We start from the raw sequence: 60,948 nt of genomic DNA on the forward strand, positions 1-60,948 counted from the left end.
TGGAGAAACCCTGAGAGTATGGGCCCTGGACACCCTTTGAGCTCAGTAATGTGGTCACTTCTGAGGTTCACCCTTCAGCCAAAGATTGAACAGGCCCATGAAACAAAACAAGACTAAAGGGGTGCACCAGCCCTGGGGCAGGGACTGGAAGGCAGGAGGGAACAGGAAAGCTGGTGATAAGGAACCGAGGGTTGAGGAGAGATAGTGTTGACATGTCATGGGTTTGTTAATCAATGTCATAGAACAATGTGTATACTAACTGTTTGATGAGAAACTAGTTTGTTCTGTAAACCTTCATTTAAAGTACAATTAAAAAGAAAAAAAACTCCTTGCCAATGAAAATAATAATAATAAAATAAAAATAAGTGTTGTCATCTAGTCAATTCCAACTTGTGGTGACCCATGTGTTATGGAGTAGAACTGGTACAGGGGCTTTTCTTGACCATGACCTTTACAGAAGCAGATCCCAGGTGATTCTTCTGTAGCACTGCTAGGTGGGTTTGAACCACCAACCTTCTTTAGGTTAATAGTTGGGTGCAAACTCTTTGCTTGACACCTAGAGACCTTTCTCTGGGCCATAGTTATATGAGATATCCATTCTCTCTCTTTCTCCCCCGTATATTTCTGTCACACAAGCACCACAACACACACACATACACACTCCTATGACATGTATACATGCATATTTTGTTGTTGTTGTTGTAGTTATTGTTTTACCATAGTGAGTTTTCCTTTTTCTTTTTTATTGTACTGTAGGTGAAGGTTTACAGAACAACCTAGCTTCTCTTTAAGATATTAATATGCATATTGTTTTGTGACACTGGTTGTCAAACCCATGACATGTCAACACACCCCTTCTCTACCTTGGGTTCTCTATTACCAGATTTTCTGTCCCCTCCTGCCTTATCATACTTGCCCCTGGGCTGGTGTGCCCACTTAGTCTTGTTTTATTTTATGGGTGTGTCTAATCTTTGGCTGAAGAACGAATCTCGGGAGTGATTTCAGTACAGAGATAAAAGGGTGTTTGCGGGCCATAGTCTCGGGATTTCTCCAGCCTCTGTCAGACCAGTAAGTCTGGTCTTTTTTTGGTGTGTGTGAGTTAGAATTTTGTTCTACATTTTTCTCCACCTCTGTCTGGGACTCTATATTGTGATCACCATCAAAGAAGTCAGTAGTGGTAGCCAGGCACCATCTAGTTCTGCTAGACTCAGTCTTCTGGAGGCTGTAGTACTTGTGGTCTATTAGTCATTTGACTAATCTTTCCCTTGCATCTTTGGTTTTCTTCATTCTCCCTTGCTCCAGGAGGGGTGAAACCAGTGGAATATCTTAGATGGCTGCTCACAAGATTTTAAGTCCCCAGACGCTACTCACCAAAGTATGTAAAACATTTTCTTTGTACACTATGTTATAAATTGTGTATACCAATTGAACTAGATGTTCGCCAAGACCATGGTCCTCACAGCCCTCAGCCCAGAAATTCAGTCCCTCAGGGAGTTTGAATGTGTCTATGGAGCTTCCACATACATGATTTTTGTTTGTTTTTGTTGCTGCTATTAGGTGCTATGGAGTCAATTCCAACTCATAGGGACCCTTTGTACAACAGAACGAAAAACTGCCCTGTCCTAAGCCTTCACAATTGTTCATATTTTTGAGCCCAATGTTGCAGCCACTGTGTCAATCCATTGCATTGAGGCTCTTTCTCTTTTTCTCTGACCATCTACCTTACCAAGCATGATAGCCTTCTCCAGGGGCTGGTCCCTCCTGATAACATGTCCAAAGCATGTGAGACCAAGTCTCTCCATCCTCACTTCTAAGGAGCTTTCTGACTGGACTTCTTCCTACACACATTTGTTCTTTCTTCTGGCAGTAGATGGTATATTCGATATTCTTTGTCAACACCATAATTCAAAGGCATCAATTCTTCTTCAGTCTTCCTTATTCATTTCCAGCTTTCATGTGCACATGAGAAATTGAGAACACCATGGCTTGAGTCAGGCACACCTTAGTCCTTAAAATGACATCTCTGCTTTTTAACACTTTAAAGATATCTCTCGCAGCAGATTTGTCCAATGCAATGCATCCTTGGGTTTCTTGACTGCCTCTTCCCTGGGCTTTGGTTGTGGATCCAAGTATAGTGAAATCCTTGAAAACTTCAATTTTTTCTGTTTGTCATGGTGTTGCTTATTGATCCATTTGCAAGGATTTTTCTTTATGTTGAGGTGAAATTACTACTGAAGGCTGTGGTCTTTTATGGTCATCAGTAAGTACTTCAAGTCCTCTGAACTTTCAACAAGCAAGGTTGTGTCACCTGCATAATGCAGGTTGTTCATGAGTTTTCCTCCAATCTTGGTGCTGAGTTCTTCTTCATACAGTCCAGTTTCTTGACCTATTTACTCAGCATACAGATTGAATAAGTATGGTGAAAGTATGCAATACTGACACACCTTTCCTGACTATAAACCACGTAGTATCTACTTGTTCTGTTCAAATGACTGCATCTCGGTCAAAGTACAGGTTCCTTATGCCCACAATTAAGTGTTCCAAATTCCCATTCTTTGCAATGTTACCCATAATTTGTTATGATCCACACAGTAGAATGCCTTTGCATAGTCAATAAAACTCAGGCAAACATTTTTCTGGTATTCTCTGCTTTCGGCCAATATCCATCTGATGTCAGCAATGATATCCCTCATTCTGAATCTGGCTTGAATTTCTGGCAGTTCTCTATGTACTGCTGCAGCCGCTTTTGAATGATCTTTAGCAAAAATTTACTAGAGTGTGAAAATAATGATATTTTTGATAATTTCCACATTCTGTTGGATCTCCTGTCTTTGGATCTCTCCAAGTCAGTTGACAAGGTAGCTGTCTTCAAATTCCTTGGCATAGACAAATTAGCATTTCCAGTGCTGTGTCCATTTGTTGAAACATCTCTGTGGGTATTCTGTCAATTCCTGGAGGCTTGTTTTTCACGGATGCCTTCTGTGCAGTTCGAACCTCTTCCTTCAGTACCATTGGTTCTCGATCAAATGTTACCTCCTGAAATAATTTCACATCCATGAATTCATATGCCCTGTGTATTTCTTCCATCTTCTTTTGATGCTTCCCATGTCGTTTAATATTTTCCCCGTACAATCTTTCAATATTACTACTCGAGGCTTGAAGTTTTTCTTCAGGTCTTTCAGCTTGAGAAATGCCGAGTGTGTTCTTCCTTTTTGGTTTTCTATCTCCAGTTCTTTGCACATGTCATTATAATACTTTGTCCTCTCAAGCTGCCCTTTGAAATCTATTCACCTCTTTTACTTCATCATTTCTTTCTTTTTCTTTAGCAACTCTATGTTCAAGAACAAATTTAAGAGTCTCTTCTGACATCCGTTTTGGTCTTTTCTTTCTTTTCTGTGTTTTAAGAGGCCTCTCGTCTTCTTTAAGTATAATACCTTTCATATCATCCCACAACTCATCTGGTCATTGGTCATTAGGGTTAAGTGTGTCAAATTTATTATTGAGATGGTCTCTAAATTCAGGTGCGATATACTCAAGATCATACTTTGGCTCTCCTGGATTTGTTATAATTTTTTTCAACTTTAACTTGCATGTGAGTAATTGATGGTCTGTTCTGAAGTTGGCCCCTGGCCTTGTTCTGACTGATGATATTGAGCTTTTTCATTGTCTTTTAGTCGATTTGATTCCTGTGTATTTCATCTGGCTAGGTCCATGTGTATAGTCACTCTTTATGTTGTTAAAAAAGGTATTTGTAATGAAGAGGTCATTGGTCTTGCAAAATTCTATCATGTGATCTCCTGCTTAGTTTCTATCACCAAGGCCATATTTTCCAACTACCAATCCTTCTTTGTTTCTGGTTTTCACATTCCAATCACCAGTAATTTTCAATATATCTTGATTGCATGTTCAATCAATTTCAGACTGCAGATACTGGTAAAAATCTTCAATTTTTTCATCTTTGGCCTTAGGGGTTGGTGTTTAAATTTGAATAATAGTCATATTAATTACTTTTCCTTGTAGGAATATGGGTATTAACCTATCACTGACAGTATTGTACTTCAGGATAGATCTTGAAATGTTCTTTTTGACAATGAATGCAATGCCATTTCTCTTCAAGTTGTCATTCATGGCATAGTAGACCATATGACTTTCTGACTCCAAATGGCCAATACTAGTCCATTTCAGCTCACTAATGCCTAGAATATTGATGTTTATGTGTCCCATTTCATTTTTGATGACTTCCAATTTTCCGAGATTCATTTGTACATTCCACATTCCAATTATTAACAGATGTTTCCAGCTGTTTCTTCTCTTTTTAAGAGGAGGAACCACAAATCTAACTGGAGGAGACAGCAATTCCCCAGTCATATTTCGAGCATCTTCCAGCCTGTTGGGCTCATCTTCTGGCACTACATGAGACAGTGTTCCACTACTATTCATAATGTTTTCACTGGCCAATTTTTTCAGAAGTAGACCACCAGGTCCTTCTTTGACTGTCTTAGTCTGGAAGCTTCATTGAAACCTGTCCACAATAAGTGACCACACGGGTATTTGAAATACCATTGGCATAGCTTCCTCCATCATAGCTACACACAAGATCACCACAGTATGAAAAACTGACAGATGAGTGGTGGCTCTAGATAATAAAAAAAAAATTAATAGACACTTGTTATTTTCGGTGATGGTTAAGACAATACCTAAAGTGGTGGAAATGTGCTCAACTTGATCTTGGTAAATAATGACACTAAGAAATATACAAGAAAAAGGGACTTTTTGGTAAATGCCATAACATATACAATTTTGCTACATCACTGATAACCAAAAATATATGCATAGATCCATAGGAAGATATGTATGCATATATGTGTATAAGAAGATACATGTCTCTTTATGGCTGCATGTACAGATGTATCTGTAGGCATATACGTACACATTTATGTGTGTGCTGCATATATTTTCATATATATAATGAAAGCACATAGGGGGCACAGGTGCAGATACTTCCTGAACATAACCAAACAGCTCTTGACATTGGTTTACTGGATTTAAAGGTTTAGGCCCCTAACTTCATGGGGCAATTTCATCAATGGCATAATATGGTTCATGAACTTTATGTTCTACATCTTAGTTTGATGAGTAGCGTCTGGGGTTTTAAAAGCTTGCCAGCAGCCATCTAAGATAAAACTATTGGTCTCTACTTGTCTGGCTCAAAAGAGAAAGAAGAAAACCAAAGACTCAAAGGAAAAACCAGTCTACAGGACTAGTAGCATACACAAACCACGGCCTCGTGTAGCCTGAGATCAAAAGAACTAGATGGTGCCCAGCTACCACTACCGACCATTCTGACCAGTGACATAATAGATGGTCTCAGATAGATTGGAAGAAAAATGTAAGAGAAATCTCAAATTCTTAAAAAAGGCAAGGCTTACTGGATAGTAGAGACTAGAGGAATCTCCAAGACCATTGTTCTGAGATACCCTTAAAACTTTGCACTGAAACCTCACCCAGAGGTCACCTTTCAGCTAAATAACAGATAGGCTCATAAAATAAAAAATATCACCTGTGAGCACCGTGCTTCTTTAAAAAATAATCTATATGACCAGTTAACATTTACCCTAAAGCAAAGACGAGAAGGTAAAAGGGGCAGGAAACAAGATTAATGGTCACAAAAAAAAAAAAAAAAACAGAACTGAAATAATGAGAATGTTGGCACATTGTGAAAATGAATTCCATGTCCTTTAACCAATATGTATAGAAATTGTTAAATGGGAATGTTATTTGCTGTGTAAACCTTCACCAAAAACACAATAAAATGTTATAATAAAAAAAGAGGTATTTTGCAGCAGATTTGCCCAATGCAATATAATATTTAATTTCTTGACTGCTGCTTACATGGGTGTTGATTGTGGATCCAAATAAAGTGAAATCCTTCACAACTTCAGTCTTTTCTCCGTTTATCATGATGTTGCTTATTGGTACAGTTGTGAGTTTTTGTTTTCTTTATGTTGAGGTGTAATCCATGCTGAGTGCTGTAGTCTTTGATCTTCATCAGTTAGAGCTTCAAGTTCTCTTCACTTTCAGCAAGTAAGGTTGTGTCATCTGCATATGACAAGTTGTTAATGAGTCTTCCTCTGATCCAGATGTACAGTTCTTCTTCATATTGTCCAGTTTCTCGAGTTACTTGCTCACCATATAAATTAAATAAGTATGGCGAAACAATGGAAGCCCTGGCAGTGCACTGGTTAGGTGCTATGGCTGCTAACCAATTCGAATCCATCAGGTGCTCCTCGGAAACTTTAAGGGGTAGTTCTGCTCCGTTCTGTCGGGTCACTGTGAGTCAGAATCAACTTGAACTTTCACTCTTCACAACAGTGAGAAAATAAAATTCTTGGTTTTTAAAGCCACCCACTTGTGGTAAAAATAAATGCTTCTGTGAAGCATTCCTGGAACACTCAAAAGATATTCTTTCTATCTGCTTATCTCCCTCATCCCCATCTATCAAAAGAATTTATCTTGTAGTGCTCAACTACCATATCCATATTTTGTTTCTGCCTTCTCACTTTAGATTGTAAATCACTCTGAGAAAAGTCTCTAAACTTTCGTAAAATCTTCCTCAATTGAGGTTTATCTAATAGTTTTCTCATGACTAGACTGGGGTTATGAATTCCTTGGAGGAAGACCACAGAGGTAAATTGTCATTTTTATCACATCAAGGTTACACACTATGAACACGACTTATCATTGGTGATGTTAACTTTGATCCCTTGGCTGAGGCAGTGTTTGTCAGCTTTCTTTACAGTAAACTTACACTTTTTTCCCCCTTCCCATATTGTGCTCTTTGGAAGGAATTCACTTTTCAGTCCATTTTAAGAGACAGAAGGTTATGCTTTGATTCTTTGTGGATGGGATATCTGCATAAATCATTTGTAATTCTTATGCACAGGAAATTAGTTTCTTCTCCTTTCTCAGTTATTTATTTAGTCATATATATATGGAAACCCTGGTGGCGCAGTGGTTAAGTGCTACTGGCTGCTAACCAAAGGGTCGGCACTTCAAATCCACCAGGCGCTCCTTTATATATATATATATATTTGTTGTTGTTATGTGCCATCAAGTTGGTTCTGACTCATAGCAACCCTCTACACAACAAAATGAAACACTTTCCGGTTCTGTGCCATCCTCATGATTGTTATTATGCTTGAGACCATCGTTGCAGTCACTGTGTCAGTTCATCTAATGAGGATCTTCTTTTTCTCTGACACTCTACAGTAATACATATAAGTGTAGACTAATGGATATTCATTTTGTACTTTGAATTATAGTCCAAAACTGTGTTATTTTCTTACTTACATTTCTCAAGTTTTGACCAATGGGAGCTCTTTCAGCTGACTCCTGTGTCCTTTGGCATATCTTCACCACTGTTTCAATGTGTTTCTGAGTGTGTGTGTGAGCGCAAGGGTGCACATGTGTGCTTGAGCACTTTCTTACTTTCTGTCACTACAAGATGCTCTAGCTCCTCTTGTAAATTCCTTGCTCTAACCCTGTAATCAGCAACCGTTTTCCAAGAAGTCATGGTTTTTTTAATTGAAGAATGTTATTGAAAACCAAGGTCTGGGTGCTAGATGGCCATTATTTTTTACTCTAGTCAAAAATATAATGTATGACCCAAATTTGTACCTGTAATTTCCAAAATAGGCCACATTTTCCCCTATAATCTTACAAGAAAAATTAAAGAAAAGTGCTTTATCATATGTGGCTCAAGTTTCTTAATTAGAAAAAAATGGATGCTTAGGGAATGATTTTCCCCAGACTGCTATATTTTGCATCATTCACGCTAAATACTCCTCCAAACAAAGAAAAACCAAACCCAGTGCCGTCGAGTCGATTCCAACTCATAGCGACCCTATAGGACAGAATAGAACTTCCCCATAGACTTTCCGAGGAGCGCCTGGTGGGTTCGAAGTGCCGAAACTTTGGTTAGCAGCTGTAAGACTTAACCACTACGCCACCGGTGCTTCAATACTCTTCCAGGGAAGCAAAAGAGAAGCATTTCCCAGTCAAAGTGTGGATTTCCGAGCTTGCGGGATGAAACTGTGACCAACTTAGATTGCCTGCAAATAGACAGATAAGAACCTAAGCATCTTTGTGAGACCAAAGAGAATTTAGAAGCTACATATATATAAGATTGAAGTTGTCAAGGATTTCCTTTTACTTGGATCCACAATCAACAGCCATGGAAGCAGTAGTCAAGAAATCAAAAGATGCATTGTATGGGGTAAATCTGCTGCAAAGGACCTGTTTAAAGTGTTGAAGACCAAAGATGTCACCTTGAAGACTAAGATGAGCCTGACCCAAGCCATGGTATTTTCAATTGCATCATGTGCATGTGAAAGCTGGACAATGAATAAGGAAGACCGAAGAAGAATTGATGCATTTGAGTTGTGGTGTTGGAGAAGAATATTGAATATACCATGGACTGCCAAAAGAACGAACAAATCCATCTTAGAAGTACAACCAGAATGCTCCTTAGAAGCAAGGATGGCGAGACTGCATCTTACATACTTTGGACATGTTGTCAGGAGGGATGAGTCCCTGGAGAAGGACATCATGCTTGGCAGAGTACAGGGTCAGCGGAAAAGAGGAAGACCCTCAACGAGGTGGATTGACACAGTGGCTGCAGCAATGAGCTCAAGCATAACAATTGTAAAGATGGCTCAGGACTGGGCAGTGTTTTGTTCTGTTGTGTATAGGGTCGCTATGAGTTGGAACTGACTCGACAGGCGCCTAACAACAACAACAAATATATATATATATATATATATATATATATAAAATCATAGTGGTCCCATAGAACAGAGTGGAACTGCCCCATAGATATATGTAGAAGTACTTGTGAAAGAATAGAAAGTTTAGAGACTTTCTTGGAGTGATTTACAATCTCAAGTGAGAAGGCAGAAATAAAATATGGATATGGTAGTTGAGCACTACAAGATAAATTCTTTTGATAGAATGGGATGAGGGAGATAAGCAGAAGGAAAGAATATCTTTTGAGTGTTCCACGAATGCTTCACAGAAGCATTTATTTTGCTATGGTTAGAGTAGGCTAGAGGCGTCACATCTCCTCAATGGAAGCCTAGTGTAGACTAAAAAAAAGACATTTTGGAATTCTATCTACAGAAAATTCTCCTTAATACTTTCACTCATTATATATATATTTATTAAATATCTACTTTTCTATGCTGAAATTCAGCAGTGAGGAGACAAAAATCCCTTTCTTATGTTGCTTAGTTCTAATGTGTATTCATATTTTGTGTCTTTCTAATGTATAGAAATGTGATTTATGTGTGTAAGCTTGTCTGTATATAGATAGATAGACAGATAGATGATGGATACATAGGAAAATATATGATAGAGACAGAAAGATAGGTGGATGAATAGACTGATAGATGGATAGATAGAAGAGAGATGATAGATAGGGAAATAGGTAGATGATAGAGATAGAAGAAGAGATGAATGGAAGGGTTGATGGATAGATAGAAGATAGATGATAGATAGATAGATAGACAGACAGATAGATGATAGATAGATAGATGATAGATAGATAGATAGATGATAGATAGATAGATGATAGATAGATGGATAGATAGATAGATAGATAGATAGATAGATAGATAGATAGATAGATAGATAGATAGATAATAGACAGACAGGCAGGCAGGCAGACAGATAGACAGGTAGGTAGGTAGATAGATGATAGATAGATGATAGATAGATAGATAATAGACAGACAGGCAGGCAGGCAGGCAGACAGACAGACAGATAGACAGGTAGGTAGGTAGATAGATGATAGATAGATGATGATAGATAGATAGACAGACGGACGGACAGACGGACGGACGGACGGACGGACAGACAGACAGACAGATAGATAATAGACAGACAGGCAGGCAGGCAGGCAGACAGACAGATAGACAGGTAGGTAGGTAGATAGATAGTTGGGTAGGTAGGTAGACGGATAGATGATAGACGGATAGATAGATGGATGGATAGACGGATGGATGGACGGATGGATGGACGGCTGGATGGACGGGTGGGTGGATGGGTGGGTGGGTGGATGAATGGGTAGGTGGATGGATGGATAGGTGGATAGGTAGGTAGGTAGGTAGGTAGATGATAGATGATAGATTAGATAGATGATAGATAGATCGATAGATAGATACATAGAAGATAGATAGATGATAGATAAATCTAGATATAATAATAACTTGGTAGAAATTTCAAATAATTTGTCGTTTCTGTGATTAAGAGTTTGACAAACAGTACATGTGGAAAACTTCTAAGAATGAAAGTAAGCCTGGAGTTCCATGGCAGTGTGGTGGGGTACAAAATGGTTAAAGAGCACTGAGTTTCAAAACTGACTGTACAGCTGGTTCATTGTTTATTCAAATTCCTGGAATCTAGTGTTGCCCTAGAATATTGTGGTGCCTCCAGGCTAAGTCGAATGCATTTTGAGGGTTCAGTGATATGACAATGTAAATGGGTTAATCAGATCATCTCCTGAGGTAAGATTTTAAAAATCTTTATTTTTTAATGCAATAAATGATGACAACATATTTTCATTATTAACAAAGGGCATATCTCTAAAAGTAGGTCTTCTTCATCTCTGATGCCTAGAATGCAGTTTCCTAACTCAGAAACTATAAATATTTTGATATCCTTTGCTTCTTTTCCAAACACAATTTATTTATATAAGCACATGCATGTGTGATATAAATTGTCCTGATTTTAATGGAAATATTATATTTCAAGCATGCATTTATGTTCTCTGATTTTTCATGTACAATACATTCTAAAGACCATTACATATACAGCTGCTACATTTTTTTTTTTTTCATCAGTGATTACACAAAAGTAGCAACCCTGATTCATTAAGTTCTGATGGACATTTAAGCTGTTTCCCATCTTCTGCTGCCTGGGAAAGAGATGCAGTGATTTTCTCTGTGCATGTGAGTAAGTGTATCTGCAAGAAATGGAATCATTGGCCAATGTGGATGTGCCATTGTAATGCCATCAATGTGGGAAATCACCCCTTGAGAAATGGCACCCACTTTAACTCCTCCCAAAAATGTGTGAGATTCATGGTTTCCCACACCTTTGCAAGCACTATACGTAAACGTTTATCAGAAGTGTCACTTTACTATCTGAGAGGCAAAAAGCTTATCTAACTGCATTTTAATGATAATGTTTTTAACTGTGAAAGACCTTTTCGTTGGTTTGTTTTGTTAAGGACAGACTCTTATTTTTTTTTTAATTTATCTTAACTTCTTTTTCCTATTATTTATTTTGCATTTTCTTTGTTTCAAGATTGATTTGTGAAATCTATTAATATTTGAAGGAAGCATGTTTTTGCCTGTCATATTGTCATATTGCTGCTAACTAAAGGGCAGTTCAAATCCGCCAGGACTCGACAGCATTGGGTTGGGTTGGATTGTTGTAATTATATTTACCTTTTTATTTTGACTATGTTACTAATCCTAAAGTAAACGTGATAGTGTTAATAAAATTGTTTGTTCAGTGTCTGGAATTTAGTTAGCTATAAATAAATACTAGTTCCCTTTTTATTCCAGCTTTTCTTACTTGAACCCAGGGTTTAAGACACTCAAGAACTTAATGACAAGAATTATACTGAAAAGCGTCAACTATGACTTGGATCTTTCTGAGCTCATATTATGGATCCCTGGCATTAGCAGAAAATTTTATATATAAGAAGAATGTTCTGATGTGTGGAAAATGCTCTCTCGCTCTTAAATAGTCTCAGTATCCTCCTTTTTCTTAAGAAACCATGAATAAGAATGAATAAGGGAAAGAATGTGACTTTGGACAAAATGTAATGATAAAAAAATATGAAGGCTGATGAAACAGGCTCAGTTTAGAACTTGAAACAAATAGAGTTGGGTTGTAAAAGTAAACATAATTAGGAGCTGGAGCCAAGATGGTGGAAGAGACAGATGCTTCAGGCGAGCCCTCTTTACAACAAAGACCTGAAAAAACAAGTGAAACAAGTATATTTGTGACAAGCTGGGAGTCCTGAGCATCAAAGGCAAGCTTAGACAATGAACTGAGGGGCAGGGGGAGAAAGAGAATGTTCAGAAGTGTAGAGCAGTTACCAACCTGAATCCCGGGGAGCCCTCAGGCACCATTCCAAAGTGGAGCTGCGGTGGCGGTGGAGAGCAGGTACTACTGTTTGGCCGCAGTTTCCTCAGGAAGAAGCAGCCAGCCACACAGCCTACTCACATCTCTGGAACCTGAGGAGAACAGTGCTCTCGGCAAAAGCTAAGTACTTGCGTATACTTTACCGTGCCCCCCCCACCCCACGCCGCAAGCCGGCTTCAGCAAGTGAATTCCTGGGCCTGAGATAGACCCTTGTGAGGACCTAGAGCCATCCTCCTGGCCTTGGGAAAGAAAAAAATTTGCAAATGGGGGGAAAACATAATTTGCTAGCTCCATTAACCAGGGGAGCTCAGGACTGAAGCGGCTCCTGTGAAGGCATAAACCGTCCTTGGACTTGAGCACCTTTCCCTTCTGCATGGACCTTTGTGGGCCTATTTCAGGAGAATAGGCCCTTGTTGACAAACTCCAACCATTTCAGCTGCGCAGTGGAGAGGTAGGTGTTTGATGTTTGACATTGCTTTGCCTATTAAACAAGGTCCTCACCTACCCAGATCAAGGACCTAAGGACTGGTAGCTCTACTCAGGTCATCTAGCCACCTGTGACAGGGGTCCAAAGATAACTGGTGCCTCCCAGTCCTTACAACCAAAAGCTTTGGGTGCCCATACTCCCTCTGCAGAACCAACCAGCACACTCTAAGGAACAGAAACACATTTTACTCAGAGACACTTGGGGGTCGGTTCTCAGCCCCCTGCCTTATTCAGAGCATAACCCCCTGCTACAATCAGATACCAGTATATACAATCAGATAACAATCACCCCTGCCCCTCTAAGAATGTAGGACAGAGACCGTACCACACACTTGATGATCAGCTACTTGGCAACCTGAGCTGAATTCATACAAGAAAACTGAATAGGACTCCTAGACTGATATAACTGATAACAGCTCTACCCAGCCGGGGTTAGGACACCAGAGCTCCAAAGGTGAAAATAATCAAGGAAGCTCACTCAAGTAACCCAAATGGGTATACCAAAACAAAACAGAGCAAGCAGGTACAACACAGTAAGCAAGCATAAACTAATACAATAACTTATAGATGGCTCAGAGACAACAGTCAATACCAAGTCACATAAAGAAACAGACCATGATCACCCCAACAGGCTCTCAAAACAAAGAATCCAGGGATCTTCTAGATGAAAGTGCATTCCTGCAATTACCAGAAGCAGAATACAAAAGTTTAATATACGGAACGCTTCAAAACATTAGAAAGGAAATGAGGCAATACACAGAAAAAGCCAAGGAACACATAGATAAAGCAACTGAAGAACTCAGAAAGATTATTCAGGAACATAATGAAAAGTTTAATAAGCTGGAAAAATTCATAGACAGAAAGCAATCAGAAATTCAGAAGATGAACAATAAAATTACAGAATTGGACAACTCAATAGAAAGTCAGAGGAGCAGAATTCAGCAAGTAGAAGCTAGAATTTCTGAACTTGAAAATAAATCACTTGGCACTAATATATTTGAAGGAAAATCAGATAAAAGAATTTAAAAAAAAGAAGAAACCTTAAGAATCATGTGGGACTCTACCAAGAGAAATAATCTACGAGTGATTGGAGTACCAGAAAAAGGAGGGATAACAGAAAATACAGAGAAAATTGTTGAGGATTTGTTGGCAGAAAACTTCCCTGATACTGTGAAAGATGAGAAGATATCTATCCAAGATGCTCATTGAACTCCACATAAGGTAGATCTTAAAAGAAAGTCACCAAGACATATTAAAATCAAGCTTGCCAAAAACCAAAGATAGAGAATTATAAGAGCAATGAGGGATAAATATATATAAATGAAAAGTCACCTACAAAGGAGAGCCAATAAGAATCAGCTCGGACAACTAGGCAGAAACCATGCAAGCAAGAAGGCAATGGGATGACATATTTAAAAAATTGAAGGAAAAAAATTGCCTGCCAAGAATCATATATCCATCAAAACTGTCCTTAAATATGAAGGTGAAATTAAGATATTTCCAGATAAACACAAGTTGAGGGAATGCATAAGTACCAAACCAAAACTACAAGAAATACTAAAGGGAGTTCTTTGGTTAGAAAATCAATAATATCAGGTATCAACTCAAGACTAGAACACTGGGCAGAGCAATCAGAAGTCAACCCAGACAGGGAAATCCAAAAAAACAAAGCAAGATTAAAAAAAAAAAAAAAAAGCCCAAAACAGGGTAACAGTGATGTTATTATATAAAAGAAGACAACCTTAATAAAGAGAGACTAAGAAATGTAATCATGCACCTTCCATATGGAGAGGAAGATACGGCGATACAAAGAAATAAAAGTACGTTTTAAATTTACAAAAAATAGGGGTAAATATAAGGTAACCACAAAGGGAGATAAACTATCTTACTCATCAAAATAAAATAAAATACAAGGGAAAAATACTGACTCAGCAGAAACAAAATCAACAAGAACAAATATGAGGAAAGGACAATATATAAAGAAAATCTACTCAGCACATAAAATCAAGTGGGGAAAAGAAACTGTCAACACACAAAAACAGACCTCAAAATGATAGCACTAAATTCATACCTATACATAATTACCCTGAATGTAAATGGCCTAATGCACCAATAAAGAGACAGAGAGTGGCAGGATGGATTAAAAAAGAAGATCCGTCTATATGCTGCCTACAAGAGACACACTTTAGACTTAGAGACACAAATAAACTAAAACTCAAAGGATGGAAAAAAATATATCAAGCAAACAACTATCAAAAAAGAGCAGGAGTGGCGATATTAATTTCTGACAAAATAGACTTTAAAGTTAAATCCATCAGAAAGGATAAAGAAGGACACTATATAATGATTAAAGGGACAATACACCAAGAAGATGTAACCATATTAAATATTTATGCACCCAGTGACAGGGCTGCAAGACACATAAAACAAACTCCATAAGCATTGAAAAGTGAGATAGACAGCTCCAGAATAATAGTAGGAAACTTCAACACACCACTTTCGGTGAAGGACAGGACATCCAGAAAGAAGCTCAATAAAGACACAGAAGATCTAAATGCCACAATCAACCAACTTGACCTCTTAGACATATACAGAACACTCCACCCAACAGCAACCAAGTATACTTTCTTTTCTAGTGCACTATGGAACATTTTCTAGAATACATCACATATTAGGTCATAAAGCAAGCCTTAGCAGAATACAAAACATTGAAATATTACAAAACATCTTCTCTGATCATAAGGCCATAAAAGTGGAAATCAATAACAGAAAAGCAGGGAAAAGAAATCAAACACTTGGAAAGTGACCAGTACCCTGCTCAAAAAAGACCTGATTATAGAAGACATTAAGGATGGAATAAAGTAATTGAGAATCCAATGAGAATGAAAACAGTTCCTATCAGAACCTTTGGGACACAGCAAAAGCGGTGCTCAGAGGGCAATTTATATCAATAAATGCACAAATCCAAAAAGAAGAAAGGGCTAAAATCAAAGAATTATCCCTACACCTTGAACAAATAGAAAGAGAGCAACAAAAAAACCCACAGGCACCAGAAGAAAACAAATAACAGAAATTAGAGCTGAACTAAATGAAATAGAAAACAGAAACACAATGGAAAGAATTAACAAGACCAAAAGCTGTTTTTTTGAAAAAATCAACAAAATTGATAAGCCACTGGCCAAACTGAAAAAAGAAAAACAGGAGGGGAAGCAAATAACCCAAATAAGAAATGAGATGGGCGATATTACAACAGACCCAACTGAAATTAAAAGAATCATATCAGATTACTATGAAAAACTATACTCAAACAAATTTGAAAACCTAGAAGAAATGGATGAATTCCTAGAAACACACTACCTACCTAAACTAACACAAACAGAGGTAGAACAACTAAATAGGACCATATCAAAAGAAGAGATTGAAAAGGTAATCAAAAAACTCCCAACAAAAAAAAGCCCTTGTCCGGACAGCTTCACTGCAGAGTTCTACCAAACATTCAGAGAAGACTTAACACCACTACTACTAAAGGTATTTCAGAGCATAGAAAAGGATGGAATACTACCAAACTCCTTCTATGAAGCCACCATATCCCTGACACCAAAACCAGGTAAAGACACCACAAGAAAAGAAAATGATAGACCTATGTCCCTCATGAATGTAGATGCAAAAATCCTCAACAAAATTCTAGCCAATAGAATTCAACAACATATCAAAAAATAATTCACCATGACCAAGTGGGATTCATACCAGGTATGCAGGGATGGTTCAACATTAGAAAAACAATTAATGTAATCCATCACATAAATAAAACAAAAGACAAGAATGACAAGATTTTATCAATTGATGCAGAAAAGGCTTTGACATAGTTCAACACTCATTCATGACAAAAACTCTCAGCAAGATAGGAAAAGAAGGAAAATTCCTCAACATAATAAAGGGGATTTATACAAAGCCAACAGCCAACATCACCCTAAATGGAGAGAGCCTGAAAGCATTCCCACTGAGACTGGGAATGCCCTTTATCACCACTCTTATTCAACATTGTGCCAAAAGTCCTAGCCAGAGCAATTAGGCTAGATAAAGAAATAAAGGGCCGTCAGTTCGGCAAGGAAGAAGTAAAAGTATCGCTATTTGCAGATGATATGATCTTATACACAGAAAACCCTAAGGAATCCTCCAGAAAACTACTGAAACTAAAAGAAGAGTTCACCAGAGTATTGGGATACAAGATGAACTTACAAAAACCAATTGGATTCCTCTACACCAATAAAAAGAACATCGAAGAGGAAATCACCAAAGCAATGCCATTTACAGTAGCCCCCAAGAGGGTAAAATATTTTGGAATAAATCTTACCATAGATGTAAAAGACTTATACAAAGAAAACTACAGTACACTTCTGCAAGAAATCAAAAGAGACTTACATAAATGGAAGAACATACCTTACTTGTGGATAGGAAGACAACATTATAAAAACGTCTATTCTACCAAAAGCGATCTATACATTTAATGCAATTACGATCCAAATCCCAACGACATTCTTTAATGAGATGGAGAAACAAATCACCAATTTCATACGGAAGGGAAAGAGGCCCTGGATAAATAAGGCACTACTGAAAAAGAAGAACAAAGTGGGAGGCATTACTTTACCTGATTTTAGAACCTATTATACCGCTACAGTAGTCAAAACAGTTTGGTACTGGTACAACAACAGATACATGGACCAATGGAACAGAATTGAGAATCCAGACATAAACCCATCCACATATGAGCAGGTGATATTTGACAAAGCCCTCAAAACAGTTAAATGGGGAAAAGGCAGTCTTTTTAACAAATGGTGCTGGCATAACTGGATATCCGTCTGCAAAAAAATGAAACAAGACCCATACCTCACTCCATGCACAAAAACTAACTCAAAATGGATCAAAGACCTAAATATAAAATCTAAAATGATAAAGATCATTAAAGAAAAAATAGGGACAACGTTAGGAGCCCTAATACATGGCATAAACAGTATACAAAACATAAAGAATGTAGGAGAAAAACTAGATAACTGGGAGCTCTTAAAAATCAAACACTTATGCTCATCCAAAACTTCACTAAAAGAGTGAAAAGACTACCTACAGACTGGGAAAAAGTTCTTAGCTATGACATATCTGATCAGCGCCTGATCTCTAAAATCTACATGATACTACAAAAACTCAACTGCAAAAAGACAAATAACCCAATTAAAAAATGGGCAAAAGATATGAACAGATACTTCATTAAAGAAGACATTCAGGTAGCTAACAGATATATGAGGAAATGGTCACGATCATTAGCCATTATAGAAATGCAGATCAAAACTACAGTAAGATTTCCTCTCACTCCAACAAGGTTGGCATTAATCCAAAAACACAAAAGAATAAAAGTTGGAGAGGCTGTGGAGAGATTGGAACACTTATCCACTGCTGGTGGGAATGTAAAATGGTACAGCCACTTTGGAAATTGATTTGGCACTTCCTTTAAAAGCTAGAAATTGAACTACCATATGATCCACCAATCCCACTCCTTAGAATATATCCTAGAGAAATAAAAGCCTTTACACAAACATATATATGCGCACCCATGTTCATTGCAGCACTGTTTACAATAGCAAAAACATGGAAGCAACGAAGGTGCCCATCAACAGATGAATGGATAAAGTATGTCATATTCACACAATGGAATACTATGCATCGATAAAGAACAGTGAGGAATCTGTGAAACATTTCATAACATGGAGGAACCTGGAAGGCATTATGCTGAGTGAAATTAGTCAGTTGCAAAAGGACAATTATTGTATAAGACCACTGTTATAAGAACTTGAGAAATAGTTTAAACTGAGGAGAAAACATTCTTTCATGGTTACAAGAGCGGGGAGGGAGGAAGGGTGGGAGAGGGTTATTCACTAATTAGATAGTAGATAAGAACTACTTTAGGTTAAGGGAAAGACAGCACACAATGCAGGGGAGGTCAGCACATTTGGACTAAACCAAAAGCAAAGAAGTTTCCTGAATAAACTGAATGCTTCAAAGGCCAGCATAGCAGGGGCAGGGGTCTGGGGACCATGATTTCAGGGGACATCTAATTCAATTGGCATAATAAAATCTATTAAGAAAACATTCTGCATCCCACTTTGAAGAGTGGCATCTGGGGTCTTAAATGCTAGCAAGCAGCCATCTAAGATGCATCAATGAGTCTCAACCCACCTGGATCAAAGGAGAATGAAGAACACCAAGGACATAAGGCGATTATGAGCCCAAGAGACAGAAGGGGCCACATGAACCAGAGTCTACATCATCCTGAGACCAGAAGAACTAGATGGTGCCCAGCTACAACCGATGACTGCCCTGACAGGGAACACAACAGAGAACCCCTGAGGGAGCAGGAGAGCAGTGGAAAACAGAACCCAAATTTTCCTAAAAAGACCAGACTTAATGATCTGACTGAGACTGGAAGGACCCCGGTGGTCATGGCCCCCAGACCTTCTGTTGCCGCAGGACAGAAACCATTCACGAAGCCAACTCTTCAGACATGGATTGGACTGGACAGTGGGTTGGAGAGGGATGCTGGTGAGGAGTGAGCTTCTTGGATCAGATGGACACTTGAGGCTATGTTAGCATCTCCTGCATGGAGGGGAGATGAGAGGGTGGAGGGGGTTAGAAGCTGGTGAAATGGACACGAAAAGAGAGAGTGGAGGGAGTGAGCAGGCTGTCTCATTAGGGGGAGAGTAATTGGGAGTGTGTAGCAAGGTATATGGGTTTTTGTGTGAGAGACGACTTGATTTGTAAACTTTCACTTAAAGGACAATAAAAATTATCTTAAAAAAAAAGAAGGAGAAGCATCAGAAAGGTGAATTATATGGGACTGTATCATTTTTTTTTTTCTTTATATCATAGGCAGTGGGCCAGAACTCCCACTCAGTCCTAGGTTAGCCACATGATATATAATCTCCACTCAGCCCATCTGTTGTCTTAGGAATATTTCTATTTTCAGAGTAGTTGTGGGGTAATACTTGCCTTTTCTAGGACGCACAAGTGTAATCCGAGACCTAGTAGAACTGGATCCAGTGATACAAAAGAAAATGTTTTTGAGGTGAAAAAGAGAGTGTGTGATCGTATAATTCTCCACACTTCTTTATCATTCCCGCATCCCAGAAACATCTTCAAAGGTGTTTCTCCTCTGTTACTAGTCATATTCAGATAAAGTACATATTTACTCATCAATCCAGCCAGCCCCTCATACATCTATCACTCTCTCTGTTTTTATTAATGGTATTTTAATTCCAGCGAGGATACTAACATATTAACGATTTGCTCTCAGAAAAATTGTAAGAAGTTGTTGCATCAGGTGGCTTACAGCTTCAAATTCCCAGCAATTGCTGCTGAAGTGCAATGTTAGAGTTCTACCAGAGATTCCAGTCTGCATGCATGCCTTTGAAGATAGTTCCAACATGATTTGTGCTTTAATTAAAGTCAAAATATTCACTGTGGAAGGACATTGGAAAATTCTCAAGGTACTCATTTAGCAAGACCAATTAGAACCTAGCAATAAGTGAAATTGACCTACTTGAGAATGTAAGTCACGAACAGCAAAGCCCTCTATTTCCAACATTCCAGTTATGGGCTCGGGTAGCTGCAACATCTTTTTCACTTTCTTACTCTCCAATATGCTGTTGTGTGTTAACTCTGGTGCCTTTCCCTGCAGTAGCACCATAATCACTGAGCTGCAGTTTTGGCTTTCTGACATTGGCCTCTGCTTCTACCCCAAGATTAGCAGTGTCCTGTTTACCACCAACTAATAGTTGCAAATGGTTTTGTTCATAACCACCACATACCACATCATTATATTATTTACAGGATAGGGGTAAGTACCTTCTATCAGGGGAGCTAGCAAGGAGATTTTGGCTCTGAAGTCAACCATCTTTTTCTGCCAACACCTTATCAGAGAAAATTCAGCACCCTGCTCCAATACCGTTATTATTCCCTATTTCTCTTTGATGTCATTTGATTAAATTTAACCAATTGGGATAAATAAAATGAATTGTATGGCGCCCTATAGGTGAGGTAGTTGCCCAAGAGATGGTAGCTTTCCCTCCTTTCAACAGCAAAAGATGTGCCATCAGGGCCTGTTACAGCAACCATGTCAACCTCCTCTTCTTCATCCCATTCCTTATCATCCATCTGAAAAGTTCTATTTGTCTTAGCTGTTTCTCATTACAGCTTCCCTCATTACTCTTCTTGTTTTTCCATCAGCCGTTTTCCTCCTTTTGGCTGACTCAAACTTTTTGCTGGTTATTCATATGTGTACATGGCAACTGCAATTGCAGGACATCCGCAGCTTCAGCCCCTTCTTGTAGGAAGATTACATAAGTGGCCAAGCCTTTATTATGGCATCTACAATTGTTTCATTCACAATTGTGTCATTCACAATTGTGTCATTTGGGGGTGGCTTATTGCTGGTTATAATAAAACAAACCTAGGGTTGTTCATACATAATATCTCAAGTACTTCAGAAGATGTATTTCATTTTTCTGTAGACATGGGAGTTTCAAATTTGACTTTCACAGCATAAACTCTCTATATTCCCCCCTTCATCAATCCCAAAAGAGGGAACACTCTTACAGTTAAACTTCTGGGGAATTGTTAGCATGCTGAACACTGCAGGCACCTGAAGATTAATACTTCCCTGATAGTTCCTTTCATTCTATTTGCCACTCAATCATTTAAGCAAATTTATGAAGGTAGCAAAGATTCATGGGCAATCGATGGTGATTTTCAGCCAAATAACTCAAATCTTCCCTGGTCTCATGGCCATCTGTCTGATACCACATGGCATCTAGATGATGTACCTAGTAATAAAGGTCCATAAAAGAGGAAATAGCCTTTTGAAGGGATACTATACGTTTTCAAGTTTCCAATAGAACTTTTGATACAAAATGAAGTCCATTTTTGTGTGTTTCAAATGCCAGCCTCTATGTTACCTTCTTTGGTGTTTCATTTTCTTTCTCTTCCCTCTTCGTGATTTTACTTTCACTAAAGTAATGAGCCCTGGTGGTGCAGTGGTTAAGAACTTGGCTGCTAACCAAAAGTCACTAGTTAGAATCTACCAGGCGCTCCTTGGAAACCCTGTGGGGCAGTTCTACTCTGTTGTATAGGATCGCTGTGAGTCAGAGTCAACCAGATGGCAATGAGTCTTTTAAAGTGATTAATGAAAATGAGGGCATCCTTTTTCTAGCATCCTCCCCCCTCATTCGACTCCTCTGTTTGAATCCACTTTGCCAGTTTCTCAGCTGTAAAAGCTACATCAGGCAAAATCTATGGATAATATACATATTTTTCTTGGTAATCTGCTTCAGAGCTTTCGCTACTTTAAGCCAAGGGTAGGGTGACAACCATTCAACATCAAATTCTAATTCATTCCTCAATGTCCATTTTCTCTCCAATGTGCCTTTGCAATACTGATTTGGGCACCTGAAAGTCAATACCACTTCTCATACCACACTGAATTGTCCACTTCACTTGATTAGTTGCATTAGCGGTCTTGGATCTAAGGTCCAGGGTCTTAAGTCTGCCTTAAGGGAAGCGAAGTTTAAGTTCTAAGAATTTCCATTATTAGATAGTTACTTTTTCCATGTCAACAATCTTCCTTTAATATCTTTCAAACAAAATGTTTATTTTCTTTTTTCATTTTCATAGCATAGGAATATTAGAAGATTAATGAGAGTTATAAAATATTTAAAATTTCTTAAAATCCAAGCTTCATCAAGTTCAAAAATATAGGAGTCATTCCCATTATATTCTTCCTCTTCACCCATTTCATGTTTGACATGCAACACAATTTATAGAGTTCCTCTTTCATGAATCATCCCAAAAACAAAATGTTTCAAGATTCGTCAACGTATTTCAAAGAGAGAAAGAATAACATCTCCTTTGTTTAGCTTAGGATATTTGAGTAAGTAGAGGTGAGAGGAATTGTGGTGTAGGAAATGAGAAACTACCTTGCACTAAGCCTGGGAATTACTTCTACTAATAATGCCAGGGTAACAGATCACTCTTCTCAAGATCTGGAGAAACTAGATACACAGCCACATGTTCTAATTTATTGTTGTAGTCATAGGAAAGAGAAATGACTTAATCTTTAACATTGCACTGATATCATTAGACTTTTTTTTTCTTTCTTTCTTGTTTATTTATTTATTCCCTAATATCCCATTTCCCATTTCCATTTTCATCACTGGCAATCTTTGTATTGTTTTTGTTATATGTGTATATATATTTGGTATGTGTTTTTTTCCTTTTTATTGTGGTGAAAATATGTGCAGCCAAATACACACCTATTCAACAGTTTCTACGTGTATAATTCAGTGACATTGATTACATTCTTCAAGTTATGCAACCATTCTCACTAACCTTTTTCCAAATTATTCCATGACATTTACATAATTCAATGCCCCCTAAGCAAAAAATTCCTCCTTTCCCCCTACCCCACACTCTTGGTGAACCATTGCCATTGAATAGATTCTGACTTATAGTGACCCCATAGGAGAGAGTAGAAATGCCCCATAGGGTTTCCAAGGTTGTTTCTTCACGGAAGCAGACTGCAACACCTTTCTCCTGCAGAGCTGCTAGTGGGTTCAAACTGCTGACCTTTCAGTTAGCAGCTGTGTGCTTAACCACTGTACCTGCAGGGTTCCTTCCCACCCTGGCTAACCAGTGTCAATTTTTGGTTTCTAAGAAACTGAAGATTTTTACCAACTTCTACAGTCCGAAACTTATTGATCAAACATGCACTCAGAATGCATTAATAATTATTAGTGATTGGAATGCAAAAGTTGGAGACAAGGAAGGGTCGGTAGGTGGAAAATACAGCCTTAGTGATAGAAATGATACTGGAGATCACATGATAGAATTTTACAATACCAATGACTTCCTTATTGCAAATACCTTTTTTCACCAACATAAAGGACAACTATACACATGGACCTCACCAGACAGAATACACAGGAATCAAATCCAATACAACTACGGAAAGAGACTGTGGAAAAGCTCAATATTATCAGCCAGAACAAGGCCAGGGACCAACTGTGAAATAATCAATTGCTCATAGGGAAGTTCAAGATGAAACTGAAGAAAATTAGAACAAGTTCACAACACCTAAAGTACAACCTTGAGCATATTCCACCTAAATTTAAAGACCATCTCAAGAGTAGATTTAATACGTTGAACACTAATTACCAAAGACCAGACTAGTTGTGGAATGACAACAAGGACATCATACATGAAGAAAGCAAGAGGTCATTAAAATGACAGGAAAGAATAAAAGACTAAAATGAATGTCAGAAGAGACTCTGAAACTTGCTCTAGAATATCAAGTAGCTAAAGCAAAAGGAAAAAATGATGAAGTAAAAGAGCTGAACAGACAATTTCAAAGGGTGGCTCGAGAAGACAGAGTATTATAATGGCATGTGCAAAGATCTGGAGGTGGAAAACCAAAAGGAAAGAACACGCTTGGCATGTTTCAAGCTGAAAGAACTGAAGAAAACATTCAAGCCTCAAGTTGCAATTTTGAAGGATTCTACAGGGAAAATATTAAATGATGACAAAAGCTTCAAAAGAAAATGGAAGGAATACACAGAGTCATTATACCAAAAAGAATTGGTTGACTTTCAACCATTTCAGGGTGTAGCATATAATTGGGAACCGACGGCACTGAAGGAAGAAGTCCAAGCTGCACTGAAGGCATTGCCAAAAAAAAAGAGGCTCCAGGAATTGATGGAATACCAATTAAGATGTTTCAACAAATCAGTGTAGCACTGGAAGTGATCTCTCATCTATGCCAAGAAATTTGGAAGTTACCTATCCAAACGACTGGAAGAGATCCATATTTATGCATATTCCCAAGAAAGGGGATCCAAAAGAATGCAGAAATTATCAAATAATATCGCATATAAGTAAAATTTTGCTGAAGATAATTCAAAAGTGCCTGCAGCAGTATATCGACACAGAACTGCCAGAAATTCAAGCCAGATTCAGAGGAGGACAGGAACCAGGGTTATCATTGCTGGTGTCAGGTGGATCCTGGCTGAAAGCAGAGAATATGAGAAAGATGCTTACCTGTGTTTTATTGATTATGCAAAGGCATTTGACTGTGTGGATCATAATAAATTACGGATAACATTGCAAAGAATGGGAATTCCAGAACACTTAATTGTGCTTATGAGGAACCTGTACATAGATCAAGAGGCAGTTGTTCAAATGGAACAAGGGGATACCATGTGGTTTAAAGTCAGGAAAGATGTGCATCAGGGTTGTATCCTTTCACCATCTAACCAATCTCCATGCTGAGCAAATAATCTGAGAAACTGGACTACAGGAAGAAGAGTGGGGCATCAGGATTGGAGGAAGACTCATTAACCTGGGCTATGCAGATGGCACAACCTTGCTTGATGAAAGTGAAGAGGACTTGAAGTACTTACTGATGAAGATCAAAGACCACAGCCCTCAGTATGGATTATACCTCAACATAAAAAAAAACAAAAATCCTCACTACTGTAATAACAAGACACATCATGATAAATGGAGAAAAGACTGAAGTTGTCAAGGATTTCATTTTACTTGGACACACAATCAACACCCATGACAGCAGCAGTTAAGAAATAAAAAGATGCATTGCACTGGGCAAATTGGCTGCAAAAGACCTCTTTAAAATGTTGAAAAGCAAAAATGTCACCTTGAAGACTAAGGTGAGCCTGACTCAAACCATGGTTTTCAATCGTCTCATATGCAAGTGGAAGCTGGACAGTGAATAAGGAAGATCGAAGAAGAATTGACCCCTTTGAATTGGGGTGTTGGAGAAGAATATTGAATGTACTGTGGACTGCCAAGAGAACGAACAAATCTGTCTTGGAAGAAGTACAACCAGAATGCTCTTGAGAAGCAAGGATGGTCACGTTATCAGGAGGGATCGGTCCCTGGAGAAGGACATTGTCTTAGTCATCTGGTGCTGCCGTAACAGAAATACCACAAGTGGATGTCTTTAACAAAGAGAAATTTATTCTCTCACGGTCTAGTATGTTTTGAGTCCAAATTCAGGGTGTCACCTCCAAGGGAAGGCTTTCTGTCTCTGTCAGCTCTGGAGGAATGCCTTTGTCCCCAATCTTCTCCTAGCCGAGGAGCTTCTCAGACTCAGGGACCCCGTGTCCAAAGGATGCGTTCTGCTCCTGGCGTTGCTTTCTTGGTGGTATGAGGTTCCCAACTCTCTGCTTGCTTCCCTTTCCTTTTAACTCTTGAGAGATAAAAGGTGGTGCAGGCCACACCCCAGGGAAATTCCCTTTACCTTGGATCAGGGAGGTGACCTGAGCAAGTGTGGTGTTACAATCCCATCCTGATCCTCTCAACATAAAATTACAGTCACAAAATGGAGGACAACCACAGGATACTGGGAATCATGGCCTAACCAAGTTGACACATATATTTGGGAGGACACAATTCAATCCATGACAGACATCATGCTTGGTAAAGGAGAGGGCCAGTGGAAAAGGAGGAAGACCCTCAACAAGATAGATTGACACAGTGGCTGCAACAATGGGCTCAAGCAAAACAACGATTGTGAGGATGGCGGAGGACTGGGTATTGTTTTGTTCTGTTGCACATAGGGTCACTATGAGTCAGAGCTGACTCAAAGGCAACAGCAACATGTATTTGCTTATTTCACTTAAGTGAGATCATACAGTATTTGTCCTTTTGTGACTGGCTTATTTTGCTCAGCATGACTTTTTCAAGGTTCATCCATATTCTGGCATGCATCAGGACTTCGTTTCTGTTTAGAGCTGAGTAATATTCCATTGCACATATATACCACATTTTGTTTATTCATTCATCTGTTGATGGACATTTCAGTTGTATCCACATTTTGGATATTATAAAAAGTGTTGCAATGAACATTGGTATACAGGTTCCTGTTTGTGTTCCTGCTTTCACGTCTTCTGGTTATATACCTAGGATTGAGATTGTTGGGTCATAAGGTAGTTCTATCCTCAACTTTTTAAGGAAACACCAAACTGTTTTCCACAATGGCTGTTCCATTTTACATTCCCAAGAGCAATGTATGAGAGTACTGGTTTCTCCACAACTTGGCCAACACCTATTGTTTTCTGTTTTTTTTTTTTTTTTAATCACTGGCGTTCTAATGGGAATGATGTAGTATCTCATTGTGGTTTTAATTTGCATACCCCCTAATGACTAATTATGTATGTATATTAGGCTTATCGGGTCTAATTTACATATTTGATCATAAAGAATGCCTTCTTCCATTACACAAAATTTATCCATTAAATTTTTTTTTATGAAATGAAATGCCTACTTCTTTTTGTTTTCTTTTTTTGTATAATTGAATATACACACATACATACATATAGATATCCATACTCATGTGTATGGATACAGAGATATATACAATGGCTTTTATTGAACCACCACCAGATAATACAACTTAATGTTACATAATAATAAATTAGTTATGAACAAATCTGAAAGTAATGTGGGGAGAAAAGGAAGTTTTTAATCCTAAGTGAACATTAGCATTCTTCCATTCCTTCTGTAGCCCCCAGCTGATTCTGAGGTTGATGTGCCCACTGGGTCATTTCAGGTATCTTCAGCAAAAACAAAATGCATATCCAGTAGAAATTGGTGAATATATATTCAATAATTTCTATAATTGTAATCACGCTGGCACCACAAAATAAACCCAGCTGACCACCAACATCTGCTGTAATAAAACCAGTAAAAAATCAATAAATGGTTGCTTTTTTATAAGTAAATTAAATATTATTAGAAGTTAAATTATTTGAAACTAATACATTAATCATAACTGTATTATATGAAGATGAATTAATTATATTACTTTAAAGCTTATTATAAAACCTAAAAACAAAACCAATTGCCATTGAGTTGATTCTTGACTCATGGTGACCCAATGTGTTATATTTGTTATAAAGTAATAGTAATTAATAGTATCTTAATATAATTATTATTCAAACATAAAATCTGTTTCCCAAAATATAACCCAAAGTCTTTGGAGCATACGAAATTTAGGGAAAGTCTTAAAAAATCTTAGATAATTATAAATTCATGTTTGAAGAGCCACAGTGGGTCATTCAGGTGACATCATTGGATGATGATGCTTCCCAGCAACGTAAATTTCCAAGCAATTTTGTTACTTCAGGTATTCAATTTTTCTTTTTAAACATGTACAGTATTTCAGTTTGCTAAAATGCCTTAACACAGAACGTCCTTCTCAAATAGATTACATGATTAATCTTTTTATCAGTGCCCCAGTATATTCTTAGGATCATTCTGTTTCTGGTTGTTGGATAAGTCAGTTTTGGCTTTTTCAAGAGCTTTAGGGAACCTGTATATTTTCTCCCCATCCAGGACCTCAGTTGCCATGTCTGACTGCAGTCATTTTGCCTGACTCTGATACAATCTTCTGTCTCTTATCTGGATTCCTCCAATATGCAATGAGATCTAGGAAATCAGATATTATGTTTGTTAAGGAGTAAATAAAAAAGGAGAACGAGAAGACGGTGGCAGTCTCCTAAAACCCCACTTTTGCCTGTTCAGATTCTCTGAGGTGGCTGACATCCTACACAAAGGTTTGATTACTGGAACACCTTACAATAAACACGTGACAAGGGGGAAGTCTGACGGGAAGTAAGATGCTGAGTGTGAGATAATGAATAGTAGCCTTTTTGTCAAAATTTATGTGTGACCTCTTTGAGGTATTTTCTAGAGAGAAGAAAAGTGTCAGATTTAAAGGGTAGATAAATGACAAGTACTTTGAATCTTCTTCTTCCATGGATAAGCTAAATATTGAATTAAAAACAAAACAGAAAAACACTTGCTTTTAAGTTGATTCTGACTCATGAAGGCCCCATGTGTGTCAGAGTAGAGCTGTGCTCCGTAGGGTTTTCAGTGACTGATTTTTTGCAAGTAGATCACCAAGGCTTTCTTCTGAGATATATCTGAACCAGTTAGAGACTCCAAACCTTAAATATGAAAGGGAAAACCACTAGTAGAAAAGGAAATTGAGGAGCAACTAAATAACACTTACCAAGTAACTCAGACACACTCACTGCTTTTTGCTGTTGTGTTTATAGTTTAAGTCACTGTAGTTTATTCCAATGTATACAAGATTCTTCCTGGAGATAAGAACAGAGTTAGGATAACTTAAAGATTGTCGGCACTACCTCTAATTCCTTTGACAAAAGTAATACTAATCTTCGGTTCAGAGCTTATTTAGTGTTGAATCAGGCACACCATTATGTTCAATATTAATTAAAACAGGTTCATTTGGAAGACACTCTTATCGTGATGGTATTTAGGGACCGAAGTAGTAGACCATCAGTAGAACCAAGAATTTTTTATGTATCACTACTGAGTGTGATAGTTAATTTCATGTGTCAACTTGGCTAGACTATGGTGCCTAGTTATTCAAAGAAACACTAATCTAGATGTTGCTATGAAGGTATTTATTTGTGACTCACATTTAAATTTATTGACATGAAGTAGCTCCAAAACCAAACACATTGCCATCCAGTTGATTCAGACTCATAGCGACCCTATAGGACAACTGGTCACATGGTCATAACTGGTATTTAGAACTACCTTCTTCCACCATCCAGGCCATATTCCCTTTGCCATCAGCAAGCACCTCAGCTGGTCATGGTTCTTTACCTAGTGGAGTGACCCAAACCTTCATTCCTGAAGGGTCTAGGCCATCAGCCATCTTGTTGGAACTGGGTTGCTGTAGTTTTCCATTGACTTTAGTCACAGGTATGGTAGTACTAAGAGATGCCCTAAGGGATCTCCTGCATTCCAGACATACTCTTCTTTCCATTCATTATGTAATATCGATAGGATTTCTCCTTGGTACTCAGGATCAATCACACCACCCAATACGGCAACTCCCTTCTTTGCCTGTTGTTCCAGAGGTGTGAGGAACTGAAAGTGGATGAGTGGCATTCTTAACTTTCAGTTCGATAGAAAGAGTGTTGTGTCTCCAGGTGGGAGCATTCTTCCCTTTAGAAGTAAGACCTCTAGACCTGCAAAGCCTAGGCTTATGGGGACAGGAAGCAAAAATTTGTGAGTGGGTCACTAGGGGTAATAGTGTGTGGTGCACTCCCTTTCCACCCCTTGATTCCTGGACCCATGAATTCTGGCTATGTGAACTCAATGTTGGTTTCTGATTTTGGCAGACTGGGCACTCAGCAGTTGCTGTAGCCAAGTTGGTCTTGGTGAGTGGAAGTCCACATTGTTGAGCCCATGCATAACCTCCATCCCTGCCACCATGGCCACTTTGTACATGAGCCCAGTGGGCAATGACAGGAGCTGCTGGAGAAACAGGATGACTGTTTTCCACAGAATATGTTATCTTATCCACTGGACCTTTAAAATCCTCCTCTGCTAAGGTCACTCTTCGGTGAGCATTCACATGACACACAAATATCTTCACTTTTTTGGCCCATTCAGAGAGATCTATCCACATACCTCTTCCCCATACCTCCTTGTCACCAATTCTCTAATCATGTTCCTTCCAAGTCCCCAACCATCCAGGAAAACCATTGGCCACAGCCCATGAATCAGTATACAATCATACATCTGGCCTTTTATCCTTCCATGCAAAGTCAACAAACAAGTGTACTGCTGAAGCTCTACCAGTCCAGAGGATTTCCTTTCATCACTGTCCTTCAGGGAGGTCCCAGAAAGGGGCTGTAGTGCTGTCGCTGTCTGCTTTCTAGTAGACTCTGATATTGTGCAGAACCACCTGTAAACCAGGCACGAGTCTTCTCATCCTCAGCCAACTGATCATAAGGAACTTGCCATGAGGCCATAAGTGCAGACTGGGAGAGGGAAGGAAATGTGACAACAGTGCAGACAGTGGGAATTTGGGCCACTTCCCCATGCAAATTACATGTGTCTTCAGGTCCTGCTTGGGCTGGATCTCATATATACCACTTCCATTTAATGATGGAGTGTTGCTGTGCACATCTAACTTTATGACTCTGTGGGCCAGACAACACACAGTTCATGATGGACAGCTCAGGCTGCTTGGTGACTTGCTTGCCCATGGTTAAGCCTTCAGTCTCTACTAAGGCCCAATAACAAGAGAAAAGTTATTTCTCAAAAGGAGTGTAGTTATCTCCAGAGGATGGCAGGGATTTGGTTGAATATCCTAAGGGTCTGTGCTGTGATTCACCAATAGGGGCCTGCCAAAGACTATAAATAGCATATCTATCTGCCACTGACACTCCTGGCACCATTGGATTAGCCAGATCATATGGCCCAAGTGCCAGAGTGGCTTTCATGGCAGCCTGAACCTGTTGAAGAACCGTCTCTTGTTCTGGGTGCCACTCAAAATTAGCAGCTTTTGAGACGCTTGATAAATAGGCTGGAGTAGCACACCCAAATGAGGGAAATGTTGCTTGCACAATCCAAAGAGGCCCACTAGGTGTTGTGACTCCTTTTTAATTGTAGGAGGGACCAGATGCAACAATTTATCCTTCACTTTAGAAGGAATATCTTGACATGCCCCATACCACTGGATCCCTAGAAATTTTACTGAAGTGGAAAGTGCCCAAATTTTTGTGGGATTAATTCACCACCCTCTAGCATGCAAATGTTTTACCAGTAAGTCTAGAGCCATTGATACTTCTTCCTTACTAGGTCCAATCAGCATAATGTCATCAATGTAATGGACAAGTGTGATATCCTGTGGAAGGGAAAGGCAATCAAGGTCCCTGTGGACTAAATTATGACATAGAGCTGTAGAGGTGATATACCTCTGAGGTGGGACAGTGAAGGTGTGTTGCTGGCCTTGTCAGCTGAAGACTAGCTGCTTCTTGTAGTCCTTTGAAACAAGTATGGAGAAAAAGGCATTAGCCAGATCAATAGCTGCATACTGGGTACCAGGAGATGTATTAATTTGCTCAAGCAATGGGACTACATCTGAAACAGCACTGCAATTGGAGTCATCACCTGCTTAAGTTTTTGATAATCCACTGTCATTCTCCAAAATTCATCTGTTTTTTGCACAGGGCAAATAGGCCAGTTAAATGGGGGATGTAGTGGGAATCACCACCCCTGCATCCTTCAAGGCCTTGATAGTGGCTGTAATCTCTGTAATCCCTCTGGTAATGCACTGTTGCTTTTGGTTTACTATTTTCCTAGGTAGGGGCAGTTCTAATGGCTTCCACTTGGCTTTTCCGCTCTTACTTCAGCAATCCGATGTGGAGGTTCTGCCAGTTGTTGAGTATATTTATGCATCTGGAACTGGGAAATCACTAAGGGGTGGGTTTGGGGACCCACTGGACCTACTGTGAGATGGCCCTGAGCTAAGATTACATTAATAACCTGACCTCCATACACCCCTACTGTGACTGGTGAGACACAGTGACATTTTGGGTCCCCCGGCATTAGTATCAGTTCAGAGCAAGTATCCAGTAATTCCTGAAAAGTCTGATTATTTCCTTTTCCTTAATGAACAAACACCCTCATAAAAGGCCACAAATCTCTTTAGGGAAGGCTGAGAGAAAGAGTAATGGTATCAATTTTTGGCAGTACAGCAGGGTCCTTTCTCAAGGGGACATAGCCTCCCCTTTGTTCAAGGGATTGTGGGTCTCTGACTCAAATCTAGGAGTTGATTGAGTGGCAGTGATTCTCTTTTCAGACAATTCGAGCTAGACTATTGCTCTCTTGACCTAGAATTTTTCCATTTGTACAGATCAAGTAAATGTTTAGTAGATTTCCCGTGGATTTCACTCATAGGGACACTGTGACTAAGTAGCCAATGCCATAAATCCATACTAGTCAGATTATTCTGATTACTGCTTTGACTTTGCTGTCCATTACCATAACCACACCCAGCTTGTCTTTGTCGATTAAGTGCTACCACTTGGCCCCTACTACCATGGGCTCCAATCAGCCCCATTATAGTTAGGTGTCTTAATTCAGTTAGGGGAGTTCCCCCACTCAAATCTGACTTACATGAAAGAGCAGTCACAGCAGTCTTCAAGGATGCTGGTGCTCCCTTCACAAATTTATTCCTCTTTGTTGTGGTAAAAGTTGTGTCCTCTGGGAACTCTTTGGGTGGATCTATGTGTCCGACCTGATAAATCCACTCTAGCATGCCAATTTCCCTAAGCCTTTGGATACCTTCTTCTACAGTTTACCAAGGTCTCACATTTCAACTTGATTTAGTGTAGGCCATCACCTAATCCATGCTTCAGTGACCCAACCAAATAAACTATTAGACTGTTTTGTAACCTATCTAGCTGAAATACGGAAGAATCTGTTCTTAGTGGTCCCATATCAATAAATTCAGACTTATCCAACTTTATGTTCCTTGCACCATTTTCTAACACCCTTAAAAGCCATTCCCGCACATATTTTCTAAATTTCTGTTTGTATATATTAGAAAAATTAAGCAGTTTTTTTGGAGTGTAGTGTACTTCCTCCTGGGTCACACTTTGCACTTCACCTCTTGGGGCTTATTGCAACTTAAGTCTAGTTATAGGTCTAGATGCAAGAATGGGTCATAGAGTGTGTCCTGGGTATATTTAGCAATGTCTTGTAAAGCATCTGCCTCAGGGGATGCCCCAGGTAAAGCCCGAGGTGCAGCCCCATGTGATATCTCAGAGAAAGACTTTTCAGGCACAGCTGGGTTAATCTTATTAGATGGGGATGGAGGTTTTAGTGGTTTTACTGGGGAGGGTGGCTTAGCTGACAAAGATGGAGTAATCTCTTCAGAGGGGGAGTGAAAGGGCTGGTTCTGTTGGCAGGAGTGGTTCAATGGAATTTAGGGGTTCAATGTCCCCAGCTTCCTGATTATCTGCCTGTGTGTCCTCATCCCAAGTTTCAGGATCCCGTTTCTTTCCAGTTAATGCCCTCACTTTAACTTCAGGCACCACTCAAGGTTGGGAATTCAATTGGCATTGTAATTCAGTCACTTGTACGTTAAGACTCTGGGTTTGGTTTTCAGTAATATCACTCTTTTACTGCAAGAAAAGAGGCTTCCTTTCAGGGCACAAGTGGCAACTTTCAGGTCTTGTATGCAGTGTTTGAGCTGTGACTCTGTAGCTTTGAGTTCATCCCAGTCTTTCACCACTTTGTCTAGCACAAGCATGACCTACCAACCAGCTTCCTTATAATTCTCATTCTGACAAAACTGTAAAGCCAAAAAACCAAATCCATTGCTGTCAAGTCAATTCCAACTAATAGCAACCCTATAGGACAAAGCAGAACTGTCCCATAGGGTTTCCAAGGAGTGCCTGGTGTATTACAACTGCTGACCTTGGTTAGGTGCTGTAGCTCTTAACCACTACTCCACCAGAATTGTAGGAAAGTATCAAATATGTAATCACCCAGAGCCTTGTGTCTCACAAATATTTGAACCAGTGTTGATGATATTTAGTGTATATCTATTGCCATCTCATGCGATGGATTAGCATTGCCCTCTTTACTACTGGAAGCAGAGTCATCAGCCACTTTAAGACTAGCCAGACTCGAGAACCAATTCAGAAAATCATCCTGACAATTTTGTTCCTCTAGAGTCACTCTTAGTACCAAATGTCTTAGGTTGGGTTCTCTAGAGGAGCAAGCGTATATATGTATACACACATACATACATATAGAGAGATATTTATTTCAAGAAAATGGCTCACGCAGTTTTGGAGGCTGGAAAGTCCCAAATCAGTGGGTCAGACATCAGACTGGACACTTCACCTGACTCACGTGGTTACAGCAGCTGATGAATCCAAAATCAGCACGTCAGACGGCAGGCTGCTGGCTCATGGGGCTGTGGGTACTGGCAAATTCTAAAGCCTGCAAGTCAGACAGCAGGCTGCTGGCTCATGGGGCTGTGGGTACTGGCAAATTCTAAAGCCTGCAAGTCAGACAGCAGGCTGTTGGCTCATGGGGCTGTGGGAACTGGCAAATTTCAAAGCCTGCAAGTCAGACAGCAGGCTGCTGGCTCATGTCTCAAGAAGTAGAGGTCAGATGGAGGATTGAGAGAGAGATCTTTGCCAGAACAGCCAAATATATTGAATGCAGGCCACACCTCCAAGGAAGCTCCTTTTATATCAGATCACAAAATGGAGGATAATTACATAATACCGAGAATCATGGCCTAGCCAAGTTGACACACAACATTAACCATCACAGATACTATTATTATTCCTATTTTATAGGAGGTACAGAAAGGTTAAGCCACTTGCCAAAGGTCATGCAGATGATAAATTGTGGAGCTGAGAATGGCAGCCTGAATCAGAGTACAGCCATTATCCATCCTACTCCACTGTCTCACTCAATGTTTGCCTTGTATGTCCCTGACTCTGTAATCAAAGGGCACCTGAAGTTTCTTTCCCAGCCACAGAGGAAAAAGTTTCCTGACAGTGAAATATTCAGGATTGGTAAGGCTTATAAAAATGATCTAATTTTTCTTTCAAATTGAGAAAACCTTGACACGCAGTATTAGATTTTTGAAAACATCCAATTTTAAACTTTAGAAGCTAGAATTAGAAACCTGCCACTGACAACATGATTTCCTTTTCTAGAAATCTCTGCTAAAATCAGTTGAAGATTTATTTGACAAGTGAATAATTTTCCAGCCTAGAATTTTGTAAGAATGGAATACGATAAAGTGATATGTTGATTTCCTATGTTTTAAATGAAAGTAAATATAATTAAGAGTGAAGTCATTCTTTACTTACCAAGAAGCAGAAAAGGTAAACTTCCACACTGCTTTTCTATGTGCCGCGCTTTGCATTCCATTAAGCAACCAGATGTGCTGTAGTTACTGAAACTCTGCAGCTTGTTGTTAGGGTTGCATTCTCCCCAGGGATATTCTTGATTAATTGTCTTGAGATGAAATAAACAGGAGATTAGGAGATTTTTTTCTGAGTCAATCTACCCATTTCCATCTCAAGGAAAAAAGCTGATACACTATTTTACTTTTCCTTTAGTTGACTATTGCCTGCTCTATTAACTTGGAAATCCCTGTAGGTTAGTATCAGAGTGGTTCTTTAACATACTCCAGATGTTGTGAATCAATAAAGCCAGGCTGCCTGATTTTCTAAAAATTAACTCATATAAGGAAAATATACTATTTTATCATTTACGTAAATGACACAGTACAGTACACCCCCAAAACAGCAACCAAAATCATAAAAGCAATTCTTTATTGAACACACAGTATATGTGAGGAAGACCCTCAAAGGGATGATTGACACCATGGCTGCAAGAATGGGCTCAAGCACAACAACCACTGTGAGGATGGTGCAGGACAAGACAGTGTTTCATTCTGTTGTGCATATGGTCACTATGAGTTGTAACTGACTTGACGGCACCTAACAACAACATTATATGTGAGGGAACATGGTAAATTTTTTATTTTTCTTATTTTACTTAAACATTGTAGTAACTAGGAAAGAAAAATATTACTCCCCATATTATATGGAAAGAAGATGGAAATTCAGGAAGTTAATTAAGGAAATTTCTCAGTTAAGTGGATCACTCAAGTGGTTGGCAAATGGACCTGCCAGACCTGTCTGACTCCAAACCCCCTATCTCTTCCGTTTTGTTTTCTCAGTCCCATTTGTTGCACCATTGAGACAATACACAGCTCAGCAATGGGTCTCCCCAGGTTTAATGACAATTTTCACATCTAATGAAATTTAAAGCTACCTTGGACTTCAGAGCCTTCCCAGTTTTCAATTACAGTGCATATATGAATTCATTATTGTTATTAATGTGTGCCTTCAGGTAAAAGAAAATTACCTGAAACTATAGAATTTCCAGTAGTGTTCTAAAGGCACTTTGTTGTTGTTAGCTTCCTACTCACAGTGACCCCGTGCACAACAGGATCAGGCTGTTGTGATTCCTAGAGTTTTCACTGGCTGATTTTTGGAAGTAGATTGTCAGGCCTCTCTTCCTAGTCTTGGTCTGGAAGCTCTGCTGAGACCTGTTCAGCATCAGAGCAACAGGCAAGTCTCCACTGACAGACAACTAAAGGCACTACCCCAGCCCTAATTCTCTCAGAACGCCACATCTTGTGAATATTTACCTTCACTTGGCGGATGGTTACCCTTGTATGCATTCCCACAGGTGAAGACAAGCCTAAACCTTCTAACTGTGGCACCTTCTTTGGTGAATGGATAGCAAAGATGATCCCAGCGTCAACAAAGCCAAGAGCTGGGTCATCAGTGAATTTCTCCCGAAACAAAAATGCATTGTTCTCCAAATTGCAAATTGATTTTATCAATTCCACATGTTTAATATTCAATATCAGAGCTCCATCTCTTTTCATATATAAGTTACGAAATTAAAACCTAGGAGGTGTTTTTCATGGTGGCGTCATACATCAAGTCCTCGACATTTTGCCATAGACCACTCTTCACCCCAAGATAGGTGTCATATTATATATCGTGACTGTTCTTCAGCTTCCTTCCTTTGGCCTCACTTCCCCTAGCTGCCTCTGAGTTCTCTCCTCCTTAGCTGTTCTCTTTGATTCATTTGTTTTAGAAAATAATTTGGCCCTCTGCTTCTCTTTGGCAGTAAAGTTTCTGGCTTTATTTAAAATCAATCTTCATTTTTCAAAATCATTAGTCAAATTCATTTTGCCATAATACTGAAGATGCACTATTTCTTTAGCACCAATGCTCTTCACATAGACCTTCTGTCAGATGAAGAAGTTTAAGACTGAACTTCTGGAGGCTTGCTTGCCTGTTTTAAATTCAGGCTGCAAGGAGAGGAATGCACTTGGGAGTATGATTCTTTTTCCTGTAAACGGGTCAATTGCATATGGAATTACATTTACTCAACCCACTTAATATTTCATTTGTAATTCAGGGGCCTATTTCTCCTGGGCCATATGACTCTCTAAGAAATTTGGAATTCTGGAGAAGTATTCCAGTGCCACTTACCTTATGGAACAATGTGTTGAATTTACAGCTTTTAACTGCATTCTAATAATATTTGGAAAATTCTAGCTTAAAATCCATATGATTTTTGAATTGACCATATAGTTAATATTTAAATTCCTTAAAAATTTTAATCAAACTTATATACATATATATGAGCATGGGTACATGCCTTGCAGTGTGTATTGTTGTGTTTACACATAAAGAAAGTATCTTGAATGGGATACAGGAGAAAGTTATGGAGTGTACCTTAACAGAAATTCTTTAAAAGTAACCAGAGGTCTCATTCACTTGGACTGAGAGGTGGAATGGTTTCTTGGGATTCATGGAGAGTAGGCTTATTTCTCATCTTTGTTATTAATTGTGTGATTTTAGATACTTAATCCAGCAACATTTCAGAACCCTCATTTATAAAATCACAATAGTGGACTAGAAGACCTGTAAATGTTTAATACTAGAAATGGTTGTGCACGACAGAAGGTGAGAGTGCAGCCTGGATTGTAGCTGTATCAGAAACCCTTGAAGGTAGCACCACTGCATTTCTTAGCTATCTGAACTTCTTTCTCCAAGGTCCATAAATGTATAACTTCTCTGCCTAATTACTTTAGGAATGCTAGGCTTTGTCAAAGTCTATTTATACAATGTTCTTTACATACCAATTACTTTTTCATCATCTTTCTAGGCTGTGGATTCTATAGTTTGTCAAATGTGTTTGTATAGCTTTTTTCTAAAGCCGATTGCTTGTTTACATGAAAATCATTTTTAAAATAAAAAAATGCATTAGAGTCATCTTAAATTAATTATATACTTTCCACCTTAGAAATCTCTTGCTTTCTTATTTTTTTGCATGAACATTTCGTGGAGTCACGATAAATGGAAGTCAGTTGTATAGCTAAAAAAGTCCAGATTATGCCTCTAAATTTTGCACTCATAATCTCTAACTCAATAACTGTATCCATGAGATTACAGGCTACATTAACAAGACCAAAATAATACCCAACTTGTGGGAGCTATCTGAAAGGGCAAAATATTAGGATCAAATCTTTGACACATCCACCCACTCTTGTTTGACTTGAACCCTGCCTGTCTGAGTTTAAGTCTTCTCATTACCTGGTTGACACTGAAGAGTAAGCTTAAGCCTTGTCCAGGCACACTCACTTTTTTCATTGCTTGGATATTTTCACCATGATTAAAAGTAAAACAATTTCCATATTCAGTGAAGACATGTGCAAAATCCTCCAATACAAAAATAAACCAAATAAAACAATCAGTTGAGTATTGGTCACTTCTGAAGTATAAATCTCTTTAACTGTTTTTTTTTTTTTATCACAAATTTTTAAATGAGAATACAAGGATATTGGAAAGAATAGACAATCTGGTGATCCATGTTCATATTCAATGATAGTTTTTTTTTTTTTTGGAATATGCATTTGTCAGTTTGTATTTCATTATTTAAGTGGGATATTTTCCTGTGGAATTAAGACTATTTACAAGATTAAAAAATATATATTTATTTTATATTTTATTAAGGATTCATGGAGACATATTTTTATATGCGGTGAACTCTTTCAGCACTTTTTCTTTGCAGGACCACCCACCCTCCTCCATCCTGTATGACCGTGATGGGCTGGTCAAGCACAGTGCTCTGCTCCTTTAACCCTCCTTCCCCAACTGCCCCACTATAAGGGTCTGCATGTGATCACTCTGGGAAATCTGAATACACCATCCTGCGGCCTCAGAGACTGCCTCAGGAATTGATATATGTTCCAAGCAGAGCTAATCAGTCTTCCGTGGGATTTTAAGTGGCTACTAGAGAACTAAACTGTGATAATGGAGTATAGGGTTGACATCAGCCATCATGGCTCTGTGTAGGGAGAACTCACACAGAAATAAATCAACCAGAAGAGTCAAAAGATGAACAGGGAGACAGGATCTTAAAGGGTTGAAGTGTCTTGGTCCAGCCTTTTCTGAAGCTAGTCCTACTCTGGAACTTCCCAGCTAACTAAACCAATGCTTTCCTTTTATCTTCAGCTTACTTGAGTTGGAGTTCTGTATTTGTTTCTAAAAAGTTTCATCTAATGCAAAATTTCTTGATGGGATCTTTAAACGTGTTAACAGATAAAAAGCAGCATAAAAGAAGTTCTTTCACATCTGTCATTCAAATGTCTCTCAGGCATTTCTGTTCTGTTTACTGTGTGTTAGGGAGACAACTGAAAGCATAAGGAATTGTCTCCCAAACACCCTGCCCCCGAGCCCTGAAAAAAAAAAAAAAAAAAACGTTGTTGCTCTCCAGTTGATTCCAACTCATAGCAACCCTATATGACAGAGTAGAACTGCTCCATAGGGTTTCAAAGGAGTGGCTGGTGGGTGAGAACTGCCACACTTTTGGTTAGCAGCCGAATTGTCCCCCAGAACCATGAATTTGTGAATCACTTAACAACACAGGCTATAAAACTCCTGATAGGGCATCAAATTGCCAACATAATCCCTTTAGTAATAAATTCCAGATATATCCATCATTTTCTCTTAAATGTAGAGTAGTTATAAAAACAGAATTTTTATGTTATGAGTAATAGATACATAATTTTCATACTCAAATGCTGTCACCCTCTCAGTTTCTATAGCCTCCAATGCAACGACACGTGCATGAAAACTGAATGATTGCTGCTTAATGAAAACAAAAAAATGCTACCTTAGAATAGATTTTTTGTGAATAAATAAAAAAATAAAATATCCTCGGGTTAAAATAGTTTTTATTTTGGAAGGGCTAAACTGCAAGAAAGGCAACAGAAGAGTTTTGTTCTCCTTCGAACTACTCGAAAGAGGAAATCTGTCTCATGTGTATTCCACACACCCTGATATTAGAAGCCTGAGCTAATGAAATATGATCTTTGAGCAAACTTTGATTGATTCCCCATGCAAGCAAACGCTATCTAAATGTGAAACAATACAATAAAGCAGCTAATTACATTGGTGATATTTGTAGAAGTATCAAATTATTACCTTTGGGCCACATCGCATTCCAAAAAAGTCACATTCCAACAAAGTGCTGTTGTTGAGATAAAAACCATTTCTCTTGACAAACTCCATAGTGCTGAAGTTTTGGTTACTCCTAAGAAAATCAATGGCCTTTTTCAAGCTGGTGTAATTGGCACTGATTTCCTGAAGATGGAGGACTTTGGACACAATATTCCACAAGAAAAAAATAACATCAAATTTGCCCACAGGATCTGTTTGGAACCTATTTATAGGAATAAAGGCAATATTTATACTAATAAAATCTTGTAACTATCTGTAGAACAGAGGCCAAACATCTGGAGCCCATCAGCTTTTCCAGCTTATCTCCCATACTCTCTGCCATTCAGAATACCCAGCCCACAATACATGCAACAAAATTGGATTCCTAAGAGGTCCTTATCACACCCTAGAATTTACCCTGTATTGTACATTCGTTTACCTGGAACTCCTCCCAAACACAGGTCTGGATAAATCCTAACTGATCTTCAAGACCCAACTTAAATGGAGAGGCAGAAATGTGTATTTGGAGCCAGATTTTCTGGGTTAAATTCCAGCTCTGCCATCACTGTGACTGTACTGTATCTGCTTAGCTAAGCTGGAACTTGGTTTCCCCAGATGCCCTTCATCGTATATACCCTGCTGTACTCCGCAGTTCATTGCAGAGCAGGAGCCGTTGTAGCTGAGAGACATCGTTGCCGATCTGCTTACTCACCTGATTGGCAGAGGGCAGCAGCCAGGATTATAGTTTCTGTCAGATCTTCTCCTTCGGTGTTTTTAAACCCTGGGGCAAGTGAGAGTGTCCTCGAGTGGAGAAAAAGTGCCAATTTATCCCGGAGGTCACCCACGCCATTAAGATCGGAGGTAGTGAGAGAGAGACACGTACATTTTCAGCTTGCAGTGGTCTCCCTCACTTCACATCTATCTTCCCATCTGCTGGGCTAACTTCAGATCCAGAACCAGAAACAGAAGCAATGGGCTTACAAAGAGGGTTTAACTAATCCCTGAAATTGAGGCACAGTTCCTGTAATCAATCCCTTATTTGATATCAGTCACAGTGATTCTGCTTCTGAGTGAACCCTGATGGTCTCCGCCATTTAACTGTACGAACTTGCTATTTTTTAAATCTCTATGTGCTTCAGTTTCCACTTTTGTAAAATGGCTATAGCATTAACATAATCTACCTCAAAATGGCATTTTGAAGATTAAATTGATTATTTTTTCTAAAGCATTTAAAAGAGTGCCTGGAATATAGTATGTGTTAGGTATTTGTTAGGTAGATACCACATTATTGTCTTAAGTATTTTCCTGTCAAACAAGCTAGAAGTAACTTATCTCCCCTAACAACTATAAAAAAACAAAAAAAAAACAAACCATTGCCCTCAAGTCAATTCTAAGTCATAGTGACACTATAGGACACAGTAGAACTGCCCCAAAGGGTTTCCAAGGAGTGCCTGACGGATTGAACTGCAGACGTTTTGGTTAGCAGCGAAGCATTTAATCACCACATTCCCAGGGCTTCCAAACCAGGAGGCCCTACACACTTACAGAGAATGGGCCACACATTTGGTTCTACGTTTTCTGGAAGTTACTTTGAAGAAAGAACGTTTGTTCAGTTTCATGACTTATAATATCCAAAAAAAGTATGCAAAAATATACGTAATACAAGACAGAAATTGCAAAGCAAAACAAGAAAATTATAAGGTAATATAAGGCCATGTGGGATATGGTTTGTATATAACCTCACTCCTAGCCCTTTTTTATATCCCAAATTTTATTTTCAGATATATATACATACATACACACACATATATACATACATATGTTCATACATAAATATACATGTACATACATGTAAGAATGGCATGGCAGCAGCATCTGACCTCCTCTGACTTCACAAGGGGAATCAAGATCAGCAGCCCAAGGCTGAGTCCTATGGAGCAGAGGTCAGATACACCTCCTCTCTCTAAACTTTTACCAGTTCTGACACCGGCCATCCCTCCCAGGGCACTCTCTACTTCTCTGCTTGGTTTGATAATTTGTTGCAATGGCCACGCAGAACTCATGGATTATACTCCTAATTACGGGAATTATTAGGGAAGTAACAGGTTACAAGTCAGGATCAAGAATGATCAGGATACAGTCCTTTAACCAGGACAGCCTCTTCTCAGCCATGCCTGCATGCAGCCCTCTCTCTCCAGGCCTCAGCCCCTCGGCCCCGGCCCCTCGGTCCCTCGGCCCCTTGGCTAGCCTCTGCTTTGCTTGGGCAAGAATTAAAAATCTCTTTAGCTCCTCCGATTTGTCAGTTTTTGCTTAAGTATTTGGGGGCTCTGTAGTTAGGTGAATATACATCCATAATTGCATATAGTAAGCATTATAAAACTATTTGATAAATAAATATGTGCAATTGCAGTTGATAGATCACTTGGCATCATCTTATGATATAAATTTCAAAAGGAAAAATAAACACCAACATATAAAATTTACTTTGGTACATCGTGCACTGAATTTATATTACGTATATGTTTTTATATGCATGACGGAGCCCTGGTGGCACAGTGGTGTTTAGAGTTCCACTACTAACCGAAAGGTCAGCAGTTTGAATCCACTAGCCTTCTTTGGAAACCCTATGGGGCAGTTCTATTCTGTTCTTAGGGTCTCTGTGAGCTGGAACCAACTCCGTGGCAACAGATTTTTGGTTTATATGTATGATTTTCATGAAAAAGGGTACTTTACCTTTCTTAAAATAAGCCAGATCATGTAAACAAATCAAAGCAAAACTAAAACTACAACTCAAAAGTGATGATCTCAAAGATACACTATCAACGTCCTGTTTCATTTAGCTTGTTTTTAGTAAGAACTAAAACCAATATAATTTCCTGTTCTGTGTTAAATGAGCCTGGGACCAGACCCTCCTGCATTAGGCTACACATACTTAGACGAAGCAAACATGACTGTAGCTACCTGCTCTACTACATCCATACTCCTGGAAAACAAATGAGACTCTGAACCAACTAAAATAGTTTACTTATCAGGATCGCTAGCATATTCATCAAGACTCACTTTAAGATCTTTACCTCATTATGCCACCAATGCAAAGCCATAGCATCATAAATTTTGCCCAATCCCAACCAGCCCAAGCCTTGCAAGATCTGCCTGAAAATCACCAGTCCCATTACTGTAACCATCTAAACATCCTCCTCTGACTTCCTCCTTCTGAAACACTATTAAGACTCTGTCATGATGATATTTGACCAACTCCAGTATATCCAGTAATCTTAGCTTTTCTTGGTTGAAAGTGTATCTTGCGATTATCTAATGAGCCAAATGTCTATATTAGCCAGAACCTTTGAGGAGAAGCACAGTGTTAGCTCCAGACTGAGGGATGGACGAGATAGCCACCTTTAAGCTACTCCGGCTTTCCACCTCTCTGTGTGACTGACAGGATACCAAGAATTTTCCCCAAAGCCCTGTAAATTTGGAATATTACACACACTAAGAATAAATACTCTCTCACGCAGTATTTGCCAGATCCTTTTCAAAATAACTATGCAGAGAAACAAAGGAATTATCACTGGTGTAGAAGGCATGAACACAATAGATAAAAGGCGTAATTAGGAGGGCATCTTAAAATATTCTTTCAACACGCTTTATGCTCTACTAATAATACTTGGTGGTGATGTGGGTAGATGAATTAAATATAATGAGATAAAGTCTAACGGATTTAGGGACAGGGGAATGAACAACTCTGTAAGCCATACTGAACAGCAAAAATCAAAGTGTTTTATTCTGAGTTTAATTTACATTTCAAAATCCTTCCAAGAATATCCTTTTAGAAATCATTCAGAAACTTTGATTAGATATAGTTTACCTCACATACTTTTTTAAAAAAAAGGAGGCTGGTAAAGGAAAATAATAACAAAAATAGTTTTTTTGTGGTTTAAACAATTTAGTGACTGGTAGTCAATTATTAAATCTGCCCTTTTATGTATATTAACACCTCTTAATGCACTTCCCCAAATTATATAACCCAAATGGATAAGCCAAGTTGATGGATGACTCCGCCCTTCATTGAGTTCCACCAAAACAAGCCAAGACCTACCGTGTATTAAGGAGAATTTTACAGATCAGTTTGTGGAGACAGAAAACGGAGAATATACTCACTTCTTATCAGATCTTGTTGTGTTGTTAAACCAAAAAAACAAACCCACTGCTGTTTAAGTCAATTCTGACTCATAGTGACCCCACAGGGCAGAGTATAACTGCCCCCATAGGGTTTTGAAGGCTATAAATCTTTATGAAAGCAGACTGCACATCTTTTTCCTGCAGAGCAGCTGGTGAGTTTGAACTGCTGAACTTTCGTTTAGAAGCCAAGTGCTTTGATAGTTATTGTTAGGTGCCGTCAAGTCAGTACTGACTCATAGTGACCCATCTACAGCAGATCTAAATGCTGCCCTGTTTTGCATTCTCACAATCGTTGCTGTGTTTGAGCTGATTGTTGCAGCCACTGTATCAATCCATCTCATTAGGGTCTTCCTCTTTTTTGCTGACCTTCTACTTTATCAAGCGTGTCCTTCTCCAGGGACTGGTCCTTCCTGATAACATGCCCAATGTGAGACAAGTCTTGACATCCTCACTTCCAAGGAGCATTCTGGTTGTATTTCTTCCAAGGCAGACTTGCTCTTTCTTCTGGCAGTCGATGGTATATTCAATACTCTTCACTAACGCTATAGTTCAAATGCATCAGTTCTTTGTCGGTCTTCCTTATTCATCGTCCAGGTTTCACATGCATATGAAATGATTGAAAATACCATGGCCTGGGTCAGGCACACCTTAGTCCACAAAGTGACTTCTTTCCTTCTTAACATTTTAGGGAGGTCTTTTGCAGCAGATTTTCCCAATGCAAAAGACCTCGTTAAAGTGTTTGAATTCAGGGTGCTGGCTCTAGGGGAAGGTTCTCTCTCTGTGTCCTCTCTGGGGAAGATCCTTGTTTCTTTTCAGCTTCTATTCCTAGTTTCACTGGGGATTAGGTGGCTTGTATCTTCCCCATCTCTGCTTTTTTCTCTGTGCCTTTTTTATCTGCTAGTTTTATATCTCAAAGATGGCTGGTTTAAGACACAGCCTACCCTGATACGGCCTCATTAACATAACAAAGGAAACCCATTCCCAAGTGGGATTGCAACCACAAGTATAGAGGTTAGACTTTACAGCACGTATTTTCATGGGGATACAATTCAATCCACCAGAGAGACATTATCATTAAAAAAATCACTATCTGATATGAGCCTAAATCATCAATTTGCAATTTCAGCTATGCAAAATGAGTTAGGTTTCCTTACTAATAATTATGAATGTACTAAAATCATAGAGTATTAAATTTGCATTGGAGTTTTTTTTTTTTTAAATACAGGTTTTGCAGTTATAAATTCCCATCTAAGAACTATTTTAGCTGTATCTCATAGGTTTTGCTGTGTTCTGTCTTCTTTTTCATTAATGTCAGAATTTTCTCATTTCCTTGTTATGGTTTTTGTCTGTTATTTAGGAGTGTATTTTTTTTAATTACGTGTATTGTTGAATTTTCCAAATTTCTTCTATTTCTTATTTCTAATTTCATCCTATTGTGGTTGATGAGCATATTTTGTATGATTTCACACCTTTTAAATTTATTGAGGCTCATATTTTGGTCTGGCATTTTATCTAACTTACAGAATGTTCCATGACTACATGAGAGGAAGTTGTATTGTGAGGTCGTTGGAGAGGGGGTTCTGTATTTATCAGTTAGGTCTAGTTGGTGTATAATGTTGTTCAAGTCTTCTACTTCCTTGTTTTTGTGATTAGATTTTCTATCCATTATTTACATTTGAAGGGTATTGAAGCCTTCAAATGTAAATGTTGAATTGTCTATTTCTTCCTTCAATTTTGTCAGCTTTTGCTTGAGTATTCTGAGGTTCTGCTGTTAAGGAAATATACATTTATAATTGCTATATTCCTGACACCAATTTTTATCATCATAAAATGTCCTTTTTGTCTAATAATGTATTTTGTTTTAAGATTTTTTTTTTTTTTTAATTAGATAGTCATACCATCCGGTGTCATTTCTCTACTCCAATATAGCTTTGTTCCTTTTGTGCTGTTATTGCTAAATATATTACATTTCTATGTTTTATACACTTAACAATTATATACATATTGCTTTATACAATTGCCTTTAAATCAGTTCAGGGAAGAAAGGAGAAGAAATCTGCATTTATACTTTCCTTTATAATTAAAAAGTACCTTTACCAGTGCTTTTTGTATTTTCATGTTCATTCAGATTACTCTCTGAGAGCATTTCCTTTCAGACTGGAGAACTTCTTTTAGCATTTCTTGTAAGGCAGATCTGCTAGTAATGAATTTGCTTGTTTCTTTTTTTTTTAATCTGGAAATGTCTTTATTTCACCTACATTTTAAGTATAGTCTTGCTGGCTATGACATGTTAGACAGATTTTTCCTCCGGCACTTTGAGTATGCCATACTACTGCCTTATAGCCTCCATTGTTTCTGATAAGAAGTCAGCTGTTAATCTTACTTGGTTAGCTTGTTTTTCTCTTGTGACTTTGAAGATTTTCTCTCTTTGGCTTTGAATATTTTTACTATGATGTGCCTCATTTGATTCTCTTTGCAACAAATTTTATTTGGAGTTTGTTCAATCTCTTGGATATGTCAATTCATTTTTTCAGATAATTTGGGGGAGTTTTGGCTATTATTTCTTTAGATATTTTTCTGCTCCCTTCTCTCTCCTCCCTTTCATGCACTCCTGTTACATGTATGTTTGTGCACTTAAGGATCATTCTTTTTCCTTTATTCTTTTTTCTCTCTTTCTTTTGAATTCCACAATCTCTGTTGATCTACCTTCAAATTTATTTATTCTTTCTTCAGACAGTTTGAATCTACTATTGAACCTCTCTAGTAAATTTTTTTATTTCCATTATTGTATTTTTCAACTACAGAATTTCTATTTGACTCTATCATCTATCTATCATCTATAAAAAAAAAAATAGGCTCTTTGAATTATGGTGCCCTGTGTGACTGCACAGGTTGTACACCTATGAAGCTGGCCCTGACTCTCTGACATTAAATATCACATTGCTGTCTGTATACACAAGAACATTTAAAATCTCTATGCTTTTTTTTTTTTTTCTTTTTACAATAGTTCCCTCTTCTAGTTACTCCTGATACATACCTGGGAACCACCTCATCATCATTTAATATTCAGACTTCTATGCCACCCCACACAGCACCTGCCAGTCTATCCTATATGTTTAGAGAGTCCTTGCATATACTTCCATTTTATTGTACAGTTGTCCTGTTGTATTGAAATTGTTTATTTTCTATCTTTTTTGCTAAGGAGTGGGATTGTTAGGTCAGATGGTAGTTCTATTTCTAGCATTTAAAAAAAAAAAAAGAAGGAAAGAGCAAATTGATTTTCAAAGTGGTTGTGACATTTTACATACCCACAAGCAGTGTTTGTGTTCCAGTCTCTCCACAACCTCTCCAACATTTATTATTTTGTGTTTTTTGGATTAATGCCAGCCTTGTTGGAGTGAGATGAAATCTCATTGTAGTTTTGATTTGCATTTCTCTAACGGCTAATGATCGCGAGCATTTCCTCATATATCTGTTAGCTACCTGAATATCTTCTTTAGTGAAGTGCCTGTTCATATCCTTTGCCCATTTTTTAATTGGGTTTGTCTTTTTGTAGTTGAGTTTTTGCAGTATCATGTAGATCTTAGAGATTAGACGATTAGAAATGTCATAGCTAAAAACTTTTTCCCAGTCTGTAGGTAATCTTTTTACTCTTTTGGTGAAGTCTTTGGATAGGCATAGGTGTTTGATTTTTAGGAGCTCCCAGTTATCTAGTTCCTCTTCTGCATTGTTAGTAATGTTTGGTATTCTGTTTACGTATTATATATTCTCTTATTTATTAGGGCTCCTAGCATTGCCCCTATTTTTTCTTCCATAATCTTTATCGTTTTAGATTTTATATTTAGGTCTTTGATCCATTTTGAGTTAGTTTTTGTGCATGGTGTGAGGTAGGGGCCTTGTTTCATTTTTTTGCAGATGGATATCCAGTTATGCCAGCACCATTTGTAAAAAAGGCTGTCTTTTCCCCGTTTAACTGACTTTGGGCCTTTGTCAAATATCAGCTGCTTATATGTGGACGGATTTATGGCTGGATTCTCAATTCTGTTCCATTGGTCTATGTATCTGTTGTTGTACCAGTACCAGGGTGTTTTAGCTACTGTGGCTGTATAATATGTTCTAAAATCAGGTAGAGTGAAGCCTCCCATTTTGTTCTTCTTTTTCAGTAATGCTTTACTTATCTGGGACCTCTTTCCCTTCCGTATGAAGTTGGTGATTTGTTTCTCCATCTCATTTAAAAATGTTGTTGGAATTTGAATCAGAATTGCACTGCATCTATAGATAGCCTTTGGTAGAATAGACATTTTCACAATGCTAAGTCTTCCTAACCATAAGCAAGGTATGTTTTTCCACTTATGTAGGTCCCTTTTAGTTTCTTGCACTAGTACTTTGTAGTTTTCTTTGTATAGGTCTTTTACATCTTTGGTAAGATTTATTCCTAAGTATTTTATCTTCTTGGGGGCTACTGTAAATGGTATTGTTTTGGTGATTTCCTCTTCAAGGTTCTTTTTGTTGGTGTAGAGGAATCCAACTGATTTTTGTATGTTTATTTTGTATCCTGATACTCTGTTGAACTCTTCTATTAGTTTCACTAGTTTTCTTGAGGATTCTTTGGGGTTTTCTGTGTATAAGATCATGTCATCTGCAAATAGAGATACTTTTACTTCTTCCTTACCAATCCGGATGCCCTTTATTTCTTTATCTAGCCTAATTGCTCTGGCTAGGACTTCCAGCACAATGTTGAATAAGAGTGGTGATAAAGGGCATACTTGTCTGGTTCTCGATCTCAAGGGGAATGACTTCAGACTATTTCCATTTAGTATGACATTGACTATTGGCTTTGTATAAATGTCCTTTATTATGTTGAGGAATTTTCCTTCTATTCCTATTTTGCTGAGAGTTTTTATTGTGAATGGGTGTTGGATTTTGTCAAATGCCTTTTCTGTATCAATTGATAAGATAATTTGATATTTGTCTTATTTATATGATGGGTTACATTCATTGCTCTTCTAATGTTGAACCATCCCTGCATACCTGGTATGAATCCCACTTTGTCATGGTGAATTATTTTTTTGATATGTTGTTGAATTCTATTGGCTAGAATTTTGTTGAGGATTTTTGCATCTACATTCATGAGGGATATAGGTCTGTAATTTTCTTTTTTGTGTGGTATCTTTATGTGGTTTTGGTATCAGGGATATGCTGGCTTCATAGAATGAGTTTGGGAGTATTCCGTCCTTTTATATGTTTTGAAATACCTTTAGTAGTAGTGGTGTTAACTCTTCCCTGAAACTTTGGTAGAACTCTGAAGTGAAGCCATCCAGGCCAGGGCTTTTTTTTTTCTGGCAATTTTCTGATTACCTTTTCAACTTCTTCTTTTGTTGTAGGTTTATTTAGTTGTTCTACCTTTCTTTGTATTAGTTTAGGTAGGTAGTGTGTTTCTAGGAATTCATCCATTCTTCTAGGTTTTCCAGTTTTTTAGAGTACAAATTTTCTTTTAATTTCTGTTAGATCTGTTGTAATATTACCCGTCTCATTTCTTATTTGACTTATTTGCTTCCTCTCCTGTTTTTCTTTTGTCGGTTTGGCCAATGGTTTGTCAATTTTGTTAATTTTTTCAAAGAGCCAGCTTTTGGTCTTGTTAACTCTTGCAATTGTTTTCTTGTTTTCTATTTCACTTAGTTCTGCTCTAATTTTTATTATTTGCTTTCTTCTGGTGCCTGAGGGTTTCTTTTGTTGTTCTGTTTCTATTTGTTCAAATTGTAGGGATAATTCTTTGATTTGGGCCCTTTCTTCTTTTTGTATGTGTGCATTTATTGACATAAATTCACCTCTGAGTACTGTTTTCACTGCATCCCAAGTGTTCTGATAGGAAATGTTTTCATTCTCACTGGATTCTATGAATTTCTTTATTCCATTCTTGATTTTTCTATAACCCAGTCATTTTTGAGCAGGGTATTATTCAAGTTTCCAATTGTTTGATTTCTTTTCCCCGTTTTTTCTCTTATTGATTTCTAGTTTTATGGCCTTATGGTCAGAGAAGATACTTTGTAATATTTTGATGTTTTGGATTCTGTTAAGGCTTGCTTTATGACCTACTATGTGGTCTATTCTAGAGAATGTTCCATGTGCATTGGAAAAGAAAATATACTTGGCTGTTGATCGTAGCATTCTGTATATGCCTGTGAGGTCAGTTTGGTTGATTGTGGCATTTAGATCTTCCGTGTCTTTATTGAGCTTCTTTCTGGATGTTCCATCCTTCACAGAAGCTGGTGTGTTGAAGTCTCCTACTATAATTGTGGCACTGTCTGTCTCACTTTTCAATGTTACTAGAGTTTCTTTTATGTATCTTGCAGTTCTGTCATTGGGTACATAAATATCTAATATGGTTATATCCTCCTGGTATATTGTCCTTTTAATCATTTTATAGTGTCCTTCCTTATCCTTTGTGGTGGACTTAACTTTAAAGTCTATTTTGTCAATAATTAATATTGCCACTCACGCTCTTTTTTGATTGTTGTTTGCTTGATATATTTTTTTCCATCCTTTGAGTTTTAGTTTTTTTGTGTCTCTAAGTCTAAGGTGTGTCTCTTATAGGCAACATATTGACGGATCTTTTTTTTTTATTATTCATTCTGGCACTACCTGTCTCTTTATTTGTGCATTTAGTCCATTTACATTCAGCATAATTATGGATAGGTTTTGATGCCCTTTTTTGTGTGTTGTTGACAGTTTGTTTTTTCCTCTTAATTTTTTGTGCTGAGTAGTTTATATATTGTCTTTTCCTCTTATTCTTTGCTGTTGATTTTGTTTCTGCTGAGTCTCTATTTTCTTCTCGTATTTTATTTTGATGAGTTGGATTGGTTGTCTCCTTTTCAGTTACCTTAATATTTATCCATATTTTTCTAAGCTTAAATCTAATTTTTATTTCTTTATATCGCCTTGTCTTCCTCTCCTATGAAAGATCTATGACTGCATTTCTTAGTCTCTGTTATTCTAATACTGTCTCCTTTTACATAATGACATTGCTTTTGCTCCATTTTGAGCAACTTTTTATCTTGATTTATTTTTGTGATTTCCCTACCTGGGTTGACATCTGATTACTCTGTCCAGTGTTCTGGTCTTGGGTTGATACCTGATATTATTGATTTTCTAACCAGAGAACTCCATTTAGTATTTCTTATAGTTTTGGTTTGGTTTTTACGAATTCCCTAAACTTCTGTTTATCTGGAAATGTCCTAATTTTGCCTTAATATTTGAAAGACCGTTTTCCTGGAGATAAGATTTTTGACTGGCAATTTTTTTCCTTCAATGCTTTATATGTCATCCCACTGCCTTCTTGCCTGCATGGTTTCTGCTGAGTAGTCCGAGCATATTCTTATTAACTCTCCTTTGTAGGTGACTTTTCATTGACTTTTCATTCATCCCTAGCTGCTCTTAAAATTCTCTCTTTATCTTTGGTTTTGGCAACTTTGATTATAATGTCTTGGTGACTTTCTTTTGAGACCTACCTTATGTGGAGTTCGATGATCATCTTGGATAGATATCTTCTCATCTTTCATGATATCAGCAACATTTTCTGCCAACAAATCTTCAACAATTCTCTCTGTATTTTCTGTTATCCCCCCCCACCCGGTTCTGGTACTCCAATCACTCAGAGGTTATTTCTCTTGATAGAGTCCCACATGTTTCTTAGGGTTTCTGTATTTTTTAAATTCTTTTATCTGATTTTTTCAATTACATTGGTGCATAGTGCTTTATCTTCCCTCTCACCAGTTCTACCCTCCACTTGCTCAATTCTGGTCCTCTGACTTTCTATTGAGTTGTCTAATTCTATAGTTTTACTGCTAATCTTCTGAATTTCTGATTGCTGTCTCTCTATGGATTCTTGCAGTTTATTAATTTTTTCATTATGTTCTTGAATAACCTTTTTAATTTCTTCATCTGCTTTATCTGTGTGTTCCTTGGCTTGTTCTGTGTATTGGCTGATCTCATTCCTGATGTCTTCAAGGGTTCTGTATATTATATTCTGCATCTGGTAATTCCAGAAAGGCACCTTCATGTAGAAGATCCATTGATTCTTCATTTTGAGAGCTTGTTGAAGTGATCATGTTCTGCTTCTTTATGTGATTCAATATTGACTGTTGTTTCCATGCTTTCTGTAAGTTATTGTATTAGTTTATTTTATGTTTGGTTACTATATCCTGGCTTTTTGCTTTGTTTTATTTTGATATGTCCGAATAGTTTGCTTGAGTGAGTTAGCTTGGTTATTTTTGCCTTTGAATCTCTAATGTCCTCTCACCAGATGGCTAGAGCTGTGACCTGGTGTATAAGGCTAGGAGTCCATTCACTTTTCTTGTATGGATTCAGCTCAGGTGTCCAGGTAGTTGGTCATCAAGTGTGTGGTACAGACTCTGTCCTACAGTCTCAGAGGGGCAGGGTGATTGGTGTAGTTACCAGTACCTGGTTGCAGCAGGAGTTCATGCTCTGAACAAGGTAGGGGGCTGACAAGCATCCCTAGAGCGTTTGTGAGGAAAGAGCATCCCTGTTTCCTAGAGGGAACAGGTGGGTGGGTTCTTCAGACTGACCTTGGACACCAAATGCTTTTGGTTGTAAGGACTGGGAGGTACTGATTATCCTTGGACCCCAGTTGCAGGTGACTGGGTGACCTGAGTGGAAACACCAGTCCTTAGGCCCTGATGTGGTTAGGCCAGGACCCTATTTAATAGGCAAAGTTGTGTCAAACATCAAACACCCACCTCTCCGCCGCACAGCTGAAACAGTTGTAGTCTGCCAAAAAGAGCCTATTCTCCTGAAATAGGCCCACACAGGCCCAAGCGAGGGGGAAAGATATTCAATTTTCATGGATCGTTTATGCCTGGACAGGAGCTGCTTCTGTCCTGAGCTCCCCAGGTTAGTGGAGCTGGCAGATTATCTTTTCCCCAGTTGTGAATTTATCCCTTCTCAAGACGGGGAGAATGGACCAGGGTGCACAACAGGGCCTATCTCAGGCCCAGAGGAATTGACAGCCACTGAAGCTGGCTTGGCGGCTGAGGGCACGGTAAAATAAATGCAAGTACTTAGCTTTTGCAGAGAGCGCTGTTCTTCTTTGGTTCTGGAGGTGTGAGTAGGCTGTCCAGCTGGCTGTTTCTTCTTGAGGAAACTGGAGCCAAATGCTACCACCAGCACATCATAGCCTGAGGGCATCCAGCTATTCAGGTCCGGCAAATCCTCTCCTCTTCTGAACTGTCTGTCCCTCTCCCACTGCTCAGTCCATTTTCTAACTTTTCCTTTGATGTTCAGGGCTTCTAAAAAAAAAGTCATAAATATAATCATTTCGCTTGTTTTTTAGGGTTTTTGTTGTAAGAGGGTTTACTGTAGGAGTATGACACCTCCGCCATCTTGGCCTCGCCTCCCTCTAATCAAGAATTTTTAATCTGTTCTTTCTATCGCCTAGCATATAGTTGTGGAGAACAAGCAGGAAGGAAAGAAGATCGGAAGGAAGGAAGGGAGGAAAAAGGAATAAGGGAAAATAAATGAAAACAACATTGGTAATGTTCTTTCCTCCTCTACCTTTATGCTTTTAAATGCAATTTAGGAACTTTAATGATTTTACTTATGTGAATACTGTCTAATAAAACTCTATTTCAGTCAGCCAAGAAAGGCTATACTAGTGAAGTTACAGGGGCTCATTTTTATGAACAGGATAATTTTTACCTGTTTAAATTACAAAATATCACAGCTGGGAACTCCATCTTTTCCACATATTGAACTGCCACAGATGTTGTGGTGGACCAAGAGAAGTAGTTGGCAAAGCAACTGTGTATCTGCCACACCAAGAGTGAGACTGAGCCCAGGGCCACCAACAACCAGATCACCTTCCGAATTTTGCTCTGGTTCCTGACAATGTTGTGTACCCCATGAAAGGAGGTGGAGATGGGAAAGTCATAGTCAAGCTTCTTCCGGTCAGTAGGAGATGGCAGCGGTTTCTTTAACAGGCAAAGCTTTATCTTTTCCAAGAGTCCTTAAGGTTTTGCAAAATAGTGAAATAAATTAAATAATTAAATAACAAATAATTAAACAGAAATAGCAATGGGTTGAGAAAACTTGATGCTATCTGCACAGAACACAACACACGCAGGTTGCCTTTTTTACTTGTAATACACCAGGACTCAAATTCTTCACGAGTTAGGTGGTTTATTTAGGCATCAAGAAGCATACATTGACTGCCTAAGTCTAATGAGAAAGTGCTATGCTATTCAGAAAATGTATAACATACCTTTTATGTTGCAATTTGTCTTTTTTTATGCAAGTGTCTTGGTGCCATTGTATAAATATGTTGTTACACCAAAATCTCATAATCTTTGAAAAGTTAGTTTTAATTTTTAAAATATTCTTTGATCCTGAAGTATCACAAGGTTTCTCTGATGTTGTGGACAACAGCAGGCTTATTCTTCAGAGAGTAACAAGTGGGGCTGAGAAGCAATCTGTTCTTCATTTAACCTGAGTCCTACGGTATTTTATTTTATGGCTGAATGTGACTTCCATACCTTCCCATAATTTGAAACACAACTATTTGTTACTTCTATTGGTTATTTAGTCAGGCTGTTTAAAGTTACATTATTAGTTGAGTAACCTGTTTGTACTTCTTTAAACATTGAACCCAGTCTTTCCAGACAATCAACAATCAGTCAGATCATGTTTATTGGTATTAATTTCTAAAGAGCAGTAAGGGTGGCCGTAGAATATTTTACAGCAATATATCATATATCCAGGGTTTTCTTTTAGTTGAATTTGTGTTTGTCTGTAGGAGAGATGTGGAGCATCGCTTTGATGAAGGAAGGCAGAAATACAGTTAAAAGAATGAGATGGCCTTTGGAATGGGGGATCTTGTTTCCCATTCGGCTCCAGCCTGTTGTAACCTGGACAAACTCCTTCAAGCTTTTAAATCTGACACTTTCATTCCTGTTCTGTCAAATGGCAGAAGTGTCTGACTCAGCATTTGCTTCATGAGTTTACCAAGAATATTAAATGAGAGAGGGCTTGGAACATTACCTAGACCATGATAAATACTCAACAATTATTACCTATTTTTACTATTTTTCTAATTTAGTGATGTGGTAAATGGTAAAATGTTCAGCGACTTTCGAAAGCTACCTAAAATTCTGATTAAGGAAATGAGTTCTTCATGATGTCATAAATGCTCATAATTAGGTAAATTAAACTTTACCTCCTTTGCTTCAATTTAAGAAGTATTTTTTGTGAGCTTGAAACAAATAAACACTATTTGTTTCAAGCTCACTTATCATTAACTCATTATTAAATACTGCATAGTATCTCCAATCAAATAGTTAAGTTCATTAAAATTCATAGGATACATATGACCTATGTAAAAGGCATCTATAAACATTTTTCTAAGAGATACCATTTCATTTACAAAGTTCTAGGGCATGATTACAAATTATGTTATGATTATTTTACAAAAATCATGCTCTAAGCAGAAAAGTTAGTATTAATCTGATTAGCTTAAAGTTAGACTAAAATTTTATACCCCCACCCACTGATGCTGAGCCAATTCCAACCCATAATGACCCTATAGGACAGAGTAGAACTGCCCCGTAGGGTTCCCAAGGCTGCACATCTTTATGGAGGCAGTCTGCACATCTTTTTCCTGAGGAGTGGTTTGTGGGTTTGAACCACCAACCTTTTGGTTAGTAGCCAAGCCTTTTAGTCTCTGTGCCACCAGGGCTCCAAATTGTATACTAGCTGCTACATAGTGTTGTCTTTAGTATCAAATAAAATAACATATGTAAAGCTACCAGTACAGTCCTGGGGAAAATGAAAAGTAAAAAAAAATGCTACCTTATGAATATTAGAAAAATAAATTTACTTATGCTCTTTTGCATATTTGTTTAGGCATTATTTATAAAACCTTGTGAAGAATTCACTCTGGCAAAAGCACAACTCAGTCTCTGGAAAACTGTCACCTTTCCTACCATAGGCACCAAAGCTATTGGAAAGAGAATAGTAATCTAGTAGCCAGTTACTGGGACAAGCAAGGTATTGCTAGCTAGAAGCACTTTACTGAGAAATATTGTTTCAAGTTTACCTGTCAAACATCAGCCCATTTAATATAGCTCTGTTTCTTGACAACTGCTTTGACCTTGCTGGAGTATTCTCAGCCATTTACTGGCTTTCAGTACTGTTTTTTATTATTATTTTAGATGAACAGTAAGGGAACAAGGCAATGCGGTGTTGTGAGGAAGATTAGAGTCGATTTATAAATGGCTTTCAAGCCTGTCAAGCAGTAACCTTTTGTTTTCCTCACTGAGGCCTGTGTTCACTGCAGTTAATCTTTGCGTCAATTAAGTGCTCATCTTCAGAGCTGCATGTTGAGGGACGTCGATCAAGTTTCCTGACAAAGAGAAACCAAAATGCACCAAACCAAAGCAAAACACAGAGATTCTAGCATATAATAATATTTTTAAAACATTTTTTGTCTCCCTCATGCAAATTAGTCTTTTCTCATGCAACAAAAATTGCATTACTTATATTTATACTTACATACAAGTAATATTGGAAATCAAATTTCTGCAAGAAAAAAAAAAATCCCCCCTTCTCTTTGCTGATTTCTAGCCTCTAACCTCTAGACATGAAAATTTTAACTGTTCCGAGGATTTCACTTCTTACCCACCTTTCTCAGCATATACATTTGACTTTTCAGTCTGCTCCATTCCTGATTTCAGGAAGCAGCAGCCCTCAGGTGTATCTATTTTCCATCCATGGCCATAATCATTTTGTGTTCCTTATACGGCAGTTGAGGTAGTAAAATATGGGGCAATTTAAATGTTTGTGTTGTCATGTTTTAGTTCATAAAACACCTAATCTGCAAACTAAGAATGCTGGACTTATAAGAGCTCTCACAGAGTGAAAAACAAAAAGTCTTATCATGAAACAGCTTTCTCAGATCAGAGGGCCAAAAACCCCAAAACAAAACCCGTTGCCGTCGAGTCGATTCCGACTCATAGCGACCCCATCAAATTTGTATGGCTGTAGTGGTCCCGACACTCTCAGGTTACCCAACAGGAAGAGTCTAGCTTGTGTCTTTGTTTCTCTCTTTATACAGCATTGAGCCAAAATGCAGTTGGAGTGAAATGTTTTGTGGTAAAGATGTCTTTTCTTTGTTGAAGTCTCCTTTTAGTAACAGATGAAACTATTTCTAACAGAAATAATAGCCTATGAAAAGTAAATAAAATATGAGAAAATGTCTCCTCAGGAAGATATAATACTGAAAACATATACATTTAATAAAGCACAAAGGTCAATTATTTATTTTTATTAACAATTTTGAGAAAATATTAAAATAAATTAGAGAATATGCATTAGTATGTATAAATGGTGCCATCTATTGACACAAGTGAGGAATTGCATATATCTCCACAACACAACCCCTTGGATTTGCCTTTGTAATGTATTATTTCATAAATATTTAATCAGTAACCACTGACACGGTGCTTTTACATATATTTCCTTGGAATCTCAGTACTGTAAGTTAAAATTAGTCTCACATGGAGATAAACTAAGACATTTCAAGTGATGTAAAAAGAAAAGTCCTGGAAAGACTTTCCCCAAATCAAGTAAGATTTCACAGAGTACGGCCCCCAGACACTCTTTTAGCTCAGTAATGAGCTAAAAGGGTTCATCCTCCAGCCAAAGATTAGATACGCCCATAAAATAAAATGAAACTGAAGTGGCACACCAGCCCAGGGGCAAGGACTAGAAGGCAGAAGGGGACAGGAAAGCTGGTAACCAGGAACCCAAGGTAGAGGAGGGAGAATGTTGACATGTTATGGGGTTGGTAACCAATGCTGCAAAACAATATGTGTCCTAATTGTTTAACGAGAAGCTAGAGTGTTCTGTAAACCTTCATCTAAAATACAGTAATAATTAAAAAAAAAAAAAGATTTCAGGAAGAGGGTCAGTCTGATGATGAATGAATTTCTCCATTAAAATTCTTTCATTTTTGGTTAAAGTACAACTTCAGGTATAGCCTTTTAAGATTCAGGTACTCCTGTAAGGAATAGCCTTAACTTACCTATTTACCCCTCCTTTCTTGACTTTATTCTTTCTTCTATCTTTCACAAATATTTGGGGAATCTATATGATGTACAAAGATAAGTATCAGGGATGTAAAAAGACCTACAACAAACAACAACAACGAGTTACTGTCAAGTCAATTCCAATTCACAGCGACCCCATGTGTGTCAGAGTGTAACTGTGCTCCATAGGCTTTTTAATGGCTGATTTTTTGGAAATAGGTAGCCAGGTCTTTCCCCCGAGATGCCTCTAGGTGGGCTTGAATCCCCAAACTTGCAGTTATTGGCCAAGTTTTTAACCTGTTGCTAGGTGCCATTGAGCGGATTCTGACTCATAGCAATCACATGTATAACAGAATGCAATGTTGCCTGGCCCTGCACCATCCTCACAATAACAGGTATGCTGGAGCCCATTGCTGCAGCTACCGTGTCAATCCATCCTAGTGAGGGTCGTCTTCTTTTTCATGGACCCTCTACTTTACCAAGCATGGTGTCCTTCTTCAGGGATTGGTCCCTCCTGATAACATGTCCAAAGTAAGTGAGACGAAGTCTTATTATCCTCACTTCTAAGGGGCATTCTGGCTGTACTTCCTCCAAGACAGGTCTGTTCATTCTGTTGGCAGTCCATCATATATTCAGTATCCTTCACCAACGCCACAATTCAAATGAGTCAATTTTTCTTTTTCCAACTTTCTTATGTTGACTTCTATGAGGTGATTGAAAATACCCTGGCTTGGGTCAGGTGCACCCTACTCATCAAGGAGACATCTTTGCATCTTTGCTTTTTAGCACTCTAAAGAGATCTTTTGCAGCAGATTTGCCCAATGCAGTATGTTGGGTGATTTCTTAACTGCTGTTTTCATGGGCATTGACTGTTGATACAAGAAGAATGAAATCCTTGACAACTTCAAATTCTTTGCCATTTATTGTAATCTTGTTTGTTGGTCCAATTGTAAGGATTTTCTTCTTTATGTTGAGGTGTTATTCATACTGAAGGTTGTCTTTGATCTTCATCAGTAACTGCTTCAAGTAGTTTTTACTTTTGGCAAGCAACGTTGTGCCATCTACATATCTCAGGTTGTTAATGAGTCGTCCTTCAATCTTGATGCCATGTTCTTCTTAATACAGCCCACCTTCTCTGATCATTTCCTCAGATACAGATTGAATAAGTATGGTGAAAGAATACAACCTGGCCACGCACCTTTTCCAATTTTAAACCACACAAAACACCCTTGTGCTGTTCAAACTACTTCCTTTTGGTCTATTTACAGATTCTCCACGAGCGCAGTTAAGTGTTCTGGAATTCCCATTCTTCACAATGTTATCCATAATTTGTTATGATCCTCAGAGTCGAATGCCTTTGCATAGTCAATAAAACACAGGTAAACATCTTTCTGGCATAGTATGATTTCAGCCAAGATCCATCTGACATCAGCAATGATATCCCCGTTCCACGTCCTCTTTGGAGTCTGGCTTGAATTTCTGGCAGTTCTCTGTCATGGATGGCTGCAACTCTTTTTGAATTTTCTTCAGCAAAATTTTGCTTGCATGTGATATTAATGATATTGTTCGATAACTTCGGCATTCTGTTGGATCATCTTTCTTTGGAATGGGCTTTTTTTCCAAATTTCTTGGTATAGATTACTGAGCACTTCCAACGCTGCATCCATTTATTGAAGCATTTCAAATTGGTGTTCTCTTAATTCCTGGAGACTTTTTTTTCACCAATGCCTTCAGTGCAGTTTGGACTTCTTCCTTCTTGACCATATGCCGCCTCCTGAAATGGTGGAACATCAACCAATTCTTTTTGGTATAGTGACTCTGCATAACCCTTCCATCTTTTTTTGATACTTCCTGGGGCGTTCAATGTTTTGCCCTTAGAATCCTTCAGTATTGCATCTCAGGTCATGAATTTTTTCTTCAGTTCTTTCTGCTTGAGAAATGCCAAGCGTGTTCTTCCC

General features: G+C 38.3%; 1 protein-coding gene across 1 annotated transcript; it reads right to left on the bottom strand.

The window, feature by feature from the left end:
• Positions 1-27,268: 27,268 nt before the first annotated feature.
• Positions 27,269-57,946, bottom strand: ASIC5 (acid sensing ion channel subunit family member 5). The gene is given in 9 exon segments (XM_023558502.2): positions 27,269-27,487; positions 28,832-28,873; positions 28,876-28,919; positions 35,483-35,634; positions 36,839-36,985; positions 38,805-38,930; positions 40,698-40,935; positions 54,609-54,915; positions 57,586-57,946. Coding segments are annotated over 9 exon segments (1,287 nt in total). The 5' UTR covers positions 57,626-57,946; the 3' UTR covers positions 27,269-27,296.
• Between the last annotated feature and the right edge of the window lie 3,002 nt (positions 57,947-60,948).

This window comes from Loxodonta africana, chromosome 13, assembly GCF_030014295.1.
Source record: "Loxodonta africana isolate mLoxAfr1 chromosome 13, mLoxAfr1.hap2, whole genome shotgun sequence".
In the NCBI taxonomy this organism is placed as follows: Eukaryota; Metazoa; Chordata; class Mammalia; order Proboscidea; family Elephantidae; genus Loxodonta; species Loxodonta africana.